Source organism: Panicum hallii, chromosome 7 (genome assembly GCF_002211085.1).
Source record: "Panicum hallii strain FIL2 chromosome 7, PHallii_v3.1, whole genome shotgun sequence".
In the NCBI taxonomy this organism is placed as follows: Eukaryota; Viridiplantae; Streptophyta; class Magnoliopsida; order Poales; family Poaceae; genus Panicum; species Panicum hallii.
Window position 1 is genome coordinate 33,548,415 of NC_038048.1, and position 70,570 is coordinate 33,618,984.

At 45.5% G+C, this 70,570-nt stretch overlaps 6 protein-coding genes and 2 non-coding genes across 9 annotated transcripts; 4 read left to right on the top strand and 4 right to left on the bottom strand.

Annotated features, from left to right (window-relative positions):
* Window positions 1-4,995: 4,995 nt before the first annotated feature.
* Window positions 4,996-5,304, top strand: LOC112900676. Its single transcript, XM_025969509.1, has one exon. The coding sequence runs from the start codon at window positions 4,996-4,998 to the stop codon at window positions 5,302-5,304; it is 309 nt and encodes a 102-aa protein (XP_025825294.1).
* A 3,881-nt stretch (window positions 5,305-9,185) lies between these two features.
* On the top strand, window positions 9,186-13,676 carry LOC112899755 (glutamate--tRNA ligase, cytoplasmic). Its single transcript, XM_025968353.1, has 7 exons — window positions 9,186-9,338; window positions 10,166-10,329; window positions 10,612-10,708; window positions 10,797-10,950; window positions 11,036-12,111; window positions 12,198-12,662; window positions 13,144-13,676. Exons 2-7 carry the CDS (start codon window positions 10,193-10,195, stop codon window positions 13,360-13,362), a joined length of 2,148 nt encoding a protein of 715 aa, XP_025824138.1. The 5' UTR covers window positions 9,186-9,338; window positions 10,166-10,192; the 3' UTR covers window positions 13,363-13,676.
* A 1,283-nt stretch (window positions 13,677-14,959) lies between these two features.
* Window positions 14,960-15,050, bottom strand: LOC112901797. The gene has a single exon (XR_003230375.1). It is a non-coding gene; the product is annotated as a small nucleolar RNA SNORD96 family (small nucleolar RNA).
* A 161-nt stretch (window positions 15,051-15,211) lies between these two features.
* Window positions 15,212-15,305, bottom strand: LOC112901796. Its single transcript, XR_003230374.1, has one exon. It is a non-coding gene; the product is annotated as a small nucleolar RNA SNORD96 family (small nucleolar RNA).
* A 17,689-nt stretch (window positions 15,306-32,994) lies between these two features.
* Window positions 32,995-37,520, top strand: LOC112900210 (potassium transporter 1-like). Its single transcript, XM_025968992.1, has 7 exons — window positions 32,995-33,237; window positions 33,587-33,637; window positions 34,852-35,112; window positions 35,199-35,251; window positions 35,356-35,470; window positions 35,576-35,830; window positions 36,211-37,520. Exons 1-7 carry the CDS (start codon window positions 33,069-33,071, stop codon window positions 37,248-37,250), a joined length of 1,944 nt encoding a protein of 647 aa, XP_025824777.1. The 5' UTR covers window positions 32,995-33,068; the 3' UTR covers window positions 37,251-37,520.
* Window positions 37,521-39,378: 1,858 nt separating this feature from the next.
* Window positions 39,379-43,639, top strand: LOC112899516 (potassium transporter 19-like). 2 transcript variants are annotated; one of them, XM_025968014.1, is made up of 10 exons: window positions 39,379-39,770; window positions 40,268-40,477; window positions 40,568-40,790; window positions 40,899-41,147; window positions 41,239-41,289; window positions 41,377-41,637; window positions 41,726-41,778; window positions 41,916-42,030; window positions 42,117-42,371; window positions 42,596-43,639. In XM_025968014.1, the coding sequence occupies exons 2-10, from the start codon at window positions 40,361-40,363 to the stop codon at window positions 43,531-43,533; spliced, it is 2,262 nt and encodes a 753-aa protein (XP_025823799.1). In that variant the 5' UTR covers window positions 39,379-39,770; window positions 40,268-40,360; the 3' UTR covers window positions 43,534-43,639. The 2 variants fall into 2 exon arrangements, with proteins under 2 accessions (XP_025823799.1, XP_025823798.1); XM_025968013.1 differs by having other exon boundaries at window positions 39,379-39,728.
* A 2,871-nt stretch (window positions 43,640-46,510) lies between these two features.
* On the bottom strand, window positions 46,511-49,989 carry LOC112899517 (DNA cross-link repair protein SNM1). Its single transcript, XM_025968015.1, is given in 10 exon segments — window positions 46,511-46,603; window positions 46,606-46,665; window positions 46,742-46,794; window positions 47,296-47,373; window positions 47,458-47,524; window positions 47,600-47,734; window positions 47,831-47,975; window positions 48,047-48,286; window positions 48,391-48,571; window positions 49,409-49,989. Coding segments are annotated over 10 exon segments (1,530 nt in total). The 5' UTR covers window positions 49,926-49,989; the 3' UTR covers window positions 46,511-46,549.
* Window positions 49,990-51,081: 1,092 nt separating this feature from the next.
* On the bottom strand, window positions 51,082-51,465 carry LOC112900677 (cortical cell-delineating protein-like). Its single transcript, XM_025969510.1, has one exon. The coding sequence runs from the start codon at window positions 51,463-51,465 to the stop codon at window positions 51,082-51,084; it is 384 nt and encodes a 127-aa protein (XP_025825295.1).
* Between the last annotated feature and the right edge of the window lie 19,105 nt (window positions 51,466-70,570).

The window sequence follows — 70,570 nt, forward strand, 5'->3', positions numbered from 1 at the left end:
AGCCATTTTATTTTTATTTATTTTATACACTAACCTGTTCAAGTGTGTTATCTACTAGTAATCTTTAACCATGTGAGACAATTAAGAATATCCAGGTCACTAATGAACGAAGCTGTACTAACTAAGGCTGGTACTAAGGCGATGACAACATGCAATTTTCTTTTCTATTCTTTTCACTTTTTGATCAGATGGTATGATGACGGGTTAGGTACCATGGGTACCCTAAAAGCCTGATCCTTAGGGGCCTAATCAAGGGATTAGCTAACCCCGATCGAACGGCCTGACCCAATCAGGCGGACATGTGGCCAGCACCGGCCAGCATCGGCTTGACATCAGCAGAGGTCCGGCGGTGCCGAGCCTAGGACACGTGGCGCCTTCCCGACCTACGACATCGTAGGAGGGGCTAGGAGGCCCTACCCGACCCCGGGAGGTGGGCTCGATCCTGAGGCGTCATGGGGAAGACGCGGGGCAGCATTAATTGCGCTGAGCCAACAAGACGTGAATGCGCGCCCCTCACCCGACAACCAGGACAAGGACGCCGCCCGCGGACCATAGGACCGGCGGGACACCCTCGGTCAGCCGGGCCATCATCATGCCGCGACCGGCACTTACACCGGCCGCGCTTCTTCCACACGGGCGATGGGACAGCCCATACCGGGTCACCCTCCACCGTCAGGCGTAGGGCGAGGGGGGGGTGCGGCGCTCTAGCGGGCCCCGCCTTAGACTGTGCGACAAGGGGAGAACAAGGCGCTCGTCCTCCTGAGCCCCACGAGGGAGGCCGGGCGTGCCGACCAAACGAGAGGCCTGCCCCCGACGCATCAGAATGGGGCGTACCGCAAGTATGACGGTGCCATCCCCTGCCACAGGGATGGGGTGCAGGTCCGTGGACATGTCAGGAGGCGCAGCGATCCGGGTGAACAGGACATGGCTTTGGGAGCGGCGGAGCATGATCGATCGGAGGGCTCCCAACGGGATATGTGTAGGGCAGCCGACCTTGCTTCCGGGACCTCATTTCCAGGAGGCGAGACACCCCCTCTCTCACGCATTGTAGCCCAGCCCACCGGACATACAAGGTGGAGCTGGGCCTTCTAACAAAAAGAGACCCAAATAAGCACACACTGGACGTAGGACGTTCGCCCGAACCAGTCTAAATTCTTGCCTTCATTTGTTAGCCATCGATCCACAGAGAAGTGGGACGCAAAATTTACTAGCCGATGGCCGAAACACCGACAGTTGGCGTGCCAGGTAGGGGAAGTCGTGCACTCTCACCGCCACGTGATCGCTCGATGTTGGCCCTCAGTGTCAACACAGCGGCCGGAGTCCTCGGGGGCTCCATCCTCTTTGGGATCCTGGAGTTCGCCGCGTCAACAGTGTCGACGGGCTAAGGTACATCCCTGGTTTCAACCCCAACCAGGCCATCCGCTTCAGGAGCTTGGAGTTCGTGGCCGAACAAGCTTGGCCACCTTAACCTCCGTGGTGCGGGGGAAGAGGCACAGGCGGTGCCGATCCCATCCGCGAAGGGTTCTACCGTTGCCAAGGGCGATACCCCTGCGGTGGACCTCGATGCGCTTGCCTGGCGCATTGACACACACCTCGAACCTGAGCCGAAACTTGAGGAGTGCTGGTGAACCTTCTACGCGCTGGCGAACGTCCTCACCCAGCTGTTGGGAGACAACCCCATTCCACCAGAAAGCGATTTCTGGGACCCTAGCACCCCTCTCCCTTTCGAGCTGAGGAATGCGGCGACTCTCTTTGAGTTGGAAATCATGGAGCGGATGCGACAAGCATTCTGCCCACGTCTGGAATTTGTTGGGATGGCAGACTACGCCCTAACGTTGGTCTACGACCTTCTCGAGGGGGAGTCATGTGACTCTAGCTCCAAGTCCTCACCGGGCAAGGACAAACACCCCTCACGGCAGTGCAACATGGTGCATGCGGCGGGGGTGGATCCAGCGGGAGGGGCGGGCGACGAGCCTGCTCACCCTCTGGTGCAGCACACGTCAGAGGAGCAGGCCGCCTACGAGCAGGAGAGGCTCGAGCGCGCCAAGGCCTGCGGGGTGGACGACGAGCGCGAGTGCGGCGAGCAGGCGCGTGCGGCCAACGCGCGTTTGGCGGCCCCACCACGCACTGCTGTAGCACGCGGCAGGGCTAGGGCGGTTGTCAGTTCCAGAAATGGCTGGCAGCTAATCTACTCGAAGTGTATACCACGCATTGTGATCGGAGATAGCCTAGCACACAATGACTCAAGATGTATACTGGTTCAGGCAATCTTGCCCTACGTCCAGTCGGGGTTCGGTTGGATGTATTGCTTGGGCCTGGGTGCTCGTGAGAGTTTGGAGAGTTACAAGCTTTCCAGTGGAGAATGAATCTCTTGGATTTTGGTTTTCTTTTTTCCTAGGCGGTTGGCCCTCCCTTTTATAGTCTAAGGGGGGGCCTCCTTACAAGGGGACTATCGTAGAGAGAGAGAGAGGGTCTCCTTGCCCCGTCGGTCGCGGTCGTCAGCTCTGTCAGTCGGAGTCCTTGGGTGGTCACCGCCCAAGTCCTATGTTGCCGAGTGGTTGCCCTGTTTTGTTCCTATGCATCATGCTTTTTCGGTCGGGGGGGTGGTCGTGCGTCGATAAGTACGGTATGGCAGCCACACTCCGTCCCTGGCGCTACGCTTTATCACTCCATCGTAATAGAGGCGTGTCCGCCGTATCGTGATAGCATTGCGCCCCATCCCCTCGCGAGGATGGGCAGGTGAAATAGTGTCCCCCTACTGTGGCAGACTGTAACCCCCGTGAAGGGAATGGTTGGCCTGTACGGCAAGTTGACCCCGGTGTGCTTCCTTATCGGCCACACCTGCTCTCGGGGCCTGCCAGTACGCGGGGTTCGGCTATCCGCGGCCTTGTCGGTCGGGGATAGTGACACACGTCAGGTGAAGCCTGGCTAGGTGACCTCAGTCGGAACCGTGGTACGGACTTAGTCCCCGATCGTCCCCTAGGTTGGGGATGCGAGCCATGCTTTGGCCGACCGCCCTGCCGGTTAGGACCGTGTTCCTAGGCCGACCGGACAAAGTCGTGGCCCAGGACGAAAGGCGTTCGTTGCAAGTGTGGTCTTGGGCTAGCTAGAATGCCAGTAGAAAGTGGGCCCGCTGGGGACCCTGGGTACCTAGACCCGTTTGCGGTCGACAACAAGAATCATGCACGATGAGCACGGTACACCTTACGTGTCGCGAGCAAGCTAGAATGTCGCCGCAGTTGCGGTAATGATGCGGGTGATGTCGCATCAAGCGAGCCCAAAGGGGCAACGCGTCATGGACGAGCTCCGTGTTCTGCTGGAGGTGGCGGTGTGCCAGTACGACAACAACTCCGAGGACAAGAGGTGTCCCGGGCCCAGCAGTTACCGAAGCCCCAACGGGCGGGCCACGACCAGCGTTCACCGAGGGGGTTCCCAAGCCAGAGCGGGCGCATACGGGGGTGCTAGCGAACCCACCACCAAGAGCCGTGCGGTTTCCCCCTGGTACAGAGCTGGCTGGGGGCAACCTCAATGCCCGCAACATCATCAACGCTCGGAATTGCGAGCGCGAGGAGGCAGAGCTCGCCAACCCCGATGCTAGGGAGAACAGTGACCGGCGGCACGGAGGCCCGGTGACGATCGCAGCCCGAGCCCCGAGTGGCACAGACTGTGTTCGGAAAGAGCATTCGCCAAGCCCCGTTCCCAGCACAGTTCCGACCTCGGTCGAACCTCCCAGTATCTAGCTCAAGAACTACCGCGTGGCATGCTTGACAGGTGGAGCCGATGATGAGCTCTTCATCATCCAATACCTTACCCTCTACCTCGTTGATAGCACCCACGCCTGGATCGAGCACCTGCCGGTAGGTTGGATCAACTCCTGGAGTGGCCACAAACACGTCTTCATTGGCAACTTCGAGGGCACCTACATGTGCCCAGGGAATTCCTGGGACCTGAGGATTTGTAGGTAGAAGGCAGGTGAGACTCTCTGCGAGTACATCTGCCGCTTCTCCAAGCAATGCAATGACCTCCCCGATGTGGAGGACGCCGATGTGATTGGTGCCTTCATAGAGGGGATGACCAACGAGTCGGTCATGCATGAGCTCGGGCGCAACCGACCTCCCTCGGCACGAAAGTTATTCGACATCGCCACTAGCCACGCCTCGGGTGAGGAGGCGGTCCAAGCTAACTTCAGCAAGGACCACGGTAAGGCCAACCCCGAGGATGGGGACGGGGCCAACCAGGCGCAGCGCGGGTGGAATAAGAAGAACCGCAAGCGTCGCGACATCGAGTTGGTCATTGCTGCGACTGTGCGGGCAAGTAGAAGGCAGGCCGGCCCGACACTGTCAAGAATCACGGCAACTTCAAGAAGAAGATGGAGGGGCCGTGCCCGAACCAAGATTTCCTCATCAAGAACCTCTTCAAGGACAGCGACCTCATGAAGCGGTACCTGAAGGGCGATCTCGCAGCCGCCCCCAAGGGCAAGCTGGCCGAGCCCAATGAGGGAAACAAGGAGGAGGATGCGTTCCCGAGGCCTGAGGGATGCCTTATGATCTTGGGGGGGGGGCGCCTTATGAGTTGAAGCACCAGCACAAGCTGACAACTCGGGAGGTTAACACCACGACCGCTGCGTGCAAAGCCATCCCAACTTATCTCAAGTGGTCAGAGGCGGCGATCATTTTCGACCGAGCCGACCACCCGATAGCATCCCGCAACCAGGCCGGTTTCCGTCATCGTGGACCCTATCGTGGGTAGGACTCGGCTGACCAGGGTCCTGATGAACAAAGAGAGCAGCCTAAACATCCTCTACGCCGAGACCTATGACGCCATGGGGTTGGCGCGATCGTGCATCCGACCAGCGGGTGCTCTGTTCCACGGGTTGGTCCCCGACGTGCAAGCAATACTGCTCAGGCAAGTCGACCTGCCTGTCACCTTCGGGAGCAGTGCGAACCATCGGGATCATACCACGCCATCCTGGGATAGCCCTGGAACGCAAAGTTCATGGCCGTGCCCAACTACACCTACCTCAAGCTGAAGATCCCTGGGCCCAAGGGGATCATCATGGTGGGGGGAAGCCTCCAGCATGCCCACCTCTGCGAGCAGGAGAGCTGCGATCTGGCTGCGGCGGCTTTCAGATCGCTCGAGCTCAAAAGCATCCAGCTTGCCAATGCGGAGGTGGTGCCTGACTTGGCTAAAAGCAAGTCCTTCGTGGGAACCTTCAAACCCGTTGAAGACACCAAGACGGTTCAGGTCAACCCCGACAACGCCAGCAAGACGGTCCGGATCGGGGCTGGCCTCAGTGACAAATAGGAAAGCGCACTCGCCGACTTTGTATGTAAACCGTCTGACATGCTGGGGATCCCGAGGGAGGACATCAAGCATGTGCTGGACGTCTTGCCGAATGCCCGACCTGTCATGCAATGCATGAGGCATTTCGACAAAGAGAAGTGGAAAACGATCGGCGAAGAAATCGCTCGGCTCTTAGCGACTAGATTCATCAAAGAAGTGCTCCACCCAGAGTGGATAGCAAACCCTGTTCTTGTATGGAAGCAGAACAGGATGTGGCACATGTGCGTCGACTACACGAGCCTAAACAAGGCTTGCCCCAAGGTGCCGTACCCCTACCACGTATTGATCAGGTGGTCGATTCGACCATGGGGTGCGAAACCCTATGCTTCCTGGACGCATACTCGGGGTACCACCAGATCAAGATGAAGAAGTCTGACTAGCTTGCGACTTTATTCATTACCCCGTTCAGCACATACTACTAAGTGACGATGCCCTTCGGCTTCAAGAATGCCAGGGTGATGTACCAGCGCTACATGCAATGATGCCTCAATAGCCTTATCGAAGAGGTCATTGAGGTTTACATCGACGGCATTGTGGTCAAGACCGGGAAGGCCGACCACCTGGTCGAGAACCTGGAGCAAGCCTTCGTGCATCTCCGATCTTACAGGATCAAGCTCAACACTAAGAAATGCATCTTCAGGGTGCCGAAAGGCAAGCTGCTCGGCTTTATTGTCTCCCAGCGCGGCATTGAAGCCAACCCGGATCACCAACCTCAAGGGCGCCCAGAAGCTAATGGGCTGCCTAGCCTCCTTGAGCCGGTTCATCTCGCAGCTCGGGGAGTGAGGGATGCCGTTGTACAGGCTGTTGAAGAAGTCTCAGTTCCGATGAACAGACGAGGTGTAGGACGCCTTCGACCACTAGAAGACCTTCCTCGCCGAGCCGCCGGTCCTGGTCTCCCACGACCCCGACAAGCCGCTGATGCTCTACGTCACGACCACCATGCAGGTGGTCAGCGTGGTGCTCGTCCTGGAATGGGGGGGGGGGAGCCCGGGCATGCCCTGAAGGTCTAGCAGCCCGTCTACTTCATGAACGAGGTCCTCTCCGACACCATGGTACGGTACCCGTAGGTGCAGAAGCTGATCTACGTGGTGCTCATCGACAAACATAAGCTGTTGCACTATTTTGAGAGCCACCAAGTCATGGTGGTGACATCGGCCGCGCTCGGCGATATCATCTAGAATTAGGACGCATCAGGGCAGGTGGACAAATGGGCGACGGAGCTCATGGGTCACCACATCACCTACGTCCCGAGGACAACGATCATATCCCAGGTTCTAGCCAACTTCGTCGCGGAGTGGACGGAGACCCAGACCCCCCGCCCTTAAGCTGCATTGAGTACTGGACCATGTACTTTGATGGCTCAGTCCTGGGCACAGGCGTGGGGGCTAGCATCATCCTCGTCTCCCCCTCGGGGGACCGACTGAGGTACGCCATCCGGTTACACTTCCCGACCTCCAACAACATGGCGGAGTACGAGGCATGCATCCACGGGCTACGCATCGCCACCGACCTGGGGGTGCGACACCTCTACGTGCGAGGCGAGTCCAAGCTAGTGGTCGACCAGGTCATGAAGGACGCGTCGTGCCGGGGCAACAAGATGACCACCTACTGTGATGAGGTCTGCAAGCTGGAGGAGAGGTTCAACGGCATCGAGCGTCACCACATCCTCCAGCATGACAACGAGGTGGCCGACTTCCTAGCCAAGCTGGCCTTGAGCAGGGAGTTGGCCTCGCTAGGAATCTTCATCAATGATGCCTGCGAGCCATCGGTCAAGCGCGATCGATCGCCCGGCCCCTTAGATGGCCCAAGCGCGCCCGACCATGCGCTGGCTACCGCGCCCGACCTGACCCCAGGGGCTACTGAACGGACCGATCCCAGCAAGGGGGGCGGAGAAGGATCCTCCCAGACCACCAAGGGTTAGGAGGTCATGACGGTCGAGCCAGACTGTATCGCAGCTATCCTAGGCTACCTCGTACGAGGGATCCTCCCCACCAACACGACGGAAGTGCGACGCCTTGTGCGCCGTGCCAAGGCGTACTTGGTCGTCGGGGAGCACCTATACAAGAGGAGCATGTCGGGGATCCTGCAGAAGTGCATCCCTTGCATCCCTCATGAACAAGGGCAGCAAATGGTCCGCGAGATCCACGGAGGCATCTGCGGCCACCACGCCGTGCCAAGGTTGCTGGTCGGGAAAGCCTTCTGACAAGGCTTCTACTGACCGACCGCGGTAGCGGACGTGCAGCACATCATGCGCACCTGTGAAGGGTGCCAGTACTACGTGCGACAGACGCATCTGCCCTGCTCAAGAGCTCCAGACCATCCCGATCACGTGGCCATTCACGGTTTGGGGGCTGGACATGGTCGGGCCTTTCAGAAAGCGCCCGGGGGTTACGACCACCTACTCATGGTGGTGGACAAGTTCTCCAATTGGATCGAGGCGTAGCCGGTTGCCCAAGCCCGCTCCGTGGACGCAGTCGAGTTCTTCCTCGACATCGTCTACCGCTTCGGGTTCCCGAACTGCATCATCACTGACAACGGGACCTAGTTCACGGGGAAGAAGTTCCTATGCTTCTGCGACAACTACCACATCCGGGTTTACTGGGCCTCGATCGTGTATACCCGGACCAACAAGCAAGTAGAGCACGCCAACGGCATGGTCCTGCAGGGCCGTAAGCTGAGCATCTTCGACCGCCTCAACAAGTTCGCGAGGCGCTGGGCCGGGGAGGTGCCAGCAGCACTATGGAGCCTGCGTACAAGCCCGAACCAGTCCACGGGGTTCACCTCCTTCTTCATGGTGTACGGCGTCGAAGCCGTGCTCCAGACCGACCTTGACTATGGTGCGCTGAGGGTGCAGGCGTACGACGAGAGCAGGTCAGAGAAGTCGCGCCAGGATGGGCTCGACCAGCTCAACGAGGCACACGATGTGGCGCTCATCCGATCTGCCAAGTACCATCAGACCCTCCGCCGCTACACAGCAGGAACGTCAGGGTCGGGCATTCCAGGTAGGCGACCTGGTGCTCCGACGCGTGCGGTCGATTGAAGTGTTTTTTATGGTTGTGAAGTGTACGGTTAGACAGTATAATGAATTTGTGATGTTGAATTTTTTAAACATTATGAGATATTATATTATTGTTATTTTTATTTTTTGTCAAATTTTTTCTGAATTTTTGAGATATTTTCTTGGATATCCCCTTCCCCTCACCTAATTCCCAAATGGTATCAAGGAAAACTTTCCCCAGCGGGAGAGGCAACCTAGGGAAAAAAATATATTGCAAAATCCCCCCTTAGGGCTTGCCTTCCCTGGTCAGCCTACCTCGAGTTCCCAAACTAAGCCTAAAGGGGCATCTCTCCATCCAAAGAGATAGGACCGTTTGCTCTTTTACCTAGGATGTTAACGGATCGGATACGGTCGGATACATACAGATACGAATACAGATAGTTATTTTTTTCTCGGATTCGGATCGGGTACAGATAGTGTCAAATGTGTCGGATATAGACGGATATTAACCCCTTTAAACGAATTCGAACTTGAATACGAATGGATATTATCCATACCATTTACACCCCTTCTTTTACCTCTCAGACTAAAAAAATCATCCTAACATATATGAGATCGGATCCTCTGATAGTCTGATTCCTTCGACCAAGCCCGTCCATACTAAAAATTGGAGGGCATCCCACAAAACATGCTGCTCCCAAAAGGCCCAAACTATTTGACTGATAAAGAAAATCAGCAATACTGGGCTGCCATGGAGACGGCCCGAGCATGCGTGTCGTTGCTTTTGGTGACCCGATAAAGAAAGACCCAGCAAACTGGGCTGCCATCGGGACGGCCCGAGCGCGTCGCTGGTCGCTGCGTTCTACTCTCTCTTCAGCTCTCTCTTTGCCCTACCTCACTTTCCTCGGCTTCCTTTCCTGGCGGCGACGGCTGGGCGAGCGGCGGCGCCCTTCACACGTCTTCGCCGGGACCTTCGCCGGCAACGAGCGCCCACTAGGTATGCCCGCCCCTTCTCTTCCCTTCGTGCTGTGCGAAACGGAGCACCCCAAACCCTTCTCTCTCGCTCTCTCGGTCTCTCCCACTCGCACAGGCCGCCGCCGCCTCCGGTATCCCTCTCTCCCGCGGGCCGCTGCCACCCCCTTACTCTCTCCCGCTCGCCCGCTTCCTGGACCCCCGCTCGTGGCTCGGCTCGTCGCTCGCCAGGCGGCCAGGTGCGTCCGCGCGGGTGGCGGGGGCAGTGCCGCAGCTAGGCCGCAAGGGCCAGCGGGGCAACGCCGCAGCAGGTGAGACGGCGACGGTGGGGACGAGTACCCGACGGGGATGGGGAGAAATTAGCCCCCGCGGGTGTTAACGGGGATGGGCACGGGGAAATTTCCTACCTGCGGGGACGGGGATGGGATGGGGAGGCGTTTCCGACGGGGAATTTCCCGTTGCCATCCCAATTCTGACCCAGTAACATATCCGCCCCTGGTTTGGAATAGCATGGTTGTTTGTTTTCTTATTATAGCTCAGCGACGATGATGATATATTTAATTAGTTCCACGGCTCATTAATGACTGGTGTCAAATTGTAATTTCTATTAGATATTTTGTAGTTCATGTAAGACCAGTATCATTTGAAGTTTTAACTGCTTGTATCAAACTTGAATGCTTGATTTCAATTTTTTGATATCTTTGCGCCTCCAGTTCTTTACCCTTCGTTCTTGTATCAGCATGCCTTGATTCTAATATAATACAAAAAAGGGTGGGTAGCTGCAGAAGTGTAGCCTAATTTACTGTTCACATTGTGCTGCAAAACTTATTTGTTGATTTCTGTTGGTTTCAGGTTTCTGCTGTTTCATTTAAAGGATCAATGGAGGCGAAGTTGGCATTCTCCCAGGACAGCCCACCAATTTCTATCATTTGTGCGGCTAAGGTTGCGGGTATACCCCTAACTGTTGATCCTAGTCTTGCTGCTGGCTCGGCACCCACACTACAGTTTGGTTTTGGGTAAGTTCTTGCTCCTCTTCTTGGGTACATGTACGTTTTCTCTTAAAAGATATCTCTTTGGTCACTTGCGAATGCTTGCATAACACTTTGCTGTTCTGTGTCTATTTTATGCCCGCATGCAACTATGTAATGGCAGTTTTCTGATACTTATGTGCAAATATGTCGTTTTGCAAATGATTGAGTTCTATCTGTTTTGCTTAGTTTCATTTATTTACCTTTGGTTTGACTCTCCATCTGTGGGTTGATATAATTCCTCATACAACTTTTTGTGGTCGTGGACAGAGAATCACTCCATGGTGTAAACCCAATCCTCCACTTCATTGCCCGTGGTGCATCATTTTCCAGTTTCTCTGGGCAGAATGCTATTGAGTTCGGGCATGTATGTTGTCATCCACTGCTTGTTAAAAAGTTACTTATCGCTGTGACTGTTTCTATGTTCTGAATCACTGCTGTTAATAAACTTGCAGGTTGTTGAGTGGCTTGAATATGCCCCCATGTTCCTTTTAGGCTCTGAATTTGAAAATGCCTGCTCATTTGTTGATGGATACTTGGCCTCCAGGACCTTTCTGGTTGGTCATGGGCTGACAATTGCTGACATTGCAGTGTGGTCGAATCTTGCTGGTAAGCTGTGGGTTTGTTCTCCATTCTTCTTTCAGGCTGGTTCTGGGTATTGTAATGTTTGGCTTATTGTGCTATTTCCCTTCAGGGATTGGTCAACGGTGGGAGAGTCTAAGGAAATCAAAGAAATACCAAAATCTTGTCCGCTGGTTCAACAGCATAGATGCAGAATACAGGGACACACTGAATGAAATTGTGGCTGCATATGTTGGGAAACGAGGAATTGGAAAATCTCCTTCGCCAAGCCTTAAGGAAAAGGTACATGATTCAAAGGACCCATCAGCTCCAGAAGTTGATCTCCCAGGTGCAAAAGTTGGGCAAGTTTGTGTTCGTTTTGCCCCAGAGCCTAGCGGGTACCTCCATATTGGTCATGCAAAGGCTGCATTATTGAACAAATATTTTGCTGAAAGATATCAAGGGCGCCTAATTGTTCGATTTGATGACACAAACCCTTCAAAAGAAAGCAATGAGTTTGTCGAAAACCTTCTGAAAGATATTGAGACATTGGGGATCAAATATGATGCTGTCACATACACATCTGACTATTTTCCAAAGCTAATGGAAATGGCTGAGAGTTTGATTAAGCAGGGGAAAGCATATATTGACGATACACCAAAGGAGCAAATGAGGAAAGAGAGGATGGATGGTATTGAATCAAAGTGCAGAAATAATACCATTGAGGAAAATCTGTCATTATGGAAAGAGATGGTTAATGGAACTGAGAGGGGCATGCAGTGCTGTGTGCGGGGTAAACTCGACATGCAGGATCCTAACAAGTCACTCAGGGATCCTGTTTACTACCGCTGCAATACTGATCCTCACCATCGTGTTGGTTCAAAGTACAAGGTCTATCCAACATATGACTTTGCTTGCCCATTTGTTGATGCATTGGAGGGAGTGACACATGCTCTTCGTTCCAGTGAATACCATGACAGGAATGCACAATATTATCGAATTCTACAAGATATGGGGTTGAGGAGAGTAGAAATTTATGAGTTCAGCCGATTGAATATGGTTTACACTCTTCTCAGCAAGCGGAAGCTTCTTTGGTTTGTACAAAACAAGAAGGTTGAAGATTGGACCGATCCGCGGTTTCCCACTGTTCAAGGCATAGTCCGTCGTGGCTTGAAGGTTGAGGCGCTGATACAATTTATACTCCAGCAGGTACACATGTGCTAATGTGCTCATGCTTTATGTTCATATTTCCCGTAAGCTTATGCCGGATTTTATATCCTTTTTGTTTGTTGAAGGGTGCTTCAAAAAATCTGAATCTGATGGAGTGGGATAAACTGTGGACAATCAACAAAAAGATAATTGATCCAGTGTGTGCAAGGCATACTGCTGTGCTAAAAGATCAGCGAGTGATCTTTACTCTTACTAATGGTCCAGAGAAGCCATTTGTTCGAATTTTGCCAAGGCACAAGAAATGTGAGGCTGCTGGAAAGAAGGCTACAACCTTCGCAAACAGAATTTGGCTAGATTATGCTGATGCATCAGCCATTAGCAAGGGTGAGGAAGTGACCCTAATGGACTGGGGGAATGCTATCATTAAAGAGATCAAGATGGAGAATGGAGTGATTACTGAATTAGTTGGAGAACTACATCTTGAGGGCTCTGTGAAGACAACAAAATTGAAGACCACATGGCTAGCAGATATAGATGAGCTAGTCCCCCTCTCATTGGTGGAATTCGATTATCTCATCAGCAAGAAAAAGGTAGTTCTCTATTTTCTACACCCATTGCTTATGTTTATACTAGCGCTGCGTTGCTTTTACCATTTTGTGCATGATTGTCCTTGTGTCTTGATGACCAATTTTATTAAAAACGTTGATAAAATAGATATAACATGTTATCATGTGATTCGTCTATTGTCTTATATAACGAAGACTAAGCTGCATTGAATCAAATTGCATGTTTATTTTCATGGCATATAATCTTCTAGATAAGCAGCAAAACTGCGGTTGTGTTGACAAGTTGCTTTCTTAATTTGTGCTTAATGTTGGTGTGCTGGTGCAAGAGGATCTATGTTGCATCTTTAGAATGATAATTTGGACATTGGGTCGAATGTAATGGCTGCCTCCAGATTAAATGCTTAGGGTACATTTCTGCTTCAGATGGCGTGTTGAGTTTTTAATTAAAGATTCCTTGTTCTTTGACAAATTAATGTTGAACTATGCTGTTGGTGGCATTTAACAGCTGGAGGAGGATGAAGACTTCCTCGACAATCTCAATCCTTGCACTCGGCGAGAGACCCCAGCCCTTGGAGACGCAAACATGAGGAACCTCAAGCGCGGAGAAGTCATACAGCTCGAGAGGAAAGGCTACTACAGGTGTGATGCCCCATTTATCAGGTCATCAAAACCTGTGGTCCTGTTTGCGATCCCAGATGGTCGGCAGCAGGGCTCGCTGAACTAGGCAGCATGCCACTGATGGGCAACATGGAATTCCTGAGATGTCAGGCTTGCCAATCAATATTGTCGTATACACTTAATCTGGTACTGTTTAGGCTTACTCGCCGTAGATTTTGTTTACTGCTAGATGGCCAGGCCCATCCTGCCTACCAAGCAGCACAGGCATTCTGATTTTGGTTGATGATACTTGCCTCAGTTTGAAGATGCTGGTACTTTTCTAGCAATGCTGTCTGCATCCTGCGTTCGCCTTTACTGTTTTGCTGTACTTACCTCAGCTTGAAGATTTACGGCTGTTTTATCCTTTTAACTGGCGTAATATATCGTATCCTGGTATGGTATGTTGTGATGAGTAATTGCAAGTGTTCATCCCAAGGTAAGTAGGATGACCGAGTTGGAGATATGGTCGTGTTTCACTTCCTCCTGTAAATTTAGATGACGGTAAATTTAGTTGTTGTCTCGTCTGTGGTAGCTTCTAGCTTGGTTCGTTGCCTACTCGCTAAATATTGGAGAAAAGTTTTCTGGTCTAAAATCTTCGGGGCCTTCTCAAGTTGCCATCGATCACCAGGGTCCACTTTTAGATGCAAACTACCTGAGGCAGCGAATCAGGCCAGAAAATAAAGTCACCATCAAATCTGTTTGGTTAGGTTACTTCATAGTACTATTTATGGTTCAAGATTCTCATTGATTGAAAAGATTAGGATGGAGTATCATCTGCACCTGCTGTAAAATTGATCACTTGTCTTAAAGTTTGCACATTCACAAATATCAGCAGTAGTACTTCTGTATTTGCAACAAACAAATAAGTTAGCGTTGTAGTCATTTTGTTTTGAGACAATAGAATTCTTACGACGTATGCCACGTCTCAGGTCAGTCTCTGGTTCTGAGATTTCAGTCACTTCCTCTGTTATTTACAAAAAGAATATAAAATTTCTGACATCAGATCAAAATGCAAAAGGCGCCTCCTAAACTTCTTCAGGTACTCTTATATTTGATTTTTTGGATAAAGTAAACAGGTACTTTGAAACTGAGCTAATGACTGAAATTTTCTCCTCAACAGTTTAGACTCATTTTTCCCTGATTCACTTTTAGAAGGTTTGGCAATGAGATGTCATTCCTGCTGTCACTCGGACGCGTAGCATACTCCACGCATTTCTCGTTGCTGAGTGCTGGCAGGTGAAGACGTATGAACGGTATGAACTGAACTGTATGAACGGACCTTTGGGACCTTTGTCGTGGCAAGGCCGGCTACCAGACTTTGTAGCTTTGTTGGTATCTGGTGATATGTCAGGAACACCTGACTAATGGAAACTCCTTATCCATTTCAAGAAAAAAAAGTGCTGGCAGGTGAAGACGTATGCTTTGTTGGAAACTATTGATGCTTGATTGAGTTCAACGGGTTCAGGTTTTGTTGGTTCAGGTTTCTTGACAAGTGCAATGAAAGAAGGTTCGTAGCGTGAATTTGGTTCAAAACATTTTTCTGACACTTCCGATCAGTCTGGCTCCTGGGCCTTGCCAAAAGATTGGCTGGTTTTAAACCAAGATGTCATCTAGTTGGGCAACAGAATAGGCCGAAAAGCAGAACTAACGTTCTCTCAACATGTTGGCCTCAGAATTGCAGAATCGCAGCATGGCCACAGGAGGCCAATCAGTCCCGAAAGATGGTATTTTTTATGAGTTTTTCATCACCGACAAACATGAGCAACGAACGCATTGATCTGATCCAATCCAATCTAACGGCACCAAAAAGAACAGAAAAAACAAAGCAATATCTTCGGGGAAGCACCACAAGAACTGAATGCCGACCCTGATCGGCGAAAACAAAAGCTTTTCGGGACCCTGTAGGCTGTAACACTGGACATCAGAATTGCAGATTTGGCAGCATGGCTCGTAACGAGCCAATCAGCCCCGAAAGATGGTGTGTTTTGTTTGCGTTTTTCATCACAGTCCAGCAAGCCGGATCGCCGCTCAAACTCGGTAATCAAAACAGAGCAAGAAATCAAACCATCGCCAAAAAGGCAAAAAGAAAAAGGAAAAACACGATGAGGAAAACTAAGAATCGAGCCCTGTCGTCACGCAAATGGGAAAAGTGCACAGCTATTTCTGCTGCAGCAGAAGCAAATTAAGCTTCGGATCCATCAAATCACATCGGCGGCGGCGGCGGCGGCTACGGCGGCGGAAACCCTAGCTGGCCGTGGTATGCAGTGATGAGAGGCCACGGTATGGTGGTGGTTCTTTATAGGAGGTGGTATTTGGTCTCTGACGTTGGATTAACATCGTGCGGCTGCGCAGGGAAGATGTGTGCAAAGGGTTTGTCTTCTGGTAGTCCCAGCGGGCCAATTTCAGCCCACGAATTCAGCTAATTACACATATTTTAGGACAAAGAACTTTTATATGTCTTTCTGGGATTATCCAGCTTGCATCCATAGCCTGACTGGATGCATAACAAACTTCTACTCTCTCCGTTCCAAATTGTAGATTATTTTATTTTTTAAATATATTTATTATATATTTAGATATAATGTATATCTAAGTGCGTAGTAAAAGATATGAATTCGGAGGACAAAGCTGTTTTTTTTGGGAAGGGGGGGGGGGATGGGGTGTTGGAAATGAATTCTAAGAATTTAGCTAGTGGCCTCTCTAACTCCTAGGTAGAAAGCATGTAACATAAATCATAGTGGCTTGGTCAAGAAGGAATTAGTTGCCTCTTTTGACAACTATGTCCAAAATTTTCTTACGACCAATCCAACCATTGGTAGGCCACGTATATATATAAGCGTAGGCCTTATACTTCTATTGTTGCTTCATATATAAAGGTTAATCTAGAGATATAGTGCAAGGCTTAAAAACACTCTGCCAGAGGGAGAGGCGCCCCCTGATTTCGTCTTAAAGAAGAGTACCTCAACTTCGAACGATTACAAGAGTTTTATCGATCCCCGGAGTTCATAGTACGAAGCAAGGCTTTAAAGCTGGCCCTAATTTATCTAGACAACCAATATGATACTAACCGCATCAGACAAAACATTATGGTCTATCACCTTTTCATTCACCACGTTTTTGTTTGGCTTCATCACCAGCTCATTCCTCACAAAGCGCACGGTTAGGTCAATAACAAGCGGAATGGGTCCATCCTACCGAAATTCATAGGATGAACCAATGATGGATTGTTCCATTTTAAAATGATGTGATTTCTCTGACCAAACATTAGAATGAGTGTTGTGTGTAGATTGGCGACTAGAGTTTAATAAATTATGTTCTTTTAATATTCGGATTATCTAAGTTCATAATGTTTGTCCATCTTATTCCGAAGTGTTTTAAAAAAGTTAAAATTATTGCAATAGTTTTGCTCTCTACCCTAACTCAATGATATGCGGGACTAATTAAGTTATTCTTAGACTTAGTGTTTGATCTTTCTTTTCGAAGGAAGCGTTTCTTTTGTCTGGATTGTAGGCTTGCATGTTTGCATAGTAATTATTGAAACGTTGGTGTGGTGGGGGGGGGGGGGGGGGGGGGGACAAGGAAGAGCTCAGTGTATGAGAAGGGATGGTATGGTATTATACCAATGTCCCCTTCATTTCACCAGTTGTCTTGGTCAAGTCCTTGCTTGCACTAGAGTTCCCAGCTCAGCTCTCTCCCTTTACAAAATATACTAGTGTTTCAATTTTCACCTATGTTTGCTTCCACTTTTCAGAATGTTGAACAACATGTATGAGCAGTGGATAGCTTGATCTGCATGTATACAGATTTGGTGCCTACCCCTCCCATGGCCATATGCCCATATCTACCTCAAATGCATGCTTCATCCTGAGAGCTGAGAGAACTCAAAAGTAAAATGGTAAGGGGAAATTAATTTACTCCGGATATTGTGTACACCAGCTAATCACTGAGTTAAATTAAACTAGCTCTAAGCAGCAAGAACAATGGAAGCCACCAAGCAAGCCATGTACTGACGCGTTGGAGTATGAGGTGTAATATTAATGAATTCCATACCTGAAGTCTCCACAGGTATACATAAAAATGCTATCAGTGAAAGGTGCAGAATATACCCAAATGCCAAAGGTATCTGGAACCATTGACCTGCAGCAAAAGACAAAAAGAAGTCCCTCTCATGTATCGGTACGGATATGCCTTGCATACCGTACGACCTAGTTCAAATGACATCCACAATTGAAACGACCAAACATGAAAGAGATGCGTTTAGAAGTCAGAAATTAGATGTTGACAGGAAATCTGCAATCTCTCAGCAGGCATATCTGAATGATGGTCAACAGATATCAAGTTACCATGCCAAAATTGACAGGTATGCATGCCATGATACATGGGTACTAGCTATCTGGTAGTTACCATAGTCAATAATGATAGTCAGAAATTGCGTTGCTTCTTTCGATAAGTTTGCTTGGAGGTTGCGCTACGGACAAAAGAGAACTCATATGTCTATTCGTTACATGCAATGGACCGGTACTCCCTGTCATTGGAGCCAGCCAGGACTTTCTTATGCAAAACACAGATGCATTTCTTTTTACCGACTTCATCATCATTTTATTATCTGGAAGATAGCTAGTGGAGCAACAGCTATTTTAGCATTTGTGTGCATGCAGAATTATGCAGAGTCAACAGAGCAACCGCAATAATTGGGGCTAAACAACTGTGTACAACGTTAATTCTTCTCAAAGTCAGAGCTGTTCTGATTTGTTGTTGTCACTTTAGAAAGATTGCTCACAAGTCATTTTGAGTACCTGTGTGTTTCTTTTAACTCCCGCTGTCAACACAACTCAAGCAATGAATGCCACGTCTCGCGCAAAATAGAGATATCACCCAGGAATTCATACAAATCAAACTTCAATAATGACTCTGACCATGGCTAAACATCTAATTATTTTGAATTTTTTTCCAAAACACAGTACAAACGCGAACGCTTATATACACGCACGCACACTTAACCTTATGAATACACGCACGCAACCCTACCATATAAGCACATCCAAAAGACTGAGCCAGCAGTGACGAAGTCACCACGGACGTCTCGCTATCGACAGGCACGTCGCCTACAGGAAAATGCGAGCGCTCGTGCCAAGTCTAGGACTTGAACCCAGGTGGGTAGGTTCTACCACAAGTAACCTTACCAGCTGAGCTACGCTTAGTTTGCTAATTATTTTGATTTGTTGTTATATGAGAATGATATCCGTCGTCGTTAACATACTTATAAATAAAATAAAGGAAATCGAAAAAAGAACATACATGATAGGGAAACCCCATACACATCTCAGTTTATTACAATCGAGTGCCTGCAACTTTAGTGAGTTCACAAATTCCACCCTCACAGTGTTGACCACCCTACATGACTCTTATATCTAGCCCCAGCATGATCCGGAGTCTTTTCACCATGGATAAAACACCCTTCCATCCAAAATGGATCGCTATAATTTCATTTCATGAGGAGTAAATTGCTAAACATGATGCAATGCTAATGCATGCACAAGTCGGAGAGAAGAGAGAATGGTTTGCGACGACACTTGTATGGTGCGGTGCATACAGTTACATGGCATCTAAGCAATGGTGGAACACTTGGATGCAGTAAGGAATGGACAACTTTAGCTGTGAAATATGGAGACTTATAAAGCTGCATGTGCTAGACCGTAACATGAAAACACATGCATTAGTGAGATTACCTAATCCAATGCAAGGTGTATATACAAAAATCAATCTTGTCAACATCCCTCCACCCCGGCCAGCCCCCTCCTCCTTCCTAGGTCTCTCAACCTTCAAGTCTATAAAAGCAGCACAAGGTAACCGTTCATAAGAAACAAGCACAAGTTTGGAGCTCCACAAATGGCTCTTGAAACTGATAAACAGGATCCTAGCGGCAAAAAAGGAGTCGGTGGAATTCTCCAGCGTCATGACTCACTCTATGGAGATGCAGAAAAAGTATCCAGCACACAGCATCATGGATCTCAGGTCGCTTCTTATAAGTCATAATCATATTTTGGTCTCTGGTGTTTATATCTTTAGTGAGTAGCAGGATGGAGCTTTCACCAAATATTAAGAGAAGATAATAAGTTATCATCCATTTTTTTTAAACAAGTGAAGAACACACAGTATCAAGTATGCAAGAGCATCACCTTTTTCCTCAAAAAAAAGTATGCAACGGTATCAGGTGTACCTAAAAACATAACTTCATGCTCAGTCCTAATTTCAGTTCAATGAAAGAGATTGTTGAAACTCTAAAAAAACACTCAAGAGCACAATCTTTTGTACTTCCTGTGCTAAGAAGAGGTAAATCGTTGAGGTATTTTATGGTGCACAATACCACCACTTAGTGGAATGTATTATAGAAGAGATCCAACCCTTCATTAGTAAGGATAATTTTATACTTATTTTTCAGTTATAAATTAAAATGAAGATATGGAATTAGAAAGATAGTCCAAATAAAATAAATCATGATGTTATTAATATTTTTTCTATAGGACCCTTATATTACTAATGTATACTACCTATATGTTACTGAACTTTTCAGTAGTATACAATTAATCTGAATCGTCGGATGTTTCTATAATACTCCTTTTCAAATACTAGTATAGACCAGTATTGTGTACCAGACATCAAATTCTTTCATTGTCAAGGAAACACAAAAATTCTATCAAACAAATGATCAATTATTTGGACTTCAAAATTAACAAGATGTTTACTTATACCATGCACAATGCAAAACAGGATAATTGGATTCGAACACTGCGTTTAGCATTCCAGTGCATTGGAGTCATATACCACTACTAGATTTCCCCCCTATAACCACGAAAAATTTAGGCAACACCACTGATTTGGGTGCAATAGGTGGGTACTATGGCACCGAAAGAGTGATTTGGTAGTAATATGCATGCCTATTACTACACATAAATTGTGTTGCGATATTTATCTTTCGTGTTGCAACAGGGTGTCCCTAATGCACCTATTTTTAGGATTTGTGTTGCAATTGGTTGGGAATACTGCTACACCAATTATAAGTTGCATTAGTACTTCGTGTGTTGCAATAGAAAGGTGCTATGGCGACCATATTAGTGTTGGTTGCTTCTGAACGGCAATTTCGCAACCCTTGATTTGTGTTGCAAATTGCTTGGTGCATTGTGGCAATAGATAGGTGGCTATTGCATCCTTTCTTTCTGCGAGATGCAATAGCGTGGACGTATTGCCACAATTTTGCGTGGTTGTCCAACTAGTCGTAGTCGTTGCAACTGTAACAGACTTATTGCAACCAAGTGTTCCTTGGTTGCAGTTAAATTTTTCTATCACCACGCTTTTTGTTCTTACAGGTGGGCCTCCACACAAGTGTTCCTTGGTTGCACTTAATCTGGAACAAATCGTCAAACAAACTGGAACAAATCGATAGATCGACTAGAACAAATTGTCAAACGAACTGGAGAAGGGGGTGGCACCGGGCGAGGAGCTCGGAAGAGGCAGCGAGGCGGCGCTGGATGACGAGAGCGGCGGCGGCGCTGTGGAGACGGGGCGGCGAGGCGGTGCCGAGCGACGCACGACAGCCCACAGGCCCGTTGCGGTTGTCTTGATCTCGTATGCCTATGTATGTATGTATGTATGTATATATATATCTCCATCAGGCCCAACAGATCAAAATCGCATATGTAATATATCCTCTAGATATAAATCAAAAAGAGAAAACAGAAAACAGGCCCAACAGAAGGTCCAGTCGTGAGTCCCCTTCTGATGAGGATATGACTAATACGCATATGACCAAGGCCCAAGCGAAGATAGAGTTCAAAGCCCAATCCACATTGAAGTCCGATTTATTCGCGAGTCCGGTTCGGACTGCAGGAGCAGGCATCACGAAAACGGACGCCCAGGCCACATACGGGCTCCGTTTTGGGCATTCTATATATCGTTGGAAAGCTAAGGAGATAAGCTTTCCAACCCAACTGATCCCATATCAAAATACGTACGGAGTCGATAGGAATCGTCGAAACAACATGACGACCAGAATCTGTCTGGATGCAGCGATGCCAGTTTTTGGGCCCGAAGGCCTTGTACTCCCCTAGGGTTGCTCGGCCACCCCCTTGGCCGCCCCTCGGAATCATTGTCCGCCGAGGAGTCCCCTTCTGATGAGGATATGACTAATACGCATATGACCAAGGCCCAAGCGAAGATAGAGTTCAAAGCCCAATCCACATTGAAGTCCGATTTATTCGCGAGTCCGGTTCGGACTGCAGGAGCAGGCATCACGAAAACGGACGCCCAGGCCACATACGGGCTCCGTTTTGGGCATTCTATATATCGTTGGAAAGCTAAGGAGATAAGCTTTCTAACCCAACTGATCCCATATCAAAATACGTACGGAGTCGATAGGAATCGTCGAAACAACATGACGACCAGAATCTGTCTGGATGCAGCGATGCCAGTTTTTGGGCCCGAAGGCCTTGTACTCCCCTAGGGTTGCTCGGCCACCCCCTTGGCCGCCCCTCGGAATCATTGTCCGCCGAGGAGTCCCCTTCTGATGAGGATATGACTAATACGCATATGACCAAGGCCCAAGCGAAGATAGAGTTCAAAGCCCAATCCACATTGAAGTCCGATTTATTCGCGAGTCCGGTTCGGACTGCAGGAGCAGGCATCACGAAAACGGACGCCCAGGCCACATACGGGCTCCGTTTTGGGCATTCTATATATCGTTGGAAAGCTAAGGAGATAAGCTTTCTAACCCAACTGATCCCATATCAAAATACGTACGGAGTCGATAGGAATCGTCGAAACAACATGACGACCAGAATCTGTCTGGATGCAGCGATGCCAGTTTTTGGGCCCGAAGGCCTTGTACTCCCCTAGGGTTGCTCGGCCACCCCCTTGGCCGCCCCTCGGAATCATTGTCCGCCGAGGAGTCCAATTGAGTGTACTGCAGCTGGGTCGCCGTGCCCGATCGCCGGTGAGAATTCTGAAGAATTTCTTCCTTTGTGGTTGCCGGTCTTCGTACTCTTGCGCGCAAGACCAATTCTAAGTAGATACATTGTTTGACTACTGTAGAAAAAAATGCGTGTACTGTGTTTGTTTTGTTGCATAAATACTGTCTATTCTTGATTTATTTCCTGAAGAACACACACAGTATTACCAACACAATTGTTATCTGTGAACTGAAAAAGAATTCCACCAACCTGTTCGATATTTCCAGCACCTGGGAACTGAAGAATTATTTCCACGCACACACTAATAAAGAACAAAGATAGTATTTCCACCACTCTATTCTTGATTTAATTAACTGATCTATGGTCTGAAACATACTTGTGTGATTCACGGAAGATAAGTGCTCATACTAGCGTGATTTTAATTTTTGGTCTGAAACATGATTTAGGTTGTGATTTTTTTTACCATTACAAATTTTGAATACCCATGATCCAAATCCTGGACCCGCCACTGTATATCTCCCCTGCATATATCCATCATGATCTCTCATTGCAAACATGCATGCAGATAAATGGCATCACACGCAGATAGGAGTTGGATGCGCTTGCCTCGACATTCAGAGGTGTGGAAGGCGAATTTCCGAAGTTTTATTGAAAACTTTGGCACATCATCATCACGACGAGCTGGTGGATCTGTTGCGTGCCCATGTGCTACATGTCAATGCATGATAAGATATCATAATGTGTTTCAGATTCAGCTTCATTTAGTTACTAGAGGGTTTGCTGATTGTTTCATCAATAATGAATTCGAAGGCCAAACTTGTTCATCAGCTGAGGGTCGTGTGAATCATGGTGTCAATCCTGATCGCAATACTGGTATAAGAGAACCTGAAGATGCACAACCTACAGCTGATGCAGCACCTTATTTTGGAGAAGATGATGATGAAGACGCAGGTGATAATCCTGCTGCCACTAATACTCTGATTAGAAACATTATCAGTGGCTCTATACATGGACAAATCATAGATGCTGGTGAGAAACCAAATAAGGAAGCAGAGATATTTTTGAAACTATTAGAGGAGGCAAAGAAGGAATTGTATCCAGGATGCAAAGATGCAACTAAGGTCTCTTTTATCGTGCAACTTTTTCAGATAAAGTGCTTGTACGGAATTAGTAACTCAGCATTGGAGGCCATACTTAATCTGTTCTCAAAGGTTCTCCCTGAAGGCCATTGTATCCCTGACTCCTTGGATAAAGTGCAAAGGGTGGTACGAGGCCTAGTCTTGGACTATATCAAGATACACGCATGTAAGAATGATTGTGTGTTATTTTTTAAGGAAAACAAAATGCTGGAGACATGTCCCACATGTGGGGAGTCTAGGTGGAGAGTTGTAGATAAAACCTCTGATAATGAGGTTGTGGATGGTGCTACTGTTAAGAAGCGATTTCCAGTGAAGATCCTACGCTACTTTCCTCTTATTCCTCGGCTGCAAAGAATGTACATGTCGAAGCAGTTATCTGAGGAGATGCAATGGCATAAGAAAGAATTGGTCAAAGATAGAAAAATGCGTCACCCTGCTGACTCATTGGCATGGAAGCACGTGGATAAAGAATATGGATGGTTTGCACAAGATGGTCGTAATATTAGGCTTGGTCTTGCTTCTGATGGCTTCAATCCCTTTGGGATGCAAAATGTTACATACACCATATGGCCTGTTATCTTTATACCTTACAATTTGCCTCCGTGGTTGTGTCAGAAACAATCTAACTGGTTGCTATCAATGTTGATACCTGGTCCAAAATCTCCTGGAATGGATATTGATGTATATTTGAGGCCCCTTATATTAGAGCTGAAGGAGCTTTGGGAAAAGGGTGTTCCAACATGGGATGCACAGACTAAACAAAATTTTAAATTACATGCTGTTCTACTCTGGACAATTAATGACTTCCCAGCTTATGCTATGCTTTCTGGTTGGAGCACGAAAGGAAAGTTTGCATGTCCATACTGCCACAAAGATACTGATTATTTGTGGTTGAAACATGGGATGAAGCACTGCTACATGGGACATCGTCGTTTCTTGCCCTCGGACCATCCATGGCGCAAGAACAAGGTCAGCTTCAACAACAAGGTTGAAACCAGGGAGGCTCCAGTACCACTGACAGGTGCACAGATACTTGAAGAGTTTGAAAGCTTTGAACAAGTTAGATTTGGAAAGAAGGCATCGAGAAAAAGGAAACGTGACGAAGACCAAAGATGGCACAACTGGAGGAAGATGAGTATTTTTTTTGAACTCCCTTACTGGTCTTCTTTGCTCATCAGGCATAATTTGGATGTTATGCACATTGAGAAAAATATATGCGAGAGCATATTAGGCACTCTGCTTGAATTGGAAGGTAAATGTAAGGATGGGGAGAAGGCCCGACTTGATATGGAGCATATGGGGATACGACCAGATCAGCATCCTGTGATTAGGAATGATAAGTATACCTTGCCAGCAGCATTGTACAAGTTAGATAAGAAGGATAAGGAAAATTTATGCGCATTTCTATATGGAGTGAAGATGCCTGATGGGGTTTCCTCCAATATAAGAAGATGTGTTGACCTAAACTCATGTAAGTTGTCTGGCTTGAAAACTCATGATTACCATCTAATTCTACAGAAACTGTTACCCTTAGTGGTTCGTAGAATTTTGCCAGAACAAGTTGTCATCGCATTGGTTCAGCTTAGTAATTTCTTCAATGCACTATGTTCCAAGGAGCTGGTGCAAGCAGACTTGGACAAACTTAGCAATTCAATTAGGGAGACTGTTTGCCGACTTGAGATGATATTCCCTCCTTCAGTTTTTGATATCATGATGCATTTGCCTGTTCACCTAGCTGAAGAGGCTAAAATTAGTGGGCCTGTATGTTATAGATGGATGTATCCAGTGGAGCGGTACCTACGTACTGCAAAAGGATATGTGAGGAATAAGGCCTACCCTGAAGGTTCAATAGCTGAGGGATACATACTCGAGGAGTGCCTTACATTTTGCTCAAGATTTTTGGATGTGGACACAAAACTGAATCGTGTTAATCGACATGAAAGCATTGCTGTGAATGAGCCACCATCTGGTCTGAGCATATTTTCAGACATGGATTACAGCAGGAGAGGACAGACTATCCAGATCATTGAAGGAGACGAGATGCGGAAGATGAGGCACTACATAATTTCAAACTGTGATGAAGCTAGTCAATGGGTCGAGTAAGTTACAGAACTGAAAATCATTGTTTTCAAATATTATATTTCGAACTAACAGTGATATACATTTCTATGCAGTGCGCATATGGAAGAACTGAAGAAATATGGTTCAAGAAATCTTCAAAGGCGACACGAGGAACAATTTGTAAGATGGTTCGAGGGCAAGATCAGGGATCTACATGCAAAAGGGGAAGTAAGTACAGAGATGTTTGCACTTGCTCAAGGACCAGACAATCGAGCTCGTACATTGCATAGATGCTATATCAATAATTGGTTATTTCGAACCATTGACATTGAGAAAAGTCTCGTAACACAGAATAGTGGTGTGCTTGTCAAGGGAAACGGTGGTACTGTCAACATGTACTGGTATGGGGTAATTAAAAGAATGATCTCATTAGAATTCCCTGGACAAAAAGAAGTTATTTTGTTCCAGTGTGATTGGTATGATGTGCCTGCTGCCACTAACAACAGAGGCAGAGGATACAGTAAGGATCAATTTGGAGTAATTGATATCGACACTACTCGATACAGGTATAAGAATGAACCCTATATTCTGGCAACACAGGCGGAACAGGTGTTTTATGTGAATCTGGTAAAGAAACCTGGTTGGAGCAGTGTTATTGCGTTGAAACCAAGGGACTTGTTCGCCATGCCTGAATTAGAACTTGAAGACTCAATTGATGTGGGTATCGAAGTCAATAATTTACTCAATGAACAACAGGATTTGACAAATTGGTCAAGATCGGACAAGGAAGGCACAACTGGGGATGTCTCTGTTATTGCTCAGGTGCGGACCGAAGCAGTTGACGAACCAGACAATGCAGTCTTTGATGGCGATGACGAAGATGATGAAGATGACACATACATTGATGATGGAGTTGTTGCACCACTTGCTTTTGGGGTAGAAGGCGAAGATGATGAATTTTTTATTTAATACTTGTACATTATACCACTGAGGATGTATTTGATACTTGTCCATTATAACACTGAATGATTAGTTTTTTATTTCATACTTGTACATTACACCCTCATTTCCAGTGATGATGATAATTTATTTTTGTATGCTGTGTCAATAAATTTCCTGAATGTCTGTTCTGTAAGGAGAATGTATGTGGAACAAAATCGAGTGCAAAGTTCAATAAATATCCAAAGTACAAGTCACAATTGCTGGCTAAGACGTGTCCTACGTGTAGCACAACAAGTTGGAACAAAGAACAATGGAAGAAACTCACAGAACAATCAGGATGGCAGTACCGTAAATATTGTACTAGCAATGCCAAAAAGGCACTAGTGCAAAGCCTAGTTGTTTTTGATTTTCTTTTTTCAATGATTTTTTTGATATTTTTCTTAGCACAAGCAACACCAGAATAGGAACTACACCAAGTTTCACCTGAAACAGAGATCAGATGTGGTCTACAGAAAATCAAATAGGTATGCCAAAAAGCGTGCTGGACAGAAACTGAATTTTTTAATTATCTTCCTGATTTTTTTTGAATTTTTTGAGATCGGCCTGACCGGCGAAGCCAGGTGAATCGTATGTGCAACTTTTCGTTGCCAAGCTCCTGTAAAAATTTCAGCCAAAACGGAGAACCGAGCGAAAAGTTATGCCTGTTTTATGGAAGGTATCTCAAGTTATGTTTTTTCTCGAAGGCACAACCCGGCAGATAGATCAGCAGCGGCTAGGGCACAAATTCTCCCTGGTATGTGCAATGGGTAATCGCGCTAGATGAATCCAATGGGCAAGCTAAAATCGAAGTTTGAGTAATCAAAATTTTCAATTTAAATAAATTACAACTACAAGCAATATGTTAAAGTCTTGAATACTAAAGAGGCGGCGGCCTTTTTTCATCCGAAATCTGCAGCGCCAAATTACCGCGCCACAAAATCACTGGACCCACATGTCAGCCTAAACGCCCATTGATAATAAGCCCCAGAGAACCGACCCTTCGCAAGGCGGCGGCATTGGGCGCAGTTAGGGTTCCACCCGAGAGCGACGATTGGCTTCCTCGTAATCCCTGGATCTCCTTCCTCGTAATCCCTTCGCAAGGCGGCGGCATTGGGCGCAGTTAGGGTTCCACCCGAGAGCGACGATTGGCTTCCTCGTAATCCCTGGATCTCCTTCCTCGTAATCCCTTCGCAAGGCGGCGGCATTGGGCGCAGTTAGGGTTCCACCCGAGAGCGACGATTGGCTTCCTCGTAATCCCTTCGCAAGGCGGCGGCATTGGGCGCAGTTAGGGTTCCACCCGAGAGCGACGATTCTCCACGGAAGGCGAAGGATGCCGACGATCAGCGATGCAGCAAGGGGGACTCATTCCTCGTCGACATCGCTGCACACACCTGAGTCGGCGATGCTACCTGCAATGTTCACACCAACATCTGCGAGGGGGACACCACCTGTCATGTCCAGCAGCCATAGGGCGGCGGCTTCGCTCTTTGGGTCACCTTCGTTCCAAAGAGCAACCAACCATTCGGCCGCCGAAGATGCAGTTGACGACTGCCACGATCCAGAAAATTGGCTGCCTTCGTCTCACAACGAGTCTGACAAAAGGTAACTGATCAACTGCCCCTGCCATCCTTTCTACAATGATTCCTTTGTTGTTTTATGTTTATTCAATGTGGAATATGAACTATTATTTGCTTTTATATGCAGAGCGGATGATGAATGGATCATATATGTAATTTGCAAGGGGAGTGATGAGGGAGAAGAATTTGTGAAGACATATAAAATTGACAAGAGTCAAATCACGCTTGGTAACCTAACAACAATGAAATCAAGATTGGGGTATGGGTCCAGGGACTACATGTACTACAAGCAGAGAAGTGCAAATGATCCTGCGGCAGCAACACTGAATGATATCGATTACGATGTTGATGCATTCAGAATGATAGAGAGTAATGAGGCAGAGAGGGAGGTCAGGTTACTTTTATCGAAGACCAGTCCGATGTGTGTCCATAACACCAATTAAATCCAAAAGAGTTAGCCCAGATCACTATGAAGAAGAAGAAGAGGAACAATCTGAATTAGATGCATACAAAGATTGGCTAGCTTATATGCATTCAAGGAAACAAGCCATGGGTGAGTTATGATGAAGCCCATTATGTTTAAGTTATTCCTTCTGGTGATATATTTAAACTTGTGCTTCATATATATTCATTAGCTTGGTTAAATGATGCATAAATATTTGAGTTCCCCTCCCAGTAAAATGAAGTCAATAAACAGCAAGTGATCACTTAAAGAATGTTTTCACAAAACTTGATGACATCAGTAATATCCCAGTTAATTTTCTACCTTTGTAGTAGGAAATAGCAGATTAACAATATTTGTAGAATCAATACGCTCTTGACTGATATAATTGTTCGTTTTCAGAGTTTCAAGATATGTACAGGGAGGACACAATCAAGACATACGAAGAATGGTTGGGGGTTGAAGGAAAACTTGATGACATCAGTAATATCCCTCTCCTAATTGTCAAACAAATTACTATTCTCCGTCAAACTTCAAATTATGCTAGCTCATCATGTGACAATATTATCTGCAGAAGCATTTTTGGATTCTACCAGTCACATACATTCCAGTCAAGACAGCAACCCAACAGCTCCAATGCAGCCACCATCTCATGCTCGCCGTTGGAGAAACGGAAATAGTAAGTACTGTTTATTAGGGATTAATTTTGTTTCAGTTTTCTGTGACCGAATATGCATATTATGTGGCTTAATATCTATTATTAAATTCTGATCCAATGAAATAGGCTCAGAAAATGGAAAGAAAAGAGGACGTGGTACCCTAAAAGGCTTGAAGGCAACCGCCAAGAGATTCAGGGCGGGCAATCAGAAGATGAAACTTGACTTTTCCAGACTTGGAGGACCGGCAGGTGACAACTACCGCACGTTCACTGATGAAATAGTAATGTTTACAAGGAAAAGGGCACCACTTATTGGAGTGAGAACGTGGAAAGATATCCATGAAGATGTAAAAGAGTCAATAGCAACTGATGTATTGGTAATGATAATGTTTGCTTCTGTACAAATTTAAATTATATACTAACATAACAACTAACCTACATGTTCTTATAAACTATATAACAGGCTAGGTGGGACATTGAGGATAATGATACTTCAAGGAGCATCATATGGGGCATTGCTAAGGAGCGGTACAAAGGATGGCGTTCAACTTTCAGTGCTACAGCCAAGGCATACAACAGCTACCACGAGAGAATGCTACATAAGCCTGAAGAATTAGATATTGTTGAATGGCACTATCTGTTGAAGTATTTTAGGACTGCAAAATTCCAGGTTTGTTCCACATTCTTGACATTTCATATTTCATACAAATAGGTCTGAGTCATTAAAATTGTTCAAATCTATGTATTCTGTAGGCAAGGAGCATACAGAATTCTCAGATTCGAGGCCATAAAAAGACGACACATTTGTCAGGCTCAAAGCCTTTTGCTCAGTGCAGCTATGAGAAGGTAATAACTGCAAGTTCGCATATACAACCTTTGCATGAATTACTAATTTGTTATGTTCTTGGCATATCAGAGAGACCCAGAAACTGGTGAGGAGCCCAATGATATGGAACTTTGGTTCATAACTCATAGTAAGGATGGGCAGTGGAAAGACCAAGAATCTAGGGATGTCTATGTGAGTTCTAAATGAATTAGTACATAACTTAATATAGTCCATCCAAGTAAAAAATACAGGCAATTTCTTCTTCAACTAATTCCAGCATCTGTGCCTTATAAATGTTAGGACAAAGCAAGCAGCCTTATCTCTGAGGCAGAATCAAATGCAGATGGAAACTTCATTACCCAAACAGAAAAGAATGAGATTTTCCAGAAGGCATACAAGGCAGTCACAGCATGCAAGTCAACCAGGTTGCATGGTAATGGGTATCTGGCAAAAAGGCCAACTAGAAGGCAACTGCTGAATGCGGATCGCCAAGATCATATTCGTATTGCAGAGCAACAGCATCAGGAACACCTTGAGCTCTTGGGATCATTTCAGCAGCTACAAGAACAAATTGCAACATGGGAAGCTGACAGGGAAGCTGAAAGGATAGAACATGCACGACAGATCGATGAAATGAAAAAGGCAAGGGAGGATGATTTACAAGCGCTTAGGAAAGAGTTCCTATCGATGATGCAGGCAGCACCTGGACAGACAACATTTCAGCAGGTAGTAGTCAAGCTAGTTAAAACCTGATGTGCTCCCTTCACATTAGGTTGTTTGTGGTCCCTTTACATCCTCTTTGTCAAGCTAGTTATTGAATGACTTTATCTAGTTAGGTTCTGTATCTAATTGTCTGTACCATTTAATGATTGTCCAACCTACAACATCAATGCAGGCAAACATCAATGTCACTGAAGAAGTTCAGCCAACCCCACAGGATGTGGTCCCTTCACATCAGGTTGTTTGTGAATTGAGAACTTTTTACTGCTATCATTATATACTTAACAGAATGGCACCTAATTATTTCCTTCTAACATTTTTTATTCCCAGGAAAAGACTCAATCTCATGTCACTGATATACCAAGGGCAAACGGCATTCGCACTACAAGAAGTACCGCATCTGCAAGCAACAAAGAAGCAAATACAACAACAGTTCCTATATTCCTTACTACAAAACAGCTAAAGGATGAAGCTGCTAAAAGACGTCAAGCCGCCAAAAAGACAGGAGGTGAAATTTTTGTTCTCCACTACCTGCTGTGAATGAATTCTATTGTCACTGTCAAAGTATTTGCTGTGAATGTTTCTTTTTACTGTCAAAGTATTTACCATAATTCTGTTAAATTTATGATGCACAACAAAATTTATGACTGCCTGATGTTGTTGCCTCCTTTTCATATTTCAGCTCACTTCTTGATAACAAATGTAATTCTTTCTTTTCAGCAAACTAAGGCAGTTCGAATAATGGAGCAAACAAGTGATGATGGGACCATTTTGAAGTCACCCTTTCCTGATCAAGTGATGAGATCGTCTTGAAGTCACCCTTTGCTGATCAAGTTGTTTATTTGTTATCAAAATAAGCTACTATGTGTGTTAGAAACAATCTGGTGTTGCGAACTTATTACTTTGTATTTGGGAAGAACTACGTGTGTCAAGGAATTTTACAGTTAATTGTTCAATCTTGTTTCATGAATGATATATAAATGCTTCATTATTTTTGATCATGTATTATATTGATTTAAATTATTGATGGTGATACAAATAATTGAGCGTGGCAATAGACATGTGGCAATACCTACAAAAGTTTGGAGGCAACACCTTTCCACATGTAGCAACCCAATATTATGGTGGTAATAGAGGCATGAACTTTTGCCCACCAAAATGTTCACGAAGCAATAGAGATCACAACTAACAACCAATCAAGTTTGATGGCAATAGAGTGCTCCAACTATAGCCTCCAAACGATTTTGGTGGTAATAGAACTGTATACCTGTGGCAACCAAACAAACTTGGTGGCAATAGAGGTAATGACATATTGCACCCAAAACAACGTTAGTGGCAATAAAGGTGCTTGCCCTATAGCACCCCAAACACGTTAGTGGCAATACAATGGTTTGCAACGCAAGATTATACACATTGCAACGCATTGGGTAAGATGCAATTGAACCTTTTGCAACAGCAGATGCGTCGCAATAGGATAATTTGCAACCTACACGAGCGCACCCTAAGATGCTACTTGCAACGCCTAATTGTGTTGTAATAGAAAAAAAATTGCAACCAACAAAAGACATTCGTGGTTGAAGGCTAATACCACAAGACCTTTTGCATCACTTTTTTACAAAATTTTTTAGGTGCAATTGTGGCTATTGCACCGAAAAAGGGCATATTGCAACATATTTCCGGCGTTGCATTAGGGGTAAAATCTAGTAGTGTACGGTGACATCGGGACATCACCACTCTATGTGTATGCAAGCACCTTTCCAAGTGGCATCAGCAATGTTGATGACCTCTACGGAGTCCTGTCACTTATTCTTTATAGCATTATTCTTCTACCTATGATTAAGTACGTGTTCATCGTGCTGTATGCAAATGATAATGGGGACGGTAAGTTTTCATTTCAAATATTATGTAGACTCAAGAAGCTTTCCTACTACAACACAACTACTGAAGTATAAAGCTAAAGAATGACTTTTCTCATTGAACTTCATTTTCCCTTGATTCATAACGTTATGAGTTAAAAACCGACTCAATGATAAGAGTCATACTTTGTTGGTAAAATCTGCTAGAAGATAAGAAGTCTAGCTAAAATTGTACTGTCCTATCAAGACTAATATAGTTGTGTAGAAAAAAAAATGATACGAGTACCATTTTAATGATAGACCAATGAAACATTACACTATACATAACAGCTGGCTTCACTAGAATTAGGAAACAATTGCATGCATGCAGCATGCCCGGTTGAAAAGGTGCCACTTATGATCTCTTGTGAGTGACCAATATGCAGTTGTTCCTTATCCTCTTACAAGAATTTTTTTTACAATTGTAGGTGGCACGTTTGCACTTTATTCATTGATATCTCGCTACGCCAAAGTGAGTTTGATTCCAAATCAGCAAGCTGAAGATGCAATGGTCTCAAACTATGGTCTGGATATAGTATCAGCCCCTATGAGGAGGGCTCAGTGGATGAAGAAACGTTTGGAAAATAGTGAAGTTGCTAAAGTTGCAATTTTCCTCCTTACCATACTGGGCACCTCAATGGTTATCAGTGATGGTGTTTTAACCCCAGCAATATCTGGTAACTAACAGGAGTTCAAGTATATTACTTCTAGCTGTACTGATAGCTTTCATTTTTCTTTGTCCCTTTTATTTATCAGTGCATCCACGAAATAGCAGTAATATAAATGCAATTACAAAATTGTAGAAAATTATTCATAAAGTTTTAATCATGCATGATTATGAAACAATTGTCAATCTACAATCATAAACACTTACAAAGTTGTATTTAGTACCAATGGTTTTTATCAAACAAGACTTGTTGAACATTGACATGATACCTGTGGTTTGTGGGCATTAGTGAAATATTCCTTATCAAATAGTACTTGTGATAGTGGCATGACAATCTATGATTTGTGGATTTGTTTCAGTGCTCTCTGCAGTGAGTGGTCTCCAAGAGAAAGCACCACAACTCAAACAAGGTGAGAACTATTTGACATTAGTTATAAATAACAAAACAAAGTTACAACAGACAGCTTGCAAATATTTGGAATAATCATAGGGCACCTCAACTTGAAAAGAAACTACCTAAATGCTTAGGATACATGAATAAGATGCCGTTTTAGTGAAGTACCTGACGTTAGTACGTGCTGGATGAATAGAGTTGAAAATGGCCGGCATAAATTTTGTTCCGTTCTGCCCCAATTTCTATATTTTACCTGCTCATTTTCATAATTTTTGGATAAATTAATATTCTTTACAAAATACGGGATGTTAAATTCAAAATCGGGATGAAAACAGTTTGATTGTTATTCTGATCATTTTTGTATTTTCCATATTTAGTCGAGATATCCCATTTTTACTCATTCTGAATATCCCGATTTTTGTAGCCCATGAAAAGAAACCCAGCAATCCCATCTCCGACCCTCAAGTACCAAACAACTAGGGCACCGCCCCCACTCCTAACCCTGAGCGCCCCCCTTCCTCCCTCCCCACTCAGCCACTACTCCCCAGCTGCCAGTCTCCCTCCCGTCCCATCCCCAACCCCCTCCTCTCATCCTGTCCCGTCCTAGCGGCCAGCGCCCTCTGATTCCCTCCACCGCCCCTGTCCAAAGCCGCCCGTCCGTCCACTCTACACGATGCATCTAGCACTCTCCTGCGATTTCTCTGCGCGCCCAACTTGGAAGTCCTTCTCAATTTGTGCGAACTATAATTTCACTTATTTTGCATACTTTACATCTCTCCGTAGGATCTCAATCACTACTGGCTCATTGCAACTGGAGGTGTTAAGCCCTTTTCCATCCCCTTGCTGTGCCTCAGTTTCCTTCATAGGACCACCAAACGCCTTTCCACACTCATGCTGCATTGTTTGGTAAATGAAACTAAACACAATGCTCATACCCAATCCTCTAAAAGAACTAAACAGTTATGCACAACAGAATAACCATAAATAGTATCTTACTGATCCCAGATTCAAAAATATAATTTTGGCCTGAAGGTTGCCTACTGAAATTGCTCATAACTCATATGCTCATTGAAACAAGCAAGAGGTATTAAAATATTTTGTAAGTCATGTACTCTTTGCATACCGTGCTGGAATATTTATGTCCATCTCACAGGCTGAACACTGTGGTGGAAGCATGGTTCACAACAAAAAAAACATTTCCTAATCTATATTTCTACTCTTCTTGAGCAGGTCAAATAGTATTGATCTCTGTGTTCATTCTAGTTGTGCTGTTCTCTGTTCAGCGTTTTGGGACAGACAGAGTTGGCTACTCTTTTGCACCCATTATTCTGCTCTGGTTCCTGTGCATTGGTGGTATTGGGTTCTACAATTTAATCAGATATGATGTGGGCGTTCTGAGAGCCTTTTATCCAAAATATATTGTAGACTACTTTAAAAGGAATGGAAAGGATGCTTGGATCTCTCTTGGAGGCATCCTCCTATGTTTTACAGGTGATTTTACAATGCAGACAAGAATATCTCAATACAATTACCTAGAAAGCAGATTCTCAGTACAAAATATATTTGGCACAAAACAGGTACTGAAGCCATGTTTGCTGATCTTGGTCATTTCAACGTAAGGGCGGTTCAGGTACATATATCATCTTTTTGAGATATCATGGTTGCATATGCAGGATGTGAGGTTAATGTTTCCTTTATACAATATAAACGGCAACCAATTCATCCTATTTTCAGACTAGCTTCAGCTTCGTTCTATTTCCGGCAGTGTCTCTAGCTTATATTGGGCAAGCTGCATTCCTACGTAAACACCCTGAGCATGTTCTTGATACTTTTTACAGATCTATTCCAGGTAAGCTATTCAGGATGATGGAAATGATGCTTCTTATTTTCGAACTTTGTTGCCCTAAAAAAATCGAACTTTGTTGAATCAAGCACAATTATACATTGATTGCAGGACCATTGTTCTGGCCAACCTTCATAATTGCTGTCGCTGCTGCAATCATTGCAAGTCAGGCTATGATATCCGGTGCATTTTCGATAATTCAACAGTCACAAACATTGGGCTGCTTTCCTAGGGTCAAAGTGCTACACACTTCAAAATTGTATGAGGGGCAGGTGTACATTCCAGAAGTGAACTTTGTTCTTGGGTTGCTTTGTGTGATAATAACGCTTGCATTCCAGACAACTACTGATATTGGCCACGCGTATGGTAAGACGAATTTATTTAACTGAATGTATACACTAGTAAAACTGATATAACTCATAGGTTCTAGCATCACCAATGTATCCAAATTCCAGAAGCTATCTAGACAAAAAAAACAGAAAATGTTCGACGCCTTCCATGATTTCTTAATTTCTATTTATTTTTACATTCAAGTAATAACACACCACTAATATATGTTTACGCAAATTATAGATATGGTTTTCCATAAGAACAAGAAATGCATAATCATCACAGAAGTAACACAATACTCTGTTAACTGCTAATCACCAGACAGCCAGCATGACGGTTCAGAATATTTTCATTATATCTTTCTATGTCATAATTAACTTTACGAGAAAACCTGACAAGGAGTTCGCCATGTGCAGGAATTTGTGTTACTTCTGTGATGATTATTACAACTATTCTGATGGTAATTGTGATGCTTCTCATATGGAGGGTGAGCATTTGGCTGATTATACCATTCTGCCTGGCATATGGCTTCGTAGAGCTTGTCTATCTTTCTGCAGTTCTCTACAAATTTACAGAGGGAGGCTACCTGCCTATTGTGATTGCAACAGTTATGGTGGTAATGATGGGCGTGTGGCACTATGTGCATGTAAAGAAATACTGGTATGAGCTCGAGCACATAGTTACAAATGAATCCATGAGACAATTGATTCAGACCCACGGTGTGAAAAGAATTCCTGGAGTAGGCTTCCTCTATACAGAACTAGTCCAGGGAATCTCGCCCATATTTCCCCACCTCATCGAGAAAATCCCCTTTGTGCATTCAGTGCTAATGTTTGTTTCAATCAAACACCTTCCAATTCCTCATGTGGAGGTCTCGGAGCGCTTCCTCTTCAGAAATGTTGAGTCCAAAACTTCCAGAATGTTCCGGTGCGTGGCACGCTACGGATACAGCGACAAACTAGAAGGCGCCAAGGAATTTGCTGCTTCCCTTATTGAAGGACTCCAGTCACATATTGAAGAGGGACACTTTATCACAGACATGCAAATTCAAGAAACTGAGGCTCAAACAGCCTCCGCTGGAGATGGTGACGCAAGACCTCGTAAAGCGGGTAGCTCCACGGTGTATATTGAAGAGGTATTGACGGCAGGTGAAACTACGGTTCTCACCCAACCTCGCCTAAGCAGCTACTCAGCACACTCATCTGGAAGGATCAGCGAAGAGCAAACCCGCACAATTGCAGAAGAAAAGCAATTTATTCAGAGGGAGCTGCAGAAAGGAGTGATCTATATCCTGGGGGAGACCGAAATAAAGGCAGGGCCTGATTCTTCATTTGTCAAGAAGATTGTTGTCAACTACATGTACTCATTCCTGAGGAAGAACTTCAGGCAAGGGGAGAAGGCCTTCGCGATCCCAAGGCAGCAGGTGCTCAAAGTTGGAATGGTATATGAAATATGAGCAAAAACCCTCTGAAGAAGTGACTATAGCTGCAGCGGTTTCTCCTGATCGATGCTTGGCCTGGATCTTATCTACAGGTTTGTGTTTGGTTTTCTTTCTTAAGCACGTATTGCACTTCCTTGGAAGGCAGTAGTGTCGATTTGATTTCGGTGTGAAAGTTTAAGCTTGTGATGCTGGTATAAAACACTGTATGCATATCCTTCTATGCACTGTAAACCATGTACTGTACTACTGTTGCAAACTGTTAAGTAAAAAATCACCTTTTGTAAACTGGGAGTCAAATAAACTGGCATTCCATCGGCGTCCCCTCCTCCCTCTGGTATTTCGTCGAACGGTTTCCGAGCACGGCCAACCGCCAGGGATCGACCATGGCAGAGAGGTCAGTCCGTCAATGTCTTGCACCCAACGCAGGCTACGTCGAGTCCTCGTCGACCGCAAGAAGAGCGGGGTTCCATCTGCTCCGTTCACTCAGCAGCGGCGTGCAGGGAGATTTGACCGCCGCTCACCGGGCCTTTAGTAGCGTTTCAGGACACTGGCCCGCTGGTTTCAGAACTCACCTTGCGCAGGAGTCGTTAGGGGTGTAACGGGTCCAGTACAAAAATTCTCATGCCAACTTCACCTTGGTTTTGGGGAGGAATTAGGCAGAGTTTATACACTTGACACCGAGTAAATCAATGATGATAGCATTTGACATGTGTTAACTGTATATTGTGACCTAACAGGCCTTAGAAATCGAAATCAAGTTAAACTGAAAAATAGGTACGTGAATGCAAATCACACAGCATGAAAATACCCTGATGGTAAGGTTCAAATAATTTTTCTACCACCGACCTCGGTTATGCCCTGGAGGAAAAAAAGGAGAATAACTTCCTTGTAAACTGAAAAGCCCCCTAGTATTCTTTCTGATCTAAATTAAAAACAATGAGGGTATCTTTTCTTTTTTAAAACGGAACTTCCATTCTATTAACTCCAAGACTCAGGCGAGATCGCCGGGCACTAGATCCTCGACATCCGAGGGTATACCGTCCCAACATAAACCGATCCTAATATGTATTATTATTAGGTAATAAGTTCACTATAACCAGCCGTAATTTTACTAATTTGTAGGTACGCAACCTTTTGTATCGATTGGCTCATATATCAAGTAGATCAGGTCACAACATGTGGAATCATCTGGTACTCTCATTTTTCCTGCAATATACATCCGTATTGAATTCCAATTTAACAACAGCGGCTTAATTGGAGTGGAGGATTTTATATCCTATGACAACACATGCAAGCACTTTTAAAATTTAAAAAGTTGTAGTTCTTAAACGGTCATCAAAATCAAATTCTGATTGCACAACTAAATTTTTTTCAAAAAGACCGTCACTTGCGTATGTTTCAACAATATTTTCTAAAGACACAAAAATTGTTTACGTAGAATGGAAAAATTACCAACATAAACTAGTAAAAATGCTCAATTGACTTTCTATGCCTATCACTCATCATGCAAAAAATATCCATCTACCTCAATATAATTATTTGCCATCATTCTCTAATCACACCATCCAATCTATTTTCTCAATATCAACATCAATATCTACTTAACTAAACTTAGACGTGTCGAGCAACATTTTGTAAACCCATAAGCAACTTTTACAAAAATTATAAGCAAATTACAATACACTAAAAAATATTTTCTCACATGAAAAAAATATATTATTAAAATATAATGGTGTGGGATCTTTTCTCTAATTGAAAGGAGCGCAACCGTGTCACCATATTTTGATTTGGATGCTTGATTTTGAAAGTACGATCTATTTTATATTTAAATTGTGTGCATGCATATGCATATCCAATTCTTATTTTTCTTCTCGTATATGTATGCATGTGGTGATATCATGCATACAGATATTCTAGTGTGAGTGCCGTAGGCTCCGAGTTGATTGTGTAAAGTGCTTTTTAATAAAAAAAATGGCCGTACAACAGTTTATAAAACGGTAGCCACGTCATCAGTTGGAGTGCAATCTGCGGCTAATCGCTCCCGCTTAAGCTCGCTACCAAGTAATAAAAAAGCAGCACAAGGATTACGCTACACGTGTTGGGTTTGAGGGGACCAGGTGGCCGCCAAACAATCCGCTCCATCCTTGTTCCGAGCGGCAGGGCAGGCTTCCACTCCCTCCCGTGGCTGGCTGCTGGCTCCATGGTTCGCGGCGCGACGCCAGCTCCCAGACGCAGCTCCCGCGCGTCGCGGCGCGCGGGCCAAAGCGGCCTCGGAGGCACGGCAGGGCCGCCGGACCTATAAGTACCGGACGCCGATGGCCGCATCCGGCTTTCCTCTCCTCCCAGCCCCCATCGCCCACGGCCGAGGAAGACGAGTCGAGGCGAGGCGGGACGGTCTCCTTCCCCCGGTCACCCCGCGCGCCGGCCTGCTCGCGCGACCGTGGACGCCGCCGGTCCGCTGCTGCTCCCTTGCCCCGGCGTTTGCCACTCCAGGTTCGGGTGATGAACCTTTGAGCTCTCTGCGTTTCTGACCAGGTTTAGTTTGTGCTCCTAATTCCTATTTGATCTGCGAGTTGTTCGATTGCTAGCCAGTTGACAACTTGACCAATTTTGGGTAACACAATGGGGAAACTAGCTGCTTGCTGTCTATATTTTTTCAGCTTAACAACTGTAAGGACGTCGTGAGAAACAACGGTACCTATGCAGTATTGTTCTCCGGCAATTGGTATTGTTCTCCGGTGTGCATTGAATAGGGTGTCTTATGTATGAGCCCGGGATGTTCGGTGTGCATTGAATAGTGTGTCTTATGTATGAGCTCGGGATGTCAAGTGATGCCTGAAGTAACAAGGTTGCTTAACTATAGAGGCAGAGTCTTTGCTGTTTTGTGAAATTTGTGCTGAATAATTTAGTTCCGCATTGGCCTGAAAAACATGTGTAACTCTCTGGAATTTGCCAAAAGAAAACAAGGTTGTAGGCTCGCTGGTTACATCACCCAATTAATCGAAGCATTGACGTTGGAATCACTTTTGCAGAAATTTATGGCCGCATGGTAGAGTGTTGACTGCTGACACATCACAAGGTCATCCTAATTATTCAAAGGTTTCATATGCATCAAGAAAGCGCAAATGTCGCTTGAAGTTGAGGACCGACCAAGCGTAGAGCCGATCAAACAGCTCAAGCGACAGGACTCGCTTTATGGCGATGCAGAGAAGGTCTCCAGCGCCAAGTACCATGGCTCTGAGGTCTGCTTCCCAGGCAACTTGATTACCATGTCGCAACGATGCACTGTCACCGACAAAGTTTTGACTGCAATAAACCTTATGGTTACACAGGGAAGCTGGTCACGGCTGTTGCAGCTTGCGTTTCAGAGCGTTGGCATCATCTATGGGGATGTTGGGACGTCACCACTCTATGCGATATCCAGCACCTTCCCTGATGGCATCAAGAACCGTGATGACCTCCTCGGTGTCCTCTCCCTCATCCTCTACACCCTCATCCTGATACCAATGGTTAAGTACGTCTTCATCGTGCTCTATGCAGATGACCATGGAGATGGTAAACTGATACATCATGAATTTCTGTCTGTCAACCTGATGTAATCACCATGTGCCTGCTCGTTTTTGGGTAGTTATAACATTTAACAACAACATACTGGTCTTCTAGGTGGCACATTTGCTCTCTACTCACTTATATCACGGCACGCCAAGATAAGGCTGATACCAAACCAGCAGGCAGAGGATGCTATGGTGTCAAATTATGGCATAGAAGCGCCGAGCAGGCAGCTGAGGAGGGCACAGTGGCTGAAGCAGAAGCTCGAGTCTAGCATGGCAGCCAAGATTAGCCTCTTCACCATCACGATCCTTGGCACATCCATGGTGATGGGGGATGGAACCTTAACGCCTGCAATTTCTGGTAACAGAAACAGTAAATAGGAAAGTCATAAGAATTGCTTATATTCAGTAACAGAATTCTAATGCTTTCTTGTTCATGACTGTCCTTCTAGTGCTGTCGGCAGTGAGTGGGATCAGAGAGAAAGTGCCGAGCTTAACTGAAAGTATGTGAAAAAGGAGTTTCTATCATCATTGATCAGTTGTTACGCTTTGTTCAACATATAAATTGTCTGATGTCATTTTTGGTACAGCGCAGGTAGTCTGGATTTCAGTACCTATTTTGTTCGCACTCTTCTCAGTCCAGCGTTATGGTACAGACAAGGTTGGGTATTCCTTTGCTCCAATCATCACTGTGTGGTTTGTTCTGATTGCTGGCATTGGAATATATAACCTCGTCGTACATGAGATCGGTGTTCTCCGCGCCTTTAATCCAATGTACATAGTAGATTACTTCAGAAGGAACGGGAAAGAAGGATGGATTTCGCTGGGTGGTGTTATCTTGTGCGTCACAGGTAAACTTTTGGACAAAATTGCAATTGCAAAGATAAGTTATAGCCTGGAATCTCAATGGACTGTCATGTCATATCTCATATGCAATAGGCACAGAAGGAATGTATGCGGACCTAAGCCATTTCAGTATCCAGGCCATTCAGGTAATGGTGACACTCACATCCATGCTACTTGCTTACCTTTCTGATACTCCGAACTATACGTTGAATTTTAGAGCAGAAAATTTCCCAGTTTAAAGAACAGAAATTTCTTAAAATATTAACTTCATGTTTGCCTACAGATCAGCTTCAACACTGTCTTGTTCCCCTCAGTGGCACTATGTTACATGGGGCAGGCAGCATATCTTAGGAAATTCCCAGAGAATGTCGCAGACACTTTCTTTAGATCTATCCCAGGTATAAATGAATTTGGCGTATAGTTGTGCTTTTTGAGAGTAATGAAAAGATAGAAAGAGTGAGAGAAGCTGTCTTTTCTTCTACAGCACCGATGTTCTGGCCAACCTTCATTACTGCCATTCTTTCGGCTATCATTGCAAGCCAAGCTATGCTCTCTGGCGCATTCGCCATCCTCTCCAAGGCCTTATCCCTTGGTTGTTTCCCCAGTGTTCAAGTGATTCATACCTCGAAGAGTCACGAGGGACAGGTTTACATTCCTGAGGTGAACTTTTTGATGGGACTAGCAAGCATCATAGTCACCATCACCTTTAGAACAACCACCGAAATCGGCAATGCTTATGGTAAGCAGCTGCTCCCTCCGTTCCAAATTATTAGTTGTTTTGGCTTTTCTATATTCATACGCTTTGCTATGCACCTAGACATAATATAAATGTAGACGCATAGCAAAAAACTATAAATCTAGAAAAGCCAAAACGACTAATAATTGGAACGCTGGGAGTAGAAAAGATGAGAAGTTTGATTTCGTCACTCATGGTATCTCTTATTTGATTTTGGCGATGAACAGGGATCTGTGTCGTGACCGTGTTCTCAATCACCACCCATTTGACGACAATTGTGATGTTACTCATATGGAGGAAAAAGTTTATCTTTGTCTTTCTTTTCTACGTCGTGTTTGGTTCCATAGAGCTGATTTACCTCTCTTCGATACTGACAAAGTTCGCCCAAGGTGGGTACCTACCATTCTGCTTCTCACTTGTCCTGATGGCCCTAATGATGGCATGGCACTATGTCCACGTCAACAAGTACTGGTATGAGCTTGACCATATTGTGCCAGCCGATGAAGTGACAGCACTACTCAAGAAGCATGATGTGCGGCGGATCCCCGGAGTAGGCCTCCTATACTCAGACCTGGTTCAAGGCATCCCCCCTGTATTTCCACGCCTGGTGCAGAAGATACCGTCCGTGCACTCGGTCTTCTTGTTCATGTCAATCAAGCACCTGCCTATCCCACACGTGGTGCCTGTGGAACGGTTCCTCTTCCGGCAGGTTGGCCCGAGGGAGCACCGGATGTTCCGATGTGTGGCAAGGTATGGCTACTGTGACATGCTAGAAGAGTCAGGGTTGTTCAAAGGGTTCCTCATGGAAAGGTTAAAGATGTTCATCCAAGACGAGGCTGCATTTGAGACTAATTCGACCACCGGAGATTCCCAGACATGTTCTGAGGGGTCGGCATGCCCCATAGTGCCCAGTGGCCAGTCTGGGAACATCAACTCTGATTTGGTTGAAAAGGAGAAGCAATTGATCGATGCGGAGACGGAGCGAGGGGTTGTGTACCTTATGGGGGAAGCTAATGTCGTAGCAGGACCGAATTCGTCCCTTGTGAAGAAGATAGTGGTAGACTACGTCTACGCCTTCTTGAGGAACAACTTGACAGAGGGGGAGAAGGCGCTGTCCATTCCGAAAGATGAACTGCTCAAAGTAGGGATCACGTACGACATATAGTGAATTAGTGATTTCTCTGGAATAGAAAGTAAGCCTAACTGAGACATTCTTGTTCATATTCTGACCTAAACACACATAGTGAAGTTCAATTGTTGATTAGAGAGCATCCAGGTTATCTAGAGTACTGACAGGAAGGTTTGCTAGTTTTGTAGACAAATCGGTATTGTCAGGACTAGAATGGAAGTAGTTCTAGTGGGTTTCTATGTCGTCATTCAATGCAAACCTTGTTCATGAAAGGCCTAGGTTTAATTTGTTATTATTTGCAGGAAATATATGATATTTTTATCAATACATAGTTGTATCAATTGTTGCATTTCATGTATTTCAAAGAGTTATGATATTTTTTTTCTTTGACTTGCATTGGCCCTTATTTGAAGTTCAGTTTTTGAGCAGGAGACCTGTATATTTCATCAAAAGAATGTTTGAATTACTATTGTCTACTTTGCATGTAACCATCGAACATTCTGGATATGAACAATAATGTTGATGTGAAATAATTCAAAACTTGCTCAAGCCGTTACGGTTGAAGTTCCTCGGTCTCATGTCGTAAGATTAGGCTCTGCTGGATGTGCTTTCATGAGTGGTATTTACGTCTTAGCAACCAAGGAAGGAAAGAACATGACAGCTCTGATAACAAACAGTTTTCTTCCAGAGGAGACAGGCTTCCAGACGGCTGGCCTGGCCAGTTAGTTCTTTCACAGACCTCTAGTAGTTACAAGGAAGTCCCTGATCCAAAAGTGCTCGAGTGGCGGTAACCTTCAGATAGGAAATTCCAGACTCAAAAGCAAGCAAGCAAGCACGCTAAATGCTGTCATGCCATGCATAGATTGATGCATTATGCATATAAACTGAACTGATCTGATCTGAACATGAAAACCATTACTGGGCACACTCTGAACAACGAAAAAGACTTGGCACAGAAGAATGAGATACCCGAGACCCAACAGGTGCGGACGAATCACCTGAGACGAGCATATCTACCGGTGCTCTCTCTTGGGCAGCCCGTCCAACAGCTATGTCACACGATCAAACAAATTCAGAACAAAGAAAATCAAGATCAACCAGCTAGCTTATTTTATTTCTTGCTAGGAAGCTTCGCGAGCAGGTAAACAAAGTAAAAGAAACGCCTGAATTCCACAGCGGCGTAGATGCACAGAGAGCGTGACAGAATGAGAGATGTACCCAAGATCCAAGAAGGCAAGAACGATGGATTCCACATGCTCTGGAGCAGTGAGCTGAAGCTGTACACCTTTGCTGGGGGGAGGGTTGAAGGACGAGGTGGTCATAGGTGTTACGGTAGGCACCCCTTCGGCCAAGGTGTTGATCTTCGCCACTGCTGCCACCGGCCAGGCCGCCCATGCTGCTGGATCCCCTGGCCTGCTAATCACCAAACATTATCCAATCATAGAATTCCCATTGTCCTTGATCACAGCAGCAGGATGATATGTCATCAAGCTTCAATATTTTAAAAGTCTCATTTAAATCAATTATAGTATTGTTACAGAAAGGATAGCTTCATCACGCATCGAGCATTTTGCTAAGCTTTAGCTGAGGGCATTGCCAGAGTTAACCAGAGCCTTGCTACCACGGTTGCAAGTATGCATGGCTAGCAGGCAGCAGCAGGATATCTTTTTACACAGAATGCCTTGTGCAAACTCTTTGCAGACCGATATAGTTGCAAACTTCTTTGGTAACAACCACAGTTCAGATAACCACCTGAAACCTTTGTCTTATGCTATTATTGCAAGAAATGCTCCGTTGCTCTCCAACCAGATGATACCAAATGATGATTCTGGCATTCTGTCTGATGGGAGCAGATCAAGCTTTCATTACATGTTTCTGAATTCTCCACACATGTCGGCAACATCACTGCCCAAAAAGTAGCAGAGCTGGGAGCAACCAGTGAAGATCCTATATCACCATTACTGCTAAAAGGTTTCCCAACTTACCTGTCTGCTGCTAGAGATCAAATAGATAAATATTCTGGATGTGAAGGATATACTCAAAAGGACACACCAACTAATAGTGCTGCCATTAAGACAGCCGAACACAACCACCCTTTCATGAATGATCACACTAATTTGCAAACACACCCAGCATGGGCTGTTATCCCCATGAAACCTAGTACATTGCCTTGGATTGGACTCCAGCCATTTCCCAATAGGACAGAAAATGAAAGATCTAATGTGTTTCCTGAGGATCACATGCAGTAAGGTGCTTTAAAGATGCGAGATTAACTCAAGACTTTCTAGGTTTAGAAGGCAGTGGTAATATTGAGATGAGTGGCAATGAGCAGCAGAAATCTCACCAAGATATGTACTCTAACCATTAGTCGTCATATGACTACCACCTTGGAGACAATCATTTTGGATGCATAAGAAAAATAGTTTATTACTAAATTAGCTCAGGTTTCAGCAGATGTCAGGCTATAAACTATATTGCCTAATTGGAACCTAAAAGTTGAGTTCGGTGTCAATTGCTTTCACAGAATTATGAAGGTAGCACAGCTGACTTCAGAGGCATCGATGAAAGACCACTGCTGCACCCAGTGAAATCTTGTATTTGGATTCAACATGAGAAGTCAATCAATGTTTTGCAAATAATGTATTTCATGGATAGCAATTGGATCTATATTTCTGCAACTTACAATTTCACTGCAAAGAGATGCCAGACTGGGCAAGAAACAACATATTGGCCTCTCAAATAAGATAAAAACAGAATGAATCCTAGTTAGCTTAAATAAAAAGTGCACGCCTTGGTATAATGTTGGGAGAGTGGCAGTGGCACCTCTTTAAGGATGAAGTTTTTAGCACAGAGCAGATCAACATTCAAAAAAATATGTTGACTGCTCTTCACGTACCATGATTTTCACTGGCACATAAGAACATACATTTATTAAAGTTTAATAAGAAAAATTTAAAGATACGAAACATTGAAGTCAACTGTACATGTACAAAGGTTATACAACATACCACATTGAATGTCCAAGAGCTGAGGCCACCATACAAAAAATTGATCAGGCCTCATCTATCACGAGCCCTTCAGCCATTCCCGGAAATATGCTTGCATTTTATCTCGACTTGCCGCGTTGCCAACATTGACAGTGGGGATTACCTTTAGAGGTCTCACAAACTAGCCATGAAAATATTAACCTATAGTTAGAATCCATCAAAGCCTAAACAATGTAATATCAAAATTGGGGATTTACCATCACAAAATCTTTAAGCTCAGTGAAACTTGAGTGTTCGCTATAAGGCACACCTACAAGCAGAAGAAATCAGTTTGAAAGAACTAGTAACTGAATGAAACCTTTGTATGAGTTAGGAATTCAGAATGTTCACATATTGGACAGTTTAAGGCAAGTATAGAATCATTATTTTGCAATGTGACTCTTAATTTGATTCCTTATGTACTTCCATAACGAATTAAGCTTAAACTCTGCAAATAATTGAAGGAATTTCAAGTGTAGGGTGCAGTTTTTTGGCTTTGTCTGCAATTGGCAATCTCTAGATGTGGAAAATCAGATATTCATATCATTGGACAATATAATCATTATGTAATTAGTGAAAGTCAAACTTGCATCTTGTCTAGCAACTCAGCCGTTTTAATTCAGGAGATCAATAAGATAAGTTTACGCTAAGCAGAAAATAAGTTCACACTGAGCATAGAAAAAGTCATTTTCTGGAAACTATTTGGTTCATTCACATCTTCATTAGCAACATTGAAATGAAAACTATAATCAGTACAACTAACAAATCCTACCATAGATTGTTACACTGCCATTAGATCTTGGTTTTATTAGGTCAAGCTGCTTTCCAGTTGCCTCAGAGAAAGTCCAACCTGATAAAACGTTAAAACGAGCATAAAGAACCATGTAAATCCATATTGTGGAAGCACAAAATTTATCTCCAAAACTTCATTAACCTGTAGGCCGAAAAGCCAGCACAGCTAGAAATCTTTGGTTAAGAGTCCCCAAGTACTTCTTCAAGTTCTAACAAATGCTACCTTCCAGTTAGTGAGGTCACTGGCTAAATTCATAGAATCAATCCGAAATTCATTTTCAAACCTCATGGTTTACAGATCCAAGGGGTAAAACATGAAGCGGTGAGCTTTGATTGCACGGACATATCCTTTTGGATAAGTCCGTCCAGCCAAATGAGTGAAGAATCCGTCTTCTCGATGCATCGGTGTATATGGGGACCTTTTAAGGAATAAATTAAAAGGAAGTTACCTGAGAACTAGAAGGCCCGCATGTTCCAAAATTAATAGCAATTGTTTAGGTTAAACTGCAGAGTACCTCCAAAGCTTGAGAAATCGCTAGATACACATTTTCTTTCCCAATGCTATATGCCCCAACAACAATGAGGGTTTTTGGTTGCTTCTTCAGATATCTTCGAGCTGTGCTCACAACAAAATCAATAACATCCTCCTGGGGTGGGAACCTACAAATTACCAGGTTCAGCAAAGTAATTATGATAGAGCAAACGCTTAAACTTCAAGATTGGAGACCCACTTGTACTTGGGATTGCAATATGTTGTGTCCAGGTAAAGCAAATTTATGCGGCCTCTCTGGAGGAGTGGATGGAGTTGCATGGATCTCGATGCTCTGAAATCCCCAGTGTGGAGATAAGTCTTTCCATCACTTAGTAAGAAGTGAATTAGAGCTGCACCAGGGCAATGATTGGCCTCCAACAAGGTAACCGTCACTCCCTCGATGACATACTCGGTATCAAGCTCCAAGGGACAAATATAACTGCAGATTTCAATTTGAATACATGATGCTGGTGTTAGGTGCTAGAAGAATATGGAATCACCATGGAACCATTCACAGAGTTAAGGGAAAAAAAGGAGCCTTACTCTGAATTTATTGACAGGCACATCTTTACCAAGCGTGCCGTGAGCGCAGAACAATAGATGGGGCCATGGCACCATTTCTTGGTCAATCCACCATAATGGTCATGATGAAAATGGCTGAGGAAATAGGCAGAGCACCCCTCAACTTCTCCGTACCGAAATGCATCCACAGTGAATGGTGTGCCTAGTTTCATTCAATTTATTGGTGCATGAGACAGATAGATTCAGCGAAAATTAAAGAACATCGCGTCAGCTGTTCAGGGTAAGCTATCCTCATTTGCTCCAGCAAAATATCACATTCTCAATTATCATGTGTTTGGTTGGGGAGCGCGTCGGAGCGGAGCCGCTCCGCTCCCCTTTTCTGCTGTTTGGTTGGAAGCGAGGAAGAGCGGAATGGTTCCACCACGGAATATTCCCGTGAGATTCGGAACGAGAGCGCTCGCCCAAATCGACCGGACGCGAGCGCTCTCGTTCCCTGCCTCCCCTCCCGCGCCCGCCCCCCCGGGCGCCGGAGGACCCAGGCGCCGGACCACCCCCCCCCCCCCCCCGCGGGAGGATCCAGACCGCCCCCCCCCCCCCCGCCGCAGGAGGGCCAGGCGCCCCCGCCCCCCCTCCCCCCCGCTCGCGGACTCCAGGCGGCAGCGGCGGCGCCCCCCCCCCCCTCGAGGAACCAGCGGCCAGGCGCCCGGCGTCCAGACGGCCCGGCGGTGCCCCGCCGGAGGATCCAAGCCACCGGCGAAGTTGAATGGGATGGTTCTCCAACCAAACACGAAACGGAATGGTTCTGCTCCACCGCGCTCTCCAACCAAACAAAAAATGGAGTGGCTCCGTTCCACCTACCAAACGTAGAACGAAGCGGCTCCATTCTTAGAAATTGGAATGGAGCCGTTCCATTCAAGTCGGCTCCCCAACCAAACGGACGCTTAGTGCACAACTAGGCATTCGCTAGTTTACTAATTTTTTGCATCACTACCACAAGGCCACAAACACACATCCAACCATGAAACGGCGAGGCCTTTACCGGGAATCTTCTTGTAAAAGGGACACGTGCGGGGATTCATGGCCCCCGCCGCCGCCGCCTCGTCGGGGCCTCCTCGCCGCCGCTTCCTTCCCGACCAAGAACCGGAGCGGGAGGGGGAAGGGGAGCGGTCCCCAGCCCCGACCCCCTCCCGCTTCGGCCTCTCGATCCCCCACGCCTGGAAGAGGCTCCTCTGCACGAGCGAGGACTCCCCAGCCCCGGCCCCCTCCTCCCGCCGCGGCCTCTCGAGCCCCCACGCCTGGAAGAGGCTGCTCTGCACGAGCGAGCCGCCCTCCTTCCCCTTCGCCTTAACCCCAGGTGCCCCCTCGGGGGGCGGCCGCCGCGGCGGAGGGGCGCGCAGGGAGGACCAGTCGGTGCCGCTGCGGTAGAAGTCCTCGGCGAAGCCGCTGCTGGTGGTGGTGGTGGCGGCGGGGGAGGAGGGTAGAGCGGGGAACCCGTTGTCGTCGAGGTCGGCGGGGAAGGGCTGGGGCGGGTCGCCGTCGCCACCGGCGGTGGCCATCGGAGGTGGGTTTGAAATGGCGGCGGGAACGGAGGACGGGAGGGAGGGAACGAGGGGAAGTTGGGAACCGAGGCGCCGGACGTTGCGAAGCGTACAGGAGAAGATTTATTAGCAGGTGCAGAGTGCAGCCGTGTGTGAACGCGGGGCGCCCGCGGTCCTGAACCGTCCGATCGGTTTGACACTTTGACCGCGAATCCCACGGCGTGTGTTCCACCTTTTCCCACCAGCTCGCGCGAGGGACTTGTTTCAAAAAAAAAAAGGCTTGCGAGGGGACTAGTCTTGCAAGCAGAGATTAGCTTTACAAAACTGTGTATTAATTTATACCTACGATGTCATTGTTACGAGGCTAGACTTAGGGTATGCTTAATAAGATAAAGTTGCATGCTAAACTTTAACCATATTATCACACATATTTTTGCTAAAAATTTTAAGTCTTGGCTAAATTTTAATCCACCCCATTAGCACTCATGTTTGGATGAGGTAGTCCTAAATTTTAGCACTTTTAGATATTAGCAGTTGGATCCAAACACCCTCTTATTAATAATTTATTGTGTTCGAAATTATTAATTCGATTTGATATATATCCTTGAGTCAAAAGTGAAGATTTCGTGTTCAAAGTTACTAATTTGATTCTCCGTATCCTTGATCATGCATGCATGGCCGATCCAGCTCGTTCCAACTTCCAAGGTAAGACGTTTGGGTGCTCCCATCATTCTAGTTCTGTTTATCACTTTTCTGTGTTTATCACTTTTCTGGTCGACTCAAAACAATAGGTTCGGAGCCAAGCTCCATAATGGATTATGTAAACATCATAGTAATAGACCCTTGCACTTCAAATTTTCAAATCCATACCCTCGAAGAAGTCAAACACATCAACGTTAGCATATTGTGGGCCATGCTTTGTTCGTTGCCCATGGATGACTTCCACAAACAGAGTTGCTCAAGGCTCAAAGTTACCATATATAGCTTTTGCATAAGCTTTTATTTCATTCACGTATATATAACACTTAACACACGAACATTGATCTTTCATTGTACATGACGGAACAACGGACTATGATAGTATGATGCGTGGTAAACCGTAAACGTAGCGTGAACACGTACGGCCACGCTTATCATTACTAGTTGCTTCACGAGGCTGCTGAGAGCACAGCGATCAAGCCGGCGGCGGGCAGGTGAAGCCGGCGGGGACGTCCCTGCCGCAGGTGTTGATCAGGCGGTCCAGGGCGAGAGGGACGTTGAGGTTGACGCCGAGGACGTTGGCCCTCAGGGCGGCGCAGACGCAGGCGGCGGCGTCCAAGTCGACGAGCCCCCCGAGCAGCGGGCAGCACTGGCCGCCGTTCCCGCCGGCCCCCGGGAGGAGCCCGCCCAGCAGCCCGCTCAGCAGGCCGCCGCACACGCGCAGCTTCAGCGGTTCGCAGGTGCCGTTCCCACTGGACGGCGGCGGCGGCGGAGGCGGTGGCACTTGGGCCGCCGCCATCGACAGGGCGGCTAGGGCCATCAGGAGCGCAGCCAGCTTGGTCTTGGACGATGGCGCCATTGCTACCGTGCCCTAGCTAGCTAGCTAGCTAGATCGATGGCCTTGTGTGCTGTGGGGATGGTTTCCTTGGCTTGGTGCTTGGCGTGGTATTTATAGGCCCGGCCGAATCCGTCGAGCGAGCCGTGCTCGATGCATGTACATGTGGTGTACGTAGTCCGCCGGCTGCTTAGTCGCCGTATGCATGGCCACTCGAGTTGTTAACGGTCATGGCTAGCCAGCGATGAACGGATGGATGGGTCAAGCAATATAATTGTGCTGTATATACTAATCCGGCCGCAAACATGTGAGTCGGTCAACTCGATCAGATCGGCGATATGGGATAGACTAGTCATAGAGATGTATATATTCATATACTTAGTAGATTGTAGCGTTGACACGTACTGTACCTTGCCCCGGCCCCTGAATGTTACGTTCATCTCGACCGATTCACTTCGTTTATACCGTGCCATGATAAATAATACTAACTTTATCCCAAAATATAGACTGAACAATAACCTTCTTCCATCTCAATAATACTAACTTTATCCCAAAATAAATGCTTTTTGGTTATTATGCCCCTAGACAAATACTTATCCAGGTACGTAGGCAGAAATACACTTTATGTAAAATTAATATACTTTCATATACTCAAGATGTCATATTGAAGATATTGTTGTTTACGTATCAATAAGATAATAAGTTGGTTACTTTCCTTATATAAAGATTTTTATGAAATTTATATAGTTATATACGAAGCTAGATCTCTTAGAGCAACTCCGACAATAGTTCTTAAAATACAGTCCCTACCTCTTAAATAAGGGCTCTCCTTACATTTTAGGGTCTTGGTTTTTACCCAAAACTCCAGCAACAACCCTCACTTTTGAGGCTCTACTTTTATTGTGATAGGTAGGACCCATCTGTCAATGTTTCATATATTTTTTATATTCCTGGCACCCCTTCTTCTTCCTCGCATCTCTCTCCCGTAATCCTCTCCCTCCGTTTCCTGCTCATCTACTCGTACCCACCAGTGCTCGCCCCTCTGCTGGGCAAAATGGATCACTTGCCTCTCCACCACCACGTGCCTCGGCGACAGCGGCTCCGGAGGCTGCCATCCCCCTTCCCCCCAAGGCCCATACTCGAGCTCCCCTGCTCGATTTGGCGGAGGATCTCGAGCTCGGTGGAGGAGCTCGGTCCTGGTCGCTAGGGGCGGAGGATTTCGACTTAGGGGGGCCAAATAAAATAATACATAGTGTATGCTAAATCCATCTAAGTATATATAGTATGACAACACTTTCTGCGTAGTCCCTATATCAAAAGTTATGACGTCTATATTTGTCTAATTCTATAGGTGTAGGAAACTATCACTTTTGACTAATGCATTTAATAAGAAAAATTGGAATTATAGAATAGAACAAATTAAATCTCATGATTATCCTTTAAAATTTATGTCTGAATTGACAATTAGCAGCTCACGCAACTGGCCTACTGCAAGTCTGCAACACGAAAGAGTAGAAATCATAAATAAAGAAAAAACAATTAAGTATTGCCTCATGTGGTAGACTTAGGTTCTAGAATATAAGAATAAAAAATTGAAGATTCACCGAGGTACATGTCGTGTTTGGGCTGCAAACTGCAAAAAGCGAAGCAAATCGTTGGCCACTCTTTGGACACGTCTTAGGCATGGCTGCTCTGCTCAGCTCAACTGGTTGTGCGCTGCCATGCCACCGTGTGTGCGCTCGTGCGGCCGGACGCCATTGCTACAGTATGGCCGTGCGGTAGGCTTACGGAACTGGGCAGGCGGCGTGCGGCGTGATTAAACAAAATGCCTAGTAAGCTGCACTACTTGTTGATTCGATAAGTCAATATGCAAACAAAAGGCATCCAACTATGTCTGCGTTAGATGCTAAGGTTCACGAACTGAGCCCATGCGAGCACGCAGTGAGTAGTTAATTTTTCATTCACTATTTTTTCCCCTTCAATAAATTTGATATCTACTTGCCATGGCCCCTGCCCCCCCCCCCGGCCCCGGCTTCGCCAGTGCTGGTCGCCCGTGCTATTTAAGGGCGCCGGCCGCAAGAAACTCAAGCACTGCGGCGTCGCCTAGGGCGAGCTCGGCTGCGGCACTTCGATTTGGGCAACCACTTGCTCGATCTGATAGGAGAAAGAAGAGGCGAGTTCGGGAGCGGCGCTCGGAAACGGCAAGAGCTACGAGTCCATGGAAAAAGGAGCTCGGGAAGGGTAAGTAGGGACCTTCCTAGAATAGGGATCGAAGTAGGGTCTCTGCTAAGGAGTTTTTTTTATCTGCGGCTCCTACTTTTTGAGTAGGGGCAGTATGGGCTTTGCTAGAGATGCTCTTAGGATCTCTTAGGATCTATGTTCATCTCTTGCTACGTGAATTATGATTTTAATGACAAGGTGAGAACGTGGCGCTGCTAACCCTGAAGCTTGGAGTGACCACTGATCGTCCCGTCCCCAGAAACCAATATCTTAGAGCAGAAATAGTTGAAGGAAAATGTAAACAAATATGATATACATACTATTTCTAGTCAGCTGCTTGTTCGTGGGTTTCTCAATCAATCCCGAGATGAGCGGTCAAGAACACGAAGGCCGTTAGTTCGTTGTTTGCCAATTTTATTTATGTGTGTTGACTTTATCTTCTCATAAATATTTTAGTATATACACATCACATTCATATAAGTGTGCAGCCTCCTGGGAGAGGAGAATTACCTGGATAGTGTTGTTGTGATGGCTGCAAGAGATGCGAGGGTACATTTTCGTTCATCAGAGTTCAAATCCTGATACCCTTGTGTCTGTGTTTTATTCACCGGCTAGTAAATTTAGCGCCGTGCATCTCCGTGGCTTGATGGCTAACAATCGAAGGCAATGATTTAGACTGGTTCAGGCAAATGCCCTACATCCAGCGTAGGATGGTGTTCTTCGTATTCCTCACGTTTGAATGCTGGGTGCTTACAACGGGACGCTTGCAAGCGGTGTGTGTGATTGTCTCGTGTCTGTCCTGTCTGAGAAGGCTCAGCTCCGCCTTATATATGTGGTGGGCTGGGCTACATTGCGTGACAGAGGGGGTGCCTCATAACGGTGTTTAACCTCCAAGCCCACCGAGAAATACCCATGAGGTGGCATGGGGTATCACCAAAATCAGGAACTCGAAGGTTCAAGGAACACAAGATTTAGACAGGTTCGGGCCGCCGAGAGTGTGATACCCTACGTCCTAGTGGTTTGTATATTGCCTTAGATGATGAGATGTTTGGAGGGGGTCCCTGTCCGCCCTTATATAGTCTGGGGGGATAGGGTTACATGGAAATCGTAGCCCGATACTAGCTTAGAAGTTCTACCCGAGCACTGCTCAGGTAGTTTTCTTCTATTCCGACTAGTTTTACTTCTGTACGAGTAGTTATAACTGGCGTAGGGTGTGGGCCATACCCCACCCCCTAACCTAGGAAGTCTATGCGATGTGCACAGTCCTGTAGACCTGGGTCTGATAAGCCCGAGCCCTTCGTACTCGAGTACTATAGACTTTCGAGTACTTGAAGGCATCTTCGAGTCCTCCCGAACTTCATTTTGAAGGAGTCTTCCGAGTACTTCGTTGGCTGCATCGAGTGCATCGAGGTTGTGAGATGCTCATGCCCTGAGTAGTTTTCAAGTCTTCTTTTATATGGGGTGTGATGAAACTCGCACTCCATATGGAGTAGCCCCCGAGCCTTAGGTTGAATCGAAAAATCGGGCTGAGGGTCAAATTAGTCTTAAATTTTCTTTTCTTATCTTCCAAAAAAATTGAAAAATAAGCCATCGATGGCATGTGTTCTGCAGGCCCCGAGCCTCTAATCAAAATTCCCAGATTTGGAAAAAAAGATCCAAAAGGTCGTGGCATGCATTAAGAATTTGACTTGATGGTAAAAATGAGAAAATTGGTTCAGAAATTCGAAAACCCCTTTTTTCGGAATGAAATCCTTGAAGTCATTGAACTACTTGAGCTGATAGAAGCGTTGAAGATCATGGGGGTGATTGGTGCATCCGTTATGTACTCATTCTTCGGAAGTCGGACCCAGCCCTTGCAGATGATGTGTCAATTTGGTTTAGAGTGCCTCGGACCTGAAGATCCCTCACGCATGTGTGCAGAGGAGCTGCCGCCAGGTGATGCACTGAAGCGGACGAAGCGAGTGCTGCTGGACGTGACCTCCGTGCCATATGTCCCGAAGTTGTACTCCTCCAAGAATCAGCCAATAGAGGTAAGTATCCATCTTGCTCGAGTAATTATCCTGATATTGTGAGCTGTATCTGATGTTTTTGTCATTTGTACGGGGGCACACAGACTTGTACCGGAGCTCACCTCCTCTTCCAGAAATCGAACACCCGGAGCTTCGAAACGTTACTAGAAATATGGGAGTAAAGCCCCTTCAGTGAACTATACTAGTACTAGTCGAGAACCAGTAAACAAAACGTTACTGGAAGTATGGAAGTAAGGTCCCTTCAGTAAACTATACGTAGTACTAGTCGAGAACTAGTAAACGAAATGTTACTGGAAGTATGGGAGTAAGGCCCCTTCAGTAAACTATACATAGTACTAGTCGAGAACCAGTAAACATGGAGATATAGGAGCAAGGCTCCTTCAGTAAACTATACGTAGTACTAATCGAGAACTAGTAAACGAAACATTATTGGAAGCATGGGAGCAAGGCCCCTTAAGTAAACAATACATAGTACTAGTCGAAAACTATTAAACAAGATGTTAATAGAAATATGGGAGCAATACCCCTTCAGTGAATATACCTAATACTAGTCTAGTACTAGTCAAGGACTAGTAAACGAAGCGTTATTGGAAATAGTAGCTACATAGATGCTTTGTGTGGCTAATTCACGAGTTCCCTTAGTTATTGCCAAATAAAACAACCATTTTTGGTAGTGAGTAGTTCGGCTGCGACAAGGTTCCCAGGCATTAATCCTGATCAAGTCAGGTCTGCACCTTCCTGAGCTGAACCCATGCCGCCTCAAACCTTAGCCCCCGAGCGTTTAGAGAAAAAATGGCTCGTGATGTAAGGGTTAAGTGGCAAGAAGTTGGCTGGAAAAAAGTTGTATGAGTTGTAATAAATACTCATTGAACGAATATAGCATAGAAAAATTTGTTAATCCCAAAAGATGATAAGGTACATAAATGGCGATCCTGACTAAGTGGTAAGAAGGAGTACTTTTAAATTCACAGGACCCCTTGTCTCGAGATATAATCCCAAGAACAATGGTTAAACATCTAAAAGACCCTAAAAAAACCTCCTTAATATTGGGTACTAATTTATGAATAAGTCGTCACTCGGCTTCCCGTTGAATAATGGAGCTCCCAGGACCCTTTGGAGAGTTTGACATTCAAACACGGAATGCTTGCTCTTTGGGTGCCACGGGCATCGCCCATGGAGAGCCTCCTCGAATCATTTCTTTGAGTTGAGAGTCTTCTTTCTTCGGGTGCATTGTTCCCCAGCTTCTGGCTTGCGCTACCGAGTTGTCTCCAAGTAATCGAGGGGAATTTGGTAGTCGGCGGGGCTGTGGGCTTCCACTTCTTCGCGCTCCTGCTGCCTGGCGATGATTACATTGCGAGCATCCCGGCCGACATTGATGATGGTGCGGAGGTCGCCCGTGGAGGAGTCGTAGAGGTTGCCACGCCCCCGCTGGTTCATCTCGACCGCGCAGGTGCCTGCGTTCGGTGCGCTTTGTGTTGATGGGTTTACAATGTTCCTTCTGGATGTTGTCTACATCTTCTATCTTGATGTTGTCTGGTAATTCGATACTCATTGTCACATCCACGCCTTCGTCGAGCGGATCAAGGAGGTAGTCGCCGTAGTCATCTAGCTGGACCCGCTCTAGGCCTTCATAATCCTTGCTAGCGTGAATCATGAACACTTCTCGCTTGATCGTGAAGCGTTTGGCACTCCGCACAGCCTAGCCCTCATCTTCGTTGTCAGAAGGAGGGAGAGCTCTGCCTTCTTGAAACGAGAGTTCGCCAGGTGCGGTAATGGATCATGGTGGGCATGATTTGAGAAACCTGGAGGGTTTCACACCCTTCCGATGCTCAAACTTTCCCGACCGATTTGGTCCCCTTACCAGACCTTGGCGGTTGCCTATTATAGGCGTTACACGAGTAGCCGAATCCGAGTAGTTGTCAGAAACCTTAGCCCCCCGACGTGCGGTGGCTTCTCCTTCTCTGAGCTATAGTAGATGATCCAAGTCCTCTTCCAATGCGGAGAGAGTCTTGGGTAGGACCACTTCGGACCGAATTGGACATGGCCTAGGGGTTTCGAGTTTGCCGATGAAGTTGTTGAAGTCGTAGTCAAAATCTTTCGGCTCCCTGGGGGTGATAAAGTGTAGAGTAGATTCTGCAAGACTAATGCAATCTGTAATACCTTTGATGACTCGATGGATACTGGAGAAGATGTTGCCGGTGGTGACGGGATGGTGGTGGTGAGCCTTGGGGTGGTTCTGGGTCGGAGAGTCATCATGTTGTTGGAGAGCGTCTTCCGCGAGCTTGATGCACTTGGCGATGTTGTCATCCAACCGATCAATCCCAGTGATCAGATCATCCGATGTGATCAATGGGCGAGGAGTTGCCCTGATATGGTTCGCATAGCTTCCGATTAGATCGGAAAGTTGAATTCCACCAAGAACGTAAGCAAGGTCATCGATGTTGCAGCTAGATGCTGAAGTAGATGCCTTCGGCTTCCTGGTAACGGCTAGGTGGTTGTTGAAATCACCTGAGCTGTTGGCGATGTTGGCGATGTAGACCCAGGAGCCAAAGTTGAACGTTGTGCCCTCGTCGAGCACGGCGCTAGTGAAGTTGAAAGATGCCATCGAGTTCTCCAATGAATGCTCGATGAACATCCCTACCTAGCGTGCCAGCTGTCGGTGTTTAACCTCCAAGCCCACCGATGGATACCCCTTAGGTGGTGGATTGTAGGTAGGGTGTCGCCGAGATGAGGAACTCGAAAGTGCAAGGAACACAAGATTTAGACAGGTTCGGACCACTGAGAGCGTAATACCCTACGTTCTGTGTGGTTGTTTGTATTGCCTTAGATGATGAGATGTTTGCAAGAGGTCTCTGCCAGTCCTTATATAGTCTGGGGATAGGGTTACATGAAATCGTAGCCTGATACTAGCTTAGGAGTCCTACCCGAGTACTACTCGAATAGTTTGCTTCTATTCCGACTAGTTCTACTTATGTACGAGTAGTTGCTACTAGCTTAGAGTGCGAGCCATGCCCCACCCCCCTAACCTAGGAAGCCTATACGATGTGCACAATCCTGTAGCTCCGGGTCTGACACCCCGAGCCCTAGGGTCCATGCCCCTGGAGTGAGGTCGGCTATCCTACACGTGTCCATCTGTGGGACCCTTCGGTTGAACGTGCTTAGCCGCTTCCTGCATCGAGTCCTGTCCGCCCGAATCACGGCGCCGCCTGACACATCCTTGAGTCCGTGCGCCCCTTTTTGTGGGAAGGGATGGCGCCATTGTACTTGCGGCACGCCCATCCTGATGAGCCGAGGGCGGGCCTCCTGCTTGCTCGGCACGCCTGGCCTTCCTCATCGGGCTCAGCAGGTCGGGCGCCTTGCTCCTCTTCTTGCCGTGTGGTTCAAGGTGGGGCCCGCTAGGGCGGCATCCACCCCCCTCACCCTACGCCTGTCGATGGAGGGACACGGTACGGGCTGTCCCATCGCTCTGTGGAGGGAGCATGGCCAGCGTGATCGTCGATCGCGGCGTCATGATAGCCCGGCGAACCGGGGGTGCTCCTCAGTCCTCCGGTTCGTGGGCGGCGCCATTGCCCCGGCTGCCGGGGGCGGGGGTGCGCATGCACATCTTGTCGAGGCTGGCGCATTTAATGCCGCCCCGCGCCTTCTCGAGGTCGCCTTAGGGCTGAGTCCGGTTCTGGGGCCGGCTTGGTCCCTCGACCTCCTCCATTGCGTCGTGGGTCGGGAGGCCGGCACGTGTCCTGGACCCGGCTGGCGCTTGGGCCGCCGGGATCCGCTGCGCCATCTAGCCCTTCTTGGTCTTGCGCTCACCTGTCTGGACCAGGCTGGCTGTCCGGTTGAGATAGGCTGATCTACAACTAGATTCCTAAGGACCGTGCTTAGGGGTACCCGTGATATTTAACCCCGTCACCTTGCAATCACAAGGTTATACAGATTCGGACCTCCTAGTGGAGGAGCAAAACACTACTTATTTTATTGGATTGTATCCTATTACAATGGTTTGAACTTCTCTCAATGAGATTATTACCGAAAAGCCTTGTGTTCGTTCCTTGTGCCTTTCGTGGGCAGTCGTCAAGGGTTTGCTTGCCATATCCGAGCTGACCTTTGTGTGACTTATCACCTTAATTACCTCCCAAGCTTTCCAAAATTTCCTCCATGGCCTTTTCTTTATGAGTTGATTATGGGTCCCTAGGGATAGCTAGGGATATTCCTTTTTTAGGTATACCCATCACCGCCCCTCACGACAATGACGCTCTATGATTATTGTGGTGGGCTAGTAAGCTGCAGCGCTCGTAGTCATGATCCTTTGCCCCTAGATGAATCAAAGCTAGGGCTCTGTTGGCGACCTACCTGTCCCGAGCGGCGATGGCACCTACACGGTCATCTTTTTACATAAGCTGTTGCTGCTCTCATAGGAACCACTTCGAGGATATCGATAGCATATAGTTTAAATAATGTATGGGGATGTGAAGAGTGCACAAGGGAACACACCGGCTAGAATCATCAATTGAAGTCGTGGCCATTCTTGCGTGCTCCGGCAATGAACATGATGGTTGCCGCCACGGTCGAGTGAGCTTGAGAAGATGTGATCACGTCATAGAGGAATCCAAGGGAAAGATGCCATGATCGTGAGGTTTGGGTGGGAACGAACATCTGGATCGGGTGAGGGGGCGGGGGTGCATGATGGGTCCACGGAGCCAAATGAGCGGGGATTATACTGATCATAAGGTGGTAGACTAACCGCAGGTGGAGAACTCCCTTATTATATATTTTATAGTAGAGATTTAGATTTATGATAAGTGATTTTTTAATTTTCATTAAAAATCTCTACAATATTATCTTAATTGAAAAGAATTAAATACTGTATGGAAGCATTTTTTTCACAATGAATCTAATGGTGTCAATCTATCTAGAATCAGAATTATAGTGAATATCCATGGACAAGGTTAAACAAGGTAGCTTAGACTTTAGGTAAACCTTGATACGGTGATTGGATGAAGTAAGGAATTCAGACGGCGACGCTATAGGTGCATGGGCCCAATTATTTTAAAACCAGATTATAGTCGGGTCTTATAATGCGCTGAAGAACCAAGGCGAGGATCCGCTGGATAGTTGGTTCTAGAGGTGGGTTGTTGCAAGTAATAGCATTTGATCAAACATGTCAAGAGCAAGAGCAGCATCACATGTCACAGATGACCAAAGGCTCAAAATTAACACAACCATACATGTATATTTTTTTTATTTCACGTATAAAGTTTATAGCAAAAACATATTTATTTGTACGTGACGAAACAACAGTTCCCGTACTACAAGGCTCCGTGCGCCACGTGTTATTACCCTGCACACACTCAGGATCGACTCTTGCGGTGTGTGTTTTTTGAGGGGGTATCGACTTGCTGTTGCCGCATGACATGCATGCAGGAGCTGGACATATACAGAGAGATCTATCAACGATAGATGTGGGCTGGAGCACACCCGTGTCCACCCGCGATTAAGCGGTGGCGGGCGGGCAGGAGACGCCGGCGGGGACGGTGGTGTTGCCGCAGTGGTTGAGGAGGAGGCCCAGGCCGAGGGGCACGAAGAAGTTGATGATGCCCGGGATGGTGTTGTTCCTGATGGCGACGCACAGGCAGGCGGCGGCGTCGAGGCCGACGAGCCCCCCGAGCAGCGGGCAGCACTGCTGGTCCCCTGCCCCCGGGACGAGCGGTCCCAGCCCCAGGCTTGTTGTGACCAGGCCGTTCAGCAGGTTGGCGCACACGCGCAGGTTCAGCGCGTTGGTTGGACAGGTCCCGTTCCCGGCCGCCGCCGGCGGCGGCGGGGGAACAGCCGGCGGTGGCGGAGGAGGCGCTTGGGCAGCCGCCATGGAGAGGGCGGCTACTGCGACGAGCAGGGCCATGACAAGCTTGGATGCTGCCATTATATTGTTGCCCCTATAGCTTGTTGCTATGGCTCGATCGTCGATGTGTTTCTGGGATGGTTTCCAAGGAGCTGTGCTTGGGGTGGCATTTATAGGTCCCGACGACCCGATCTAGCTTGCTCTCGCTCCCGCTTATCGGTGCACGTACGCGATGCGTTCGTCCGGCTTGTTTGGCGGCCTCCCGTATGGGCGGCCGAGTTGTTAATATCATTGCTGCCGCCAGCTAAGCCTGTCTTCAACGGAAGACTCTAAACCGTTCTCTACCCTATCTATAGAGAAGATTCCGTTCTTTATATGCTCCAGCAGCGTTCTCTAAATGGTCCTCTAAAATAGAGAACGCTACAGGTTTCCTCTATATATAGATATTCTCTCTCCTCTTCTCTATTTTTTCTTTACGTTTTAAACACTGGATTAAATAAAAATAAAATATGTCCATAGCATTTGAGGTATGATAAATACGTATGTACAAAAATTTGGAACAAAATATGTTTCTAATATAGGGTTTAATGTATAGAGAACGAGATTTAGAGAATGTTGTTGGAAAGAAATGAGATATAGAGGAGAGAATCTTGTAGAGAAGTCTGTAAATGACGAATATAAAGAAGGATATAGAGAACGACGGTTGGAGATAGCTTAAAGGGATGGGCGAATGGAGCAGGCACTGATTCGGCCGCGAAACCTGCAGAACCGGTGGGAGACTAAATGGATCAATTTGCTAGCAGTGGCTGTGGCTAGCTACTACATCTCTGCAGGCACCTGCTGGAATCCGGCCGGCCCTGAAGATCATGCCCAGCTGCTTGTTCCTCCTTTACTCCTTTAGCTAGGTTGTATATATATCATATATATTCTCCATGAATATACACATGCTGCACCCCTGAAGATCCCGGGCTGCACCGAGAAATCAGAGATGCCTCGTGCACATCCTCACATACCGGCACGTGTGATTGTGCGAACTCCGATCCGGCCGTGACATCGCATGCATGGACGTTAGCGTAACGCCTGAAACCATGACCTGATCGATAATCATCATTTCCCACCCATCAGCGGAAAACAATATCATTTAGACACAGTTAACAAAAATGCAAACGAATCTCACTTATCCAGGAATGCCCAACCAACCACGAGCAAAGTTTATGATTTATCAATTTATATATATATCTATGAAATGGACTTCATCTTCATCCTCGTGACATCGTCTTTCAAGCTAAGCGAGAAATCGGAGCGGCGGCCCAGACGGGTCAGTCTATACGTCGCTTCACGGGATAATTACGGAAACCATCACCTGAACGACATTAGGTCGTCAGCCCAATTGCGGAACGGTTTCTGTGCGCAACTTGGTTCAATAATTTAAGCTAAAGAGGAAAGATTCTGTGCATGTAAAAGAAGACACCTGTGATGACATCACCCATATACATGCAAATTCCAAACTAAAAGGAGCTATAAATATTAAACCAAGCTTCTAAATTAAATTTGGATTGCATCATTATCTTTCTTATGACAAGATCTTCAAAACAAGACCACACTTGTCTATGTTTGCACGATACTTTTTAAAACATTTTCTTAATACTAAATAATTAATTTCGGATCTGGGAACAAATATTTTAACAACATGAACAAATAATTATTTTACGAATAAAAAACTAAACATAACGATCGAACAAAATATTAAAGATCGCGAATATTTGATTGTATAGACTAAATAATAGAAAATAAATATCGCGAACAAATGAGTCAACATGGCTGAACAATTTAATCTACAAAGCGAACAAATAAATTATACACCTCAAATAATTATATTATAAATAAAAATAAAATATTACTATCTATAAAAAATAAATGGATAAATTGAACAATAAGGAGTAACAGAAGAATATAAAAAATATAAAAAAGGATAGGTACATAAAAGAATATGTAAAAAGAGCGGAATAAGAAAATAAAGCATAAAAGAAAAAAATAGATAAGAAATAATAGAAAAATCATATTAGAAAAATATATTAATTATTAGTACATTTAAAATAAAGAAAGAAAATAGAGAACAAAATAAGAATAAATGAAAAGAAAAGGAAGACAAATTATATACTAGTGAAGAAACATTTATTGGAGCATTAGAAATAATAGAATAAAGAGAAAATATGGTGCAACGTCTTGCATGCATGCGGAAGGAAATAGTAATAAAATTATGGAAATTGTAAAGAAAATAAATTACAAACCCATCAAAATAATACCTCTAACGTAATTAGAATGTGGACAGAATGAAAAATTAAAATATAAAATAAAGAATTAAAAAGGAAAAATATAAGAAAAAAGCAAAATGAAAAGAAGCTAAAGAATAAATGAAAACGAAAGAAAGAATCTAGGGTCATGACTAAAAGAAAATAATAGAAAAGAAAAAGAATTAGAAAATAAAGATAAATAGGAGAAGAAAAAGAAATAATAAAAGAAACATCGTGTTAGGATTAGCACTGGTCACGTGATTAGGTTAGAGTAGATCTAATATATCCGAAGTGTGGACATAGAAAGTCAGCAGTTTAAACTAATAATAGACATATGATCTGGCAGCAGCAGTATGCTTTAGCTTCCACCAGATGGCTGACTCGTACACTGCGCATGCAGTAGATTGACGCGTTGATTTTTTTTTTGAGAGGAAGGTAGGGATTTCATTACTCAATTTTGAGTGTTTACATCAATAAAAATAGGAGGAGAGGTAAGCCAAATATGCCGGCCAACCCCTAGAGTACAAGCATATTTAGCAAGGAAATGAGCCTCTCTATTTGATTCCCTACCTTCGTGTGCGAAGCGCACACAGTCAAAAGATTTTGATCTCTGATGAATATCCTGAAGAACCATCATATAAACACAACGGGGCATTACATTAATATTATTGATAACATTGAGACAATCTGATGCCACCAGCACTTTATTTATTCTGCAGTCCTCTGCAAGAGCTAGCGCCTCCAAACAAGCCATTGCTTCAAGAGTTTCTAGATCGGAGACATTCTGTACAACGAGAGCACTGCATGCAATAAACGCCCCCTGATTATCTCTACAAACTGCTGCCACAGCTCCATATGAACCTGATTTACTAACAGCAGCATCTGTTTTTAACTTGGAGAAACCACTCTCAGGAGCTCTCCAACATTGAGATCCTAATCTTGGCTGACACTTGCTGATTTCCTTGGATTGGGCTCTGTTCACAAACTCCAATTCTTCTATTAAGCGCTTGGCCATGGTCATAATTGAGAAGGGGCTTTGCATAATCCCCTCATGAATAAATTTTCTTCTAGCATTCCAAATGGCCCAACATGTAACCAAGATATGAGTACTTTCTGCTTGTGGAACATTGCTACACATAAAGAAGAGCCATTGCTTAGGATCAACAATACGTAAAGAAGCTAATAACTCAGAGAGGTCTTCGTCTAGCAAAGCCCAAACGCACCGAGACATTGTACAGTGCAGCAAGGAGTGATCCCATGTATCATCTTCTGCCCCACATATTTTGCATTCTGGTGTTGCTGCCAGATTCTTCCTTTTCAGCACACTTGCTGTAGGAATTGAGTCAAGTGCTAAGCGCCAGCAAAACACCTTGATTTTTGATGGAAGCTTCAGTTTCCACTGTTGTTTCCACTCTTTATAAATCTTTCCAGCATCGGAACAGCTGCCACGACCTTCAAAATAATCCTCCCTCCTCCTCTTAGCTTCAATTAACATCCTATAAGCTGAGCGAATAGTAAATAGACCATTTCTTTCATGATGCCAAGCTCAACAGTCTTCTTGCTTCCTCATACTAAGTGGAATTTGGAGGATAGCTTCACTGTCTATTTCCAAGAAATATTTCCTCACTTCTTCAGATTTCCATGACATAGAAGTATGGTCAATGAGCTCACAAACTCTTGATGGTGGATTAGCTACTTTTGAGGCTATAGGCGTGAACATTCCAGTTCTCGGAATCCAATTACAGTTCCAGATATGCGTGCTTTCACCATCACCAATACGTTTGATTAGCCCTTGCTTAAGCACTTCAATCCCATCACATATAGCCCTCCATGTCTTAGATGGATTGTTCCTGACTTGCGCGCGGAGGATATCGCCAGATGGAAAATAAGCAGCCTTCAGAATCTGAGCACACAGGGAATTCAGATTAATAAGCAGGCGCCAAGCCTGACGAGCAAGCAAAGCTAAATTAAAAAATTCAATATCTCTGAAACCCAGCCCTCCCATATACTTTGGTTGGACCATTTTGTCCCAAGCTACGCAGCATGTTCTTCTTTTGCCTCTTTCGCTGCCCCACCAAAATTTTCGCAGTAAAGAATTTATATGCTCACACAACCCTCTTGGTAAGCTGAAGCATCCCATAGTATAAGTTGGAATGGCTTGGGCAACAGCTTTAATTAAAACTTCCTTGCCCCCAGCAGATAGAGTCTGTTCTAGCCATCCTTGCACTTTATTCCACACTCTATCCTTAAGGTAATGAAAAGAACCATTTACTGATCTACCAACTTCTGTAGGCAAACCCAAGTATTTCTCATTTAAGGATTCATTTTCTACATGAGTAATTACCTTGATCTCATTGCGAGTTGTTTGCCTACACCCTTTACTAAAGAAAATGGATGATTTTGTGAGGTTCACCTGTTGACCGGAGGCATCACAATATTTCTGAAGAGACTCTTGCACCGATCTTGCATTGCTCTCTGTAGCTCTGAAGAATAGAAGACTATCATCAGCAAAAAGTAGGTGAGTGATCTTCGGAGCCGTTTGCGCAATCTGAATTCCCCGGATACGCTCTTCTCCTTTGAGTATACTAGAAAGTCCTTCTGCGCAAAGCAAAAATAGATAAGGAGAAATTGGGTCTCCTTGTCTGATGCCACGAGTTGGATTGAAAGCTTGTAGCCGTTCTCCATTAAAAAAGACTGAAAAGGAAACAGATGTAACACACTTCATTATTTTATCAACCCACAGACGGCTAAAGCCCAATTTTAACATTATAGCCTCCAAATAGCTCCATTCTATTCTATCATAGGCCTTTGTCATATCTAATTTCAAAGCACAATGCGCATTAGATTTTGAGCGATTTTTCCGCATAAAATGCAAACATTCATACGCCACTAGGACATTGTCGGTGATAATTCTACCATGGATGAAAGCTGATTGCTCATTGGAAATGATATCAGGAAGAACCCTTTTTTAACCGATTTGCCAGTGCCCTGGAAATAACTTTGTATATCACATTGCAAAGACTTATTGGTCGAAATTGGTTCAAAGTTACAGGATTCTGAACTTTTGGAATAAGAACGATGAACGTACCATTGATATCAGTTGGTATTTCATCTCCATTGAGAACTTTCAGCACCATCCTTGTTAGATCTTGACCACATATATCCCAGTTGCGCTGGAAAAAGTATGCCGGAAAACCATCAGGGCCGGGCGCTTTTGTAGGGTACATTTGAAAAAGAGCATTTTTCACTTCATTTTCATCAAAAGGGGCACATAGAAAATGGTTCATTTCATCTGTTACCTTGCGGCAAACATGGTCTAACACTAGATGCATGTTAGATGTTCCTTCCGATTCAAATAAATTCTGAAAGAAGTCCACTGCCATCCCTTGCAACTCATTGACATTTGTACATTCTGAACCATCCGATCGATTAAGCCTCACAATTGTGTTTCTTATTTTCCTTCTGCTTGCTCTTTGATGAAAGAATTTGGTATTGTTGTCCCCTTCTTGTAACCAATTAATACGTGATCTTTGCTTCCACATAATCTCTTCCTGGTAATTTAACAGAACTAAACGATCAACAATCTTTTGTTCCTCATCTGAAACATCAATTCTTGCCGGTTCAGATCTCATCTTTTCAAGTTTTTTCTTCAGTTCACGCATTTCACGCCTCACAGCACCAAAGTTCTTCTCTCCCCAAGCCTTGAGCTCCCCTCCAAGATTGAGTAATTTGTCTTTCATATCCTTTACAGAATTACAGTATTGTTCAGACTTCCAAACCTGTTGGATTAGGGACCGTATGCCATCATTTGTCTCCCACATAAGCTCATATCTGAAAGGCTTTCCACGACCACACATGAAATTATTCGTTTCCTCTGGCTGGAGGGATAAAAGGATAGGAGAGTGATCAGATTTTACTGCTGTAAGGTGATGGACTGTAGCAAAAGGGAAACAAGAGCACCAACTAGCCGAAGCTAGAACCCTATCGAGTCGAACTCGAACATAGTGCCCTCCAGTCACCTTCTTTTCAAAGGTCCAATCCACACCCATATAGCCTATATCACAAAGTTGGCACACATCCACCGCCTCCCTAAAACCTTCCATCAAAAATTCCTCTCTTATATTTGGGCCTAACTGTTCTTCTCTCCTTAAAATCTCATTAAAGTCACCCATACAAACCCAAGGTAAATCCGTATCACTCCTCATCTGCTTCATAATGTCCCAAGTGCGAAATCTTAGAGATCTATTTACCTCTCCATAAATAAAGGATATGCGCCAAGGCTCCTTTCCTTTTTCACTGACAAATGTATCAATATGATATTTCGAGAATTTTTTAACGGACACAGACACATCATTCTTCCTCTTCTTCCGCAACTACCAATAGCAAAACTATAATCAAAACCCAGTGTACCTCAAGTTTTCCACTCGGTATTTTGCAATATGTGTTTCCATGATAAAAATCACCGAGGGGGCATAATCCTTCGCGAAATCGCGAAGTTCTCTTACCGTCGCAGGGTTGCCAATCCCGCGACAGTTCCAGCTTAGGATTTTCATTGTTCCCGGCGGCACTCCCCTAGGGAGCCCGCCGATCTCATTTCAATGTCATGCACTACCTCATTCCCCCCCTGCACTCTTAGTTTCTTCTGACTTCTCATTTCCAGAACAAAGTCTCTTCCACATTCACTCCTGTCTGAACAATCTAACTGAGGGCGACCATCCTTTAATTCAAATATATTCTCCAAATATTCCATCTTATCCCTTGCAGGGATAAGAGCCAAAGCCAGGTCATTACTTAGATGCATTTCATCATCTCCTAGTGCACTAAGCCTTTTGGTCTCACTTCCACCCAACTTTGGGAGCCGATCACTATCCCTCTTTAAGGGACTTCTTGCATCATCCCTTAATTCGACCTAGTCACTTGAGCCTCTCTGGCTGCTACTTCCATTCTTGGTCTCAACATATCCCTTCTGAAAAGGAGTCTTTTCTGAATTTTTAGAATCTGATCCCTTTGTATCCCCTGAACCCGCAGACCTGCTACCTTTTACTTTCCCTTTTCTTTCAGGGCTAGCCACCAACCAGTCCCCGTATTGGAGGGCTTTCTTATCATGAACACCGTCGCCACATTCAGTTTCAACGTGACCCAGAAGACCACAGACAGCACAGAACTTTGGGAGCTTCTCATATTTCACCCGAAATGGTTCACGCTTTCCTGCTCCCAAAGAAATAAAGACAACCCTAGTCAGAGGTTTCTCCATATCTAATTTAACTCTGATGCGCAGAAAATCTCTCCATCCACTAAATTCCTCATCTAGATCCATCTTCAGAAATTTTCCTATTTTATTCCCCAATTGGCGCCCTATATTTTCCGTCCTGAAACCTGTTGGCAGCTCATATACACGAGCCCATATTGATAAGGTCTTGAACTCCACCTTAGAGTTGATGGCTCGATGATTTATCACGCGCGGGACATATAGTCACGACAGGCCCAGACGGCAGGCCAGACCGACACCATGCAACAAGAAGGGTATAATCGAACTGGATTGGGCCTCCATGTACGAGTCCACAGGAGGAATGAAATCAACTGGGCTGTTTGAGGAATGAATTCAACTGGGCTGTGGGCCGTAACGCTCTAGAATTTCCCAATAATGAATGTTTATTAGCACCAGTAACAATACATGCAGGAAGCACAACTGATAGTACAAATTAAGCTCTCTCGGTGCTCCATGGAAGCCTTGATTGTTGGTTTAGGAGCATTACAGTATACTCAAAAAAGGGAGGAGTCGGAGGGTTATTAGTACTTCGAAGTAAAGAGTAAAGGCGTAGTGGTCGTTTGAACATCTGGCAGTGTTCTCTCCTTTTGTCTTTATAAAGAAACAAATAAAAGATGAAAAGAGCAAAGTGTTGACGTCAAATTTCGCATGTATAATTTTGGTAGGGATATGGTCAAGGTGTGGTCAAGATCCGGTCAAAGGAGATACAACGGATAGCAACAGCTCGGGCGACAGGATGATGATGTCATCAGAAGATCCAAGAGTCCGATAGGAATGTTATAATTGTGCAAAATTTTGAATTTTCAAAAATCTTTCATGTATGTGCTTTTAGCTAGTTCCAAATACAATTTTATATCCTTTCTATCTCGAAATTTTAGTAATTCAACTCAATATTTTTAATTAAGGACCATTAAAATGTTAGTGTGAAATAATTTGGAATTGTTCGAATCTCTTTTGAACTTGTTAATTCAAATTTAGTTTGGCTGGTTTGAAAATTTTATGGAATTTAATTTGAATTGAGCTATTCAAATTAAATTCAAAAGCTAGTCTCAAACCTTCAGCCTAGCTGGCCATCCCGGCCCAACACGGGCAGCCCAGCCTGCACCATCTCTCCCTTCCCCTAAACCCAACCCGCACGGCCCAAGTTGGCCCGTTCGCCCCGGCCTGCCTCGCGTGCCCCGTCCCGGCCTGCTCAGCCAGCCCACGTCGCAGCCCAGCCCAGCTTGCCACCCCGTCCCGCGCACGGCGCGCGACCCTTCGCCTTCCCCGCCGCTGTCGCTGCCATCCGACCCCACACGTCACACGTGCCCCTATTCCCCTTTCCCCCTTTCTTCCTTCTCGCTGCTTTGCCACCGACGCCGCCGTCTGCGCGCCCGCGCCTCTGCCCGCTCACGTCACCGCTCCGCCTCGCCCTGCACCTCCCTCGCTCCACGACAAAGGAGAGCAACTGCCTGCGCGCCCCTTTCCACCTCGCCTTGACCGC

Bases quoted from the DNA above. Each gene is read 5' to 3' on its own strand.
- LOC112899516 (XM_025968014.1), top strand. From the start codon at position 40,361: ATGTCGCTTGAAGTTGAGGACCGACCAAGCGTAGAGCCGATCAAACAG. The intron at 40,791-40,898 runs GTAAACTGATAC...CTGGTCTTCTAG, and splicing joins TGCAGATGACCATGGAGATG to GTGGCACATTTGCTCTCTAC. The intron at 41,779-41,915 runs GTAATGGTGACA...GTTTGCCTACAG, and splicing joins TCAGTATCCAGGCCATTCAG to ATCAGCTTCAACACTGTCTT.
- LOC112900677 (XM_025969510.1), bottom strand. From the start codon at position 51,465: ATGGCGCCATCGTCCAAGACCAAGCTGGCTGCGCTCCTGATGGCCCTA.
- LOC112900210 (XM_025968992.1), top strand. From the start codon at position 33,069: ATGGTCTCAAACTATGGTCTGGATATAGTATCAGCCCCTATGAGGAGG. The intron at 33,238-33,586 runs GTAACTAACAGG...GATTTGTTTCAG, and splicing joins TTTAACCCCAGCAATATCTG to TGCTCTCTGCAGTGAGTGGT. The intron at 35,113-35,198 runs GTGATTTTACAA...GGCACAAAACAG, and splicing joins CATCCTCCTATGTTTTACAG to GTACTGAAGCCATGTTTGCT.
- LOC112900676 (XM_025969509.1), top strand. From the start codon at position 4,996: ATGGCCGTGCCCAACTACACCTACCTCAAGCTGAAGATCCCTGGGCCC.
- LOC112899755 (XM_025968353.1), top strand. From the start codon at position 10,193: ATGGAGGCGAAGTTGGCATTCTCCCAGGACAGCCCACCAATTTCTATC. The intron at 10,330-10,611 runs GTAAGTTCTTGC...GGTCGTGGACAG, and splicing joins ACACTACAGTTTGGTTTTGG to AGAATCACTCCATGGTGTAA. The intron at 12,663-13,143 runs GTAGTTCTCTAT...GGCATTTAACAG, and splicing joins ATCTCATCAGCAAGAAAAAG to CTGGAGGAGGATGAAGACTT.